Raw genomic sequence first — 72,089 nt, forward strand, 5'->3', positions numbered from 1 at the left:
TATCATCAAATGACAAAGACCAGCTTTCTCCAGAAAACTGAAAGTGCAAAACTGAAATTGCTGCCTTTGTTGTTGGTGGTGGTTGGTTGGTTGGTTACTTGTTTAGTTGTGTTTTTTTTTTGTGACTTTTTTTTTTTTTTTGGTAACTGTTTTACTGCTAAGTTGTTTCCTGCTTCATAGACAATGAGAGAAAGGGGAAGGGAGAAACAAAAGAAGAAAGCTATACAGTTAAAAGCAAAATTATTGGATTTTTCTCTTCCATATTTACACATTACATCATTTACTTAACAATTCTATCAATTTATCAATATGAAATATATTGAATGAAGACAAAAAAAAATTAATGAATGACTTGCACCTTGGTCAACTTAACGTTTGAAATATAAGTTCTCTCAGCTAGTGAGAATTTTGACTTTATAAGGAAGGGCATTGCACAGACTAGTAGGAGCAGATACAAAATTTTGGATTGGCTTTCATTTGTGGAGTTGGTTAAGAACAGTATTTTGAAGAATCCAGTTATTCTAACTCCCTGATTTTTGGCTGCACCTGAATTACTGTTAAATATCAAGAAGATAGTTGAAGATTAACAGTTGAAGAAGATAGTCGAAGAACACATTCCTTCTTTGTTCCATTTTGGCACATACTTCCACAAAGCAGAGGAAAAGCTACCAAGTCTCAAATGAGAACTGCAACTGTCATCACATAACAATAGGATAAATTATCAAGTTGTAACTTTGTTGTCCCTGATAGTAAGTACATTTTAACAGAGCATTTCAAGACAAAATTGTTCAGCTGAGATCACCTTCACCAGTGATACAAGTTAGGAGCTTGACTTTGCCTTAACAGGTTCACTGGACTCAAAGTCAATTACTGGATTTTGTCTAGGAGGTGGTGTCTTTGCTAGGCTGCATTGTGAGACTGACTCCAGGCCATTTCAGAGCAAAATCAGAAAAGGGTCAGCATGTGGGAACTGTGATGTGTGATTTCTGTCAGCTTTCAGCATGGTGTCAGAGCAGGTTATCACTTCCAGCTGGGCAAACAGTGACCTCTTCAGTCACTAAAGTTAATTCTGACAAAAACTGTGCATCAGAGCTCAGATATGCTATACTTCATAGTCCAGTATACCAACTCAAAATGAAACAGATGGGGATTTAGAATAATATACTCAATGCTGAACTGCAACAGCTCAAGAATTTATAGATTTCCCATATATATACTGCTCTGCATAGAATTTAATTTGTGTTATTTACAAGTTTTCATTGCTTTCTTAATAGGTAAGAACATATCCTTTATGTATAACATAACTTAATCTATTGAAAATTCTTTGGATTATTTCAATGATTGTAGCTGAGGGAAATAAACTAATCAAAATTTTTAGGAGCAACCAACCATTTTTATGTCTCCATTTTTGGTGCCTAGCTTAGAAATAAACAGAGCAAAGGGCTGATCTTATGTCTAAGAGTGGCAAAAAAATATTTTTGGACAATCAAAGACCATGTTTTTTGAGACCATTTTGAGATTACGTTTTTTTAAGCTAATTTCTCCCTTTTTCAAAGTGATCTTCCATCCTTGGAAGTGTCATTCAAGTAGTTAACAATTTCACATAATTACTCCTTATATGACAGTTCAAAACACCACTTACACCTCTACAGCTTTTATTAACAAAGCAGTGATCCTCCATTACTTTGTGGTACAAGTGGTTGCCCCATATAATATCCATGTGAGATCTAAACTCTGATAAAAACTGTTCTCTCTGTCAAAAGAGCTACCTGTCTCACTTCAAAATGGAACACAGGCGTCAGCTAACATGTTGACATTGTGAACAATTAATTGTCTTTTACCACTTTTAATAAAATGGGTTTAGTTTCACTGATCATATAAATACACTGGAGTGCTGGACTATTCTCATTGCACAATAAGGCTGGCAGGTTCAGTTTCAAGACTTTAATTTACTTTGCCTGTACTGCAACTTCAAGTTAGCAGACCTTTTCTTCTACAAATAATCTAGGCAATGAGTCTAGTGCCACACACTTTCTTCCCTTGCCTATTCCTTAAAGGAAACTCCACTGGAGAACACAAAGCAAATCTCTGTGCCATTTATGTGTGTGCCATCTGCTCAACAGCTGCACAGCCTATGTATCTCTTTCCCTGAGAACAGCATCTTATGTATTAGACTAGTGGGCAATTTTATCATATTATTCACCTTAACAGGCCCTAGCACAGCCTTTCCAGTGGTAAGAATTCATAGGATTTCCCAGTCTGCAATTTGTAGCTGAAAGTGAAGTCCTGCCCATGCTGAAAGATGTAAGAACTCTGCCAGATTTTCTCACTTATACCTCAGGCAAAATAACACAAAAGTTCTTTGGGGCTCTTGCTACACGTATTTCAGTTCTAACCAACCTTAACAAAAGCTAATATGTTTTAACTCAAATTTTAAAGTATGTTATGTTCTGGGAGATATTTTACTGAGGTAGCATGAGTACAACTACAATACAAGGAGGTAACAGTGATCTTATGGATGGCAAAGTCATAAATAACTTCCTTAGCTATTACTTCTGAAGAAGAAAGATTGCTCCATTTTATTCTTATGTGCCACTTTTGGCACTTATTCTTTGACTGTTCAAGTCTCCTTCAGATACTACAGACTCTATAGTGAATTTTCTGTCAGGGGAAATTCAAACTGCTGGAGGAACCATCCAGATAAGGATGAATATCTGTTGCCATAAGGATATCTATTATAAAAATACTGGGGGAAAAAAATATAAAATAAAATAAAATAAAATAAATAAAATAAAATAAAATAAAATAAAATAAAATAAAATAAAATAAAATAAAATAAAATAAAATAAAATAAAATAAAATAAAATAAAATAAAAAGTACCTGGTATTTCATGATGTTGGACTATTTTAAATAATTAGCAAGTACTTTCAAAGGCAGTAGCCTTTCCTAATATACTTCTGCTGGAATTCCAGAGACATGTTTGTGTATACATGAGGTTGCTAAAGGAGTTGCTATTCCTCCAGTTCTATTATTTGTTATGTGCTATAATATCCCTTATTTTTCTGAAAGATGGCTAGGAGGTGTCAAGGCTTTGAATCTCAGCAAAATCTCTCTTTCTTTCTCTCTCTCTCTCTCTCTCTCTCTCTGTATATATATATATATATATGTATATATGTAATAATCTGTTTTTAAAACCTGTTTTTCTAACAGCTGTCTTGATTATTTCTCTGGTAGCATTTTAAAGAGTTATGTAACTCCTTTAAACTCTTATGTGTATTTTCCAAAAATCAAATTATCATTCTCATGATAACATCCACAAATATTGAATCTTACACAAAAAGCGCTTAATATTTTTAGCAGAAAGTGATTTCAAGCTTGTGGGTTACTGCACTCCAGTGAAGCAGTAATTTCTGCAAATAACAGACAAGTCTATACTATAAACAAGGTGTTATATGTAAACAAGGTCAAATGATGCTTCGTTTTCTGACAGACCGTCAAGCTGGTGAATCAAGAAAATGAACAAAACCTATGTTCTCCTGGTTTTGGTGTTGATGAGTATAATATACAAAAATAATTGAACATATCATTTTTTTTTATTCTACTAAAAAAAAAAATCTAAATTGAAATATTTTAGTGGTATTAAATAAAGTTATTTTTATCAGCAACAACATCTAAAACAGAAGTAATCTATATATACCGACCTGAAAAATGATTGGCGAACTGATGCAAATATGTAATATTTTATAATTCCATTTAGCCTGTAGTATCTTATATATATATATTTAGAGTCTCTAAATATATATATATATTTATATGTATATATATATATATTATGTATATATATGTTATATATATGTATATATGTATATATATGTATGTATATGTATATTATATTATATATGTATAAATATATATATATATTTAGAGTCCCTTGGGAGGCAGTTCTGAAGGGCAGAGGGGTCCAGGAAGGCTGGGTGCTCTTCAAGAGGGAAATCTTAATGGCGCAGGAACGGTCTGTCCCCACGTGCCCAAAGACGTGCTGGCGGGGAAGAAGACCAGCCTGGCTCAACAGAGAATTGTGGCTTGAGCTTAGGAGAAAAAAGAGGGTTTATAATCTTTATAATCTTTTAGGATTTTAGTTCTTCTGACAAGTTCAGCTTGCTGACAGATCTGTAGAATTCTTGGGGGTCCTTAAGAAAAAGCTGAAAGAAGGCTCAGAAGAGCCTTTCCCCTAACAATTCTGCTAAAGAGCCTCTGCAGGGTCTCCCCCTTCTTTTGCTTGCTTGTTGCTTTTAAGCTGAGACTCTTACATTTAATCATTGCCTGAACTGCTGCCTGAAGCAGCATTGCAGTTATGCCTCTGCCTGGTCATTGATGCTATTAGTCTGGACAATGACCCTGCCTGGTAGAGCTGGTTTCCTGACTTGAACTCAGATTGTCCTTGTCAGTTTGGACTTAGATGGTGATCATTAGGCTTTTGGCTGTTCCTGGTTACCATCACTAATCTTCTTTCTCAGGTACCACAGTACTCTGTCATTGTACATGATATTACTGTCTCTGTCTTGCCCTGGCTTCTGGCTCTGAGTAGCATGTCCCAGCTGCTCCCTAGTTTATTAATATATGTCCGTACTAGATGTATAGTCTAAGCCTGTATTCAGTGCCTTGGCTTTGAAAACAACTTGACCTGATCTGATTATTCTGTTAATATGAGCTGCATGCTATGTGGACATGCACACATCCTAGGGAATAGCCACCTCCAGCCCATTATTATATAGCTGTGACTATTCATGTGTAACTTGCTATGGAACAAAGGTTTTGAACGGTATGATCATGAAGACACGTAATTTTTCTAGTAATTTCATCTTTGCTACAACACATGCTACAGTGATTCGGATTACTCCATGAATTTTCTTTTGTCTCTCTCAACTGAGCTATGATACTCATCTCAGCACTCCAGATATGCTTCTGTGCAGACAATATAGGTGATTTAAGGAGGTCTATGTTTTATTTGCACTAGAACACACTCAGCATAATCACAGGATTAGTTACAGCTGAAAGGCTGGTTAGGAAGTGGCTTGTTACTGACTGTCATCCATTAGCATATGGCTCCATATTACTCCATTCCCCACGAAAATTTCATTTAGTAGATAATTTAAAAGGCTTGTTTTTTCCATCTAAACTAATAAATCAGTGGTTGAATTCGTTGGTTACTTCTCTGTTTGCTGCTCTGTACCTGCAAGTCTTCTAGGAGCAAGTCTTCTAGGAGCAGCAATTCCTTACTGAGGTTATCATGCAACAAGGTCTCTATACTGGACTTTATTTCAATTAATCACTAATTCTGTGATATGCTGACATAATTATTTGTCCATAGGTAAATCTTTAATTTGAGAAATCTATTTCCCCACATAAAGAGAAATCTTAGGATGAATTAAGTGGATAAAGAAAATGCAAAGTGTCATCACAAGAGCCAATAATTATAATGTTTGTCACTGTGATGTACATTTTAGATTTTCCATATTTTTCTACCTTATCAATAATACACATAATTAATCTTTACAAAAAAATCATAATCTAACTTGATTTCAATGTATGGAAAGAAAGAATTATTTTGAACATCTGAATTAATTGGTTTTATCACTTCCAGTGTCACAACCTGAATGGATCTGAGTAGCAAAAGGTAGGAAAATACCGAAGTTACACTGAGTGTAACTTAAACCAGCTCTCTAGAGATTTATATATTTTTGAATAAATTTCTATTCTGTGGTGTCTAGTGAAAGCAATGACACACGTGAAGTCAGTCTGTTGATATGAGGACACTTCAGACAGTGTGTTTCTTAAAGCTCATATTCAAATAAATAACCATTATATGGGCAAAACTGTTTACCCCCAAACCCAGCAGATTGGCTTCAGATGCTCTGGACAGTTAAGATGAATAAACCAAACTTGATAGAGATGTCATTGCTTATTTTTAAGTACATTCATAATTCCTGTGAAGAGCAACCAATATCATATTTCACTAGAATCTTTCACTTAATCATACTTAATCCTCATCGTGATCCATATTAAGATTTATTATGTCTTCACAGCAAGAAGAAAAGTAGTAGGAAATGATATTTGAAACAGTGCTGGTATTGGTACATTTCAAATTTTGTTTTGCATAATGTACTTGTAGAAAGCATAAACACACGTAAATATATACTTGGATAGTTTACAGCTGCATCTTCCTGTTTTATTCTTAATTATAACACTGCTCTTGTAGTAACCCCACTATAGTGGAAGAATAATGGAAGAATAAAAGTACTAGTCATTTTGAATGTGGCTGTGAGAAAATGGGGAGGACTTCTCTCTGGAATACCCATCTCCTTAGACAAACATATTAAGAAGTTTCTTAAAACACATTTATTTCCAGTAGACAGTAATGATTCATTTAGAGCTATTGCAGAGACTCTCCACTGCGCTACCCACAAATAATTAATTAGTTTCTATAATGGTAGTCCATCACATGAATTACTACTTGGGGACTTTGATAGGTTAATTGCATGATACTAGTTCTGGAACAAACCATTATGATCTATTATGTTAGCAAATATGAAAGGAAAGAGGAAGAAAATATTTACAGTTCATCATAGACCTTAATGTAATGTATTTTCTGCAACAATAGTTTTATGGCTTGACAAATAGCCTTGAAAATATCTGTCCTGTGAATGCATTTCAAAGATTTGTTTCAGAATATTTGTGGTGTTTTGTTGTTGTTTATTATTTTCTTGATTCATAAGAAATAACATTAAAAAATGATACTCTTGATAAATATTAAGACTTTCTAATACATTTCATATCAGTAGAACTCACTGAGGTATTAGTATTTCTTTTGTAGTAATTATATCTATACCACAAAATCAATTTCTTTATTAAAAATATGTTGCCTTTTCTTGTCACAAAATTTGGAATGAGAATGATTTTCTCATTCCATATTTTTGTGCTTTAGATTTTTGAATTTTATCAAGCCTTTGTGAAAATAAGAAAAGCATGTTTTGTACTCCCATAATATGCAACAACAGCATTATCCAAGATTAAGTAGTTTCTACTTCACTACTTCACCTTGGAACTTCACCACAAAACTACTTCATCTAGGATTTAAGACTTATTTTTGTATTTTTAGATGAGTTTATACCTACTTCATTATGAATTGGGTGAAGAAAAAAAGACTACTGTTACAGACACCAAAGAGTGTCTGTAATTCTCAGAAGTCATATAAAATAAAACCTGTAACTTTAGAACAGGTTTTCCAGAACTGAGATTCTAAAGTTGTACATCAAAACCATCATATGGTATGCTTCTTTGCAATAAAAACATAGTACGGAGGAAAATACTGTTGGCAAAGACCCATTGGTACATGCTAAATCCTCCTCCACACTTTTTATCAACAAAAAGATAACAAAATAGTGCATACACTGAAATAATGAAAGTTTAAATTCTCCCTAGCCCTTTACATAACGTTAGCTTGGCTCAGCAACTTCTGTTTCCTTTTTGGGTAGGCTATCAGGATAGCACTAAAGTGTGATAGGTAAATTAGCACTTTCTGATGCAAAACTCTTCAATTGGAAATGACTTTTGACCAGCTCTTCAATAAGACTGCCTTAAGTCTATGTTTGCTCACAATATAGTAAAACTGATATTACCTATTCAATAACCTACCTGCAGTCAAGAGGCAATTAGAGTGTACCATACTCTTCACTGCTTTTCCAATTGAGAATCCTACTATGGATCACTGATAATATTGTTTAAGTGATCACTGTTATGAAATAGTTTTCAGTCTTGCTGGACTGAAACTACAAATCCATTTTGGTTCAACAACTAAAAAGAGAATAACTTTTTTTAATTGTCTACAGAAAAGTGTAAGGCTGACACCCTGTTCCACAATCCATGGCAAGTCTTTGTTTTATATATCCATGTTATCTGGTGTTATGTAACAAGCTCAGTGTTCCAGCTGAAGTAACTGTTGGACAAAATAGCAATGTGAACATTTACATTTACTCTACTTGTACTTAATTAAATTCTTATGATTAAGAAGTTAAGAAGTCTGCTATACGTAGTGAGATCTAACTCACGAATGAGAGCTGGCAATTCTGTAATGCATTTGTCTCCAGATGTTAACACCAAGAAATCTTTTCAAATATTGAAAGCAAGGATCTTCAGACAATTGTACAGACCTTTGAACCTCCAAGTAGAGCAAAGGAAATCAGAGAATTCCCTCATTATAAAGGATTTTTTTCTGCTATTAAATAAGCATTAGATTGAGAATCCATTACCAGGTTTCAAACAAAAAGGGGTTTTGTTGGGCAGTAGGGTGAGGAGCACTCTGTGCTGTTGTGTAGTCTTGTTTTAGTAAAGGTCTACATGCAACTCAAGATCCTTTGAAACTTGTACCCATGACAGGCGCCTTAAAGGAATTTGAGGAAATGTTATAGACTTTTATATGTAAAGAAGTTAAAAGCATTGTGCTCTTTAATTATGTCCAGGGGGATAGAGGAAGTTTATAGGACAGGAGTCTTCGCAAGGAAATTAATCTTCTGTATGATCCCAGTGTATTATACTTTGTTAGGTACTAAACAAATATTGTAAAGAACTGCTTGCCCATCTTCCTGAGTGCCACCTGCTGACACATGTAAATGGAAAATTGTTGTCATAACATTATTTTTCAGTGGTGAATGAAGCATGAAGATGATATTTTAAAGATGGGTCTTTGAGCTGTAGTCTCATCATGAAACCTATTACAAAGTCCTTACTCCCTCATCAGTATTTAGACTAAAATTGAGGTACTGAAAGCCTAGTTGCCCAGAGGTATGGGAAATAATATGAGAAAGTGTGTTTCTCTTCTGTTTTCTGAAATGAAAGATTGGATTCATAAGACTCAGAGTTTTAAGTTTTGCTTTTTTTCCCACTAAAACACCTATAGAAAACAACCACACCTTTAGAATACATGGAGAGGAAGCACTGAATAATGAAAATGATATTTACATATATAAGCAGGGTGGGTTCATAGCTGCTCCTTAGCTATCAAGGATCTTGTGGAGATGAGATATTTCCTTCTCAATATTTCCTTCTCAAATATTGTTACTGTTAAACTGCTGGGAAACACTTGGAGATTTAACTATGGATCTATTCTGATTAGAATTGCTTCACCTTTTCCACAAAGTATACCGAGAAGGAAATATTTCTTTATGCTCAAATAAACATTCACTTTAAAAAGGAAAGACCAGATTTCAAAGTACAACTCAAAGTCAGACAGAAACAGCAGACTGGTGCATGATGGAGATTTTTGTTTTTTCCTCCACACTGTTGATTTTATTCTCAATATGTCAGAAAGATTCTGAGAAATTTTTGCCAGTCTTGTGGAGCAAAGCTTAATTCATAAACAGCAGAAAGTAAAATATATAAAAATAATGGTTTTAAAATAGACATTAAACTTAATATATATATTTTTTTTCCAGTTACTAAATAACTGGATCCATCTAACTAGAATTATTTTGTCTTGAAGTACAATTGAATTTATACTTCTGAACTGAAGGAAAACCACAGTGAAAAGGTAAAAACATCGTAATTCATCACTATCTATATATGGCACAAAAGTAGCAAGCATAGTAAATTTTAAGTAATTTGAGACCTTACATAGCTATTTAATACACTGTCAAGGAGAAGTACAGATAGCATGCTAATAAAATAAATAAAATACTCCTACTCCACCAACAAAACCAAGCAAACAAACACTTCCTTAGATCTTTTAGGATTTAATGTTCACCCAGGCAATCAAGTCTCCCAAGCATGATGCTCAGCCATTCTCTAGATGATGATGGGTACCTATGTTGCAAAGCTCTTTGAAACTGAATCTTTACCCAGATCAAAAGCACTGTTATTTTCAATTCTAGCTGTCCCACAGTCTTACCTGATGACTTCATTAATGTGAGATTCATCACTATTAATTATATGAAGCGAACTATAAAAATATCCTTTAGCTATTTTTACTAAATGCAAAAGACTTATCATATGTGATCATTTATTGATCTGCAGGAACATTTTATACTGACTATTTACAAGTATTTATACTGTTTGCTGAATCTGCAGCAAGGACTACCTCAGTAGTCCTTTTCTCTGAGATGGTCAAATTCTCCAGCATGCTAAGTAACACAAAAACATACATGTAGTTCTTATCAATTCTCTAGGAAGCAGGAACTGCCTAGGGTAATCCCAGATATTGTGGAAATTCCCACTAAGAGAGCTTTTGTAACAGTTAATCAAATATTTTTGAATGCATTCAGGGTCGAATCAATCACCTCATCAAAAGTTGTTTTATTGTCTTCTACGAGTACATTGTCTAATTCTCACAGATACTAGCAAGGAAGTTGCTGGGTCACCTGTGAAATTAATGACCTAACTGCACTAAGTTATCATAGCCCTAATACACAGCTACACTTTACTTTATTAACTATAGGATAAACCTAAATTCATCCGTATATCTTATTAATAAGTTGAATTCCATAGTTCTTGCAACAGCTCCCACCTGCATTATCAGCCAAGTCACAACACACCACTCACCAAGTGCAGATGTCTTCTGGACTGTGCAGTGGGAGTTCTTCATAATCAGATCTCACTCTGTCTCCTTCAGAGGCTTGTGTAGTCCACTGGACCTTGGTATATTCAGCTGACTTTTTGTTTTCTGGTACTAGTTTCTGGTTTTTCTTTCTTCACAGTAGCTGGAAATGAGCCTCATGTTTCTGGGAAATGAGGGTTTATATGTTAGGTACTGAATCACAGAATCACAGAATCACAGAATTTCCTAGGTTGGAAGAGACCTCAAGGTCATCGAGTCCAACCTCCAACCTAACGCTAACAGCCCTCCACTAAACCATATCCCTAAGCTCTACATCTAAACGTCTTTTGAAGACTTCCAGGGATGGTGACTCCACCACTTCCCTGGGCAGCCTGTTCCAGTGCCTCACAACCCTTTCAGTGAAGAAGTTCTTCCTAACATCTAACCTAAAACTCCCCTGGCTCAACTTAAACCCATTCCCCCTCGTCCTGTCACCAGGCACGTGGGAGAACAGGCCAACCCCCACCTCGCTACAGCCTCCCTTGAGGTACCTAAAAAGAGCGATAAGGTCACCCCTGAGCCTCCTCTTCTCCAGGCTGAACAAGCCCAGCTCCCTCAGCCGCTCCTCGTAGGACTTGTTCTCCACGCCCCTCACCAGCTTCGTCGCCCTTCTCTGCACCCGCTCAAGCACCTCGATGTCCTTCTTGTAGCGAGGGGCCCAAAACTGAACACAGTACTCGAGGTGCGGCCTCACCAGAGCCGAGTACAGGGGGACGATCACCTCCCTAGCCCTGCTGGTCACGCTGTTCCTAATACAAGCCAGGATGCCGTTGGCCTTCTTGGCCACCTGAGCACACTGCTGGCTCATATTCAGCCGACTATCAACCATCACTCCCAGGTCCTTCTCTGCCTGGCAGCTTTCCAACCATTCCTCTCCCAGCCTGTAGCTCTGCTTGGGGTTATTGCGCCCCAGGTGCAGGACCCGGCACTTGGCCTTGTTAAATTTCATGCAGTTGACCTCAGCCCATCGGTGCAGCCTATCCAGATCCTCCTGCAGAGCTTTCCTACCCTCGAACAGATCGACACACGCACCTAGCTTGGTGTCATCTGCGAACTTACTGAGGGTGCACTCGATGCCCTCGTCCAGATCATCGATGAAGATATTAAAGAGGACCGGCCCCAGCACCGAGCCCTGGGGGACGCCACTAGTCACTGGCCTCCAACTGGACTTGGCTCCATTCACCACGACTCTTTGGGCCCGGCTATCCAGCCAGTTTCTAACCCAACGAAGCGTGCACCAGTCCAAGCCAAGAGCAGCCAGTTTCTTGAGGAGAATGCTGTGGGAAACAGTGTCAAAAGCCTTGCTGAAGTCAAGGTAGACCACATCCACAGCCTTTCCCTCATCCACCCAGCGCGTCACTCTGTCATAGAAGGAGATCAGGTTCGTCAGGCATGACCTGCCTTTCATAAAGCCATGCTGACTGGGCCTGATCGCCTGCTTCCCCTTCAAGTGCTGCATGATGACTCTCAGGAGGATCTGCTCCATGAGCTTTCCTGGCACTGAGGTCAAACTGACAGGCCTGTAGTTTCCCGGGTCTGCCCTCCGGCCCTTCTTGTAGATGGGCGTCACGTTTGCTAGCCGCCAGTCGATTGGGACCTCCCCCGATAGCCAGGACTGCTGATAAATGATGGACAGTGGCTTGGCCAGCTCCTCTGCCAGTTCCCTCAGTACCCTTGGGTGGATCCTATCCGGCCCCATCGACTTGTGCACATCTAAGTGCCGTAGCAGGTCACCAACCAGTTCTTCATGGATAATGAGGGCCACATCCTGCTCCCCATCCCCTTCCACCAGCTCAGGGTACTGGGTATCCAGAGAACATCCGGTATGGATGTTCTCTGGATAAACCTGTTCTCTGGATAAACCTGTTCGGTTTACTGCTGTAAACCTTATTTCTAATGCAAATAATGAAGAGTTTAATGTTTGAGATATACTTGCATAATTTTGCAATTGGTAATATAACAAGAGCAAAGAGGTTCTGCACTAAAAGCTGTGCAAGCACCTACTCCTCTTAAGTACTTTCTGTTCTTTCTTAAGTGTGTTTTCACAAAGGCATCAAAACTTTGTGAATTGGCTCAACTATGTCCTGCTCTAGTTCTGCTATGAAGCCAGATAGAACCATGTCTTGCATGGGGCAACCCTGTCCTCTTCTCACAGAGGCCACCCAAACTTTCCTTCACAAATACATTGAAATGTATACCCAATGTTCTGAAAGGAAACTTCTTTCAAAGTAAGCAAGAACAAAAGGGCAAAGCATGAGCATACTACATGTAAGGGAACTACTAAATGAAAATTGTTTTTTCCTCTTTCTATCCCAATTCTTCCTTACTCAGAGTTCTAACTTCAAATAATGATCTAATTTCTGGTAAAATTGAACTTCCAATTTTATACTTTTTTATTATGTATATATATATTCTTTTTCTGAAAATAGAATGTGCTGATAAGGTTGGGGTACACTCCTGATCTGAGTAGTTTATAAAAAGAGCAGTACCAGGAGAATATCAAATAATAAAATTAAGTCATTATCAGTAATATAAGCAATTCCCAAAATTTCAGTGCCCACAAGGGAGTTATGATCTCCTTTTAGTGGCAAATGAGACCAAAGCATTATAGCTTTATTACAATTGTGTAGATATTAAAAATATTTTGTCAATAGCAGAATGCAAGTGGGGAGGGGACAGAGAGTGATGTGCTTTGTGAAGAAGAAAACTTACGATTTCAAACTCATGGTAACTACTGAAGATCAGAAACCACAAAGAACAAGCTCTTTGGATTTTAATGTCAGCAGGTGTAAGAGAGTTCTCTGAACTGTTTTCTTTATCTTTTAGCACACACATTTTGATGAAATCATCAAAAGTTCTAATAGAGAGAAAATTAGTGACATTTATTCTATTGGCCACAAAAAAGAAAAGGGGAGGGGGGAGAGGGGTGACTAGTAACTGTTTTCTGTCAATGCAACATCAGCAGTGGTTAAAAAAAATACTTATAGTATTAGCATTGACTCACATCAGAAAATGTTTGTTATTAATGTTGTTTACTGTCTTCTGGAGGATTTCATTTCATTATTTTCAAGAGTCTCTGTGGAAATAGTAGGGATAAATACTAAATTGTAAAGTATATGAAGAACTAAACAAAATATTCAAGGAGTCTATCAGAAAAGCTTCCAGTTGATATATGTGGGATAAACAATTTTTCTCAAAGCCTTGGTTATTTTCAAGTTTTAGTTTATATATGGACCATGAAAATAAACTTGAAATTTGAAAGACCACCTCTGTAATGCAACTAGATTTCTGATTCAGTATTTCTACTTATGTTAGCTGTCAATATATCAAATTCAATATAGTTGGAATAAAACCTTGAAAGACCAAATGTGAAATTTGGTAAGCTGGATTTTCCTTACAAGACTTGTAAAGAATAGACTGTACATGATGTTGTTAAGTGTGAATTAACTGTCTGGTTACATTAGGCTAATAAATAAATAACCAGAAAGATAGATTTGGAGAGTTTCTATACTTGATTAAGAGGGGGGAAAAAAAAAAAAAAAAAAAAAAAACACACACACAAAACAAACAAACAAAAAAAATTCTTAATGTGAAATGCTGATTGATGTGAGAATAGTAATAATCTTATTAAATACTTTCATCTCATTTTGTAGAAAGATTAAAGAAACCATGCTTCCCATTTGTAGCTACATTACTCTGGAATCAACACAAAGTAAAGATCAAAATGTTTTGTTCATTGAGGGAAATAAGCTTCATTCTGCAAGACTGAACAAACATAAAAAAAAAAAAAAAAAAAAAAAAAAAAAAAGTCTTCACAAACAGTGATATTAGTAATAGTTTTGTGGAATTAAGTAGCAATTTGTTTTTAATAACAAATTTGTCAGGTTTGTATATATATATACATATAAGTAATATTTCTCTTCTAATAGCTGTGTAAATTTCAAGCTGATCCCAAACAAGAGTCTCTTTCTGCTGTCTAGATAATGACTTGGCCTCTAATTTTATTATATTTTTCTGTGTTTGATGATCAAAACAGAGACAACTCAGTTTGTTTATAAACTGCTTCATTGTTGTACTGGGTCTGGCTGGAATGTTAACTTTCCCGGCAGCAGCCCATACAGTGCCGTACTCTGTACTTGTAGCTGGAACAGCAGTGTTATCACACCAGTGTTGTGTCTACTGCTGAGCAGCAGTTGCACAGCATTGGGCCTTTCTCTAACCCTCCTAGGGGGTGGGCAAAAAGTGAGGAGAGAAACATCACTAGAGCAGCTGACCTAAACCAATCAAAAGGATATTCCATACCATGTGATGTCACACTCAGCAATAAAAGGTGGAAACAGGAAGAAGAGGGGAGGGGTGGGCTCTCGTTGGGAAAATGGCGTTCCTCCTCTCGAACACCGGCTGTGTGCGTTGAGGCCTTGCTTCAAGGACGTGGTCAATCATCGCTCATTTGTGGGAAGTAGAGAGTAATTTCTTTCCTCTGCACTTCCATATAGCCTTCATTTATTTTGTTTGTTTGTTTTCCTCCCTTCTTTTTATTTTTCCTTTTCTCCTCCCTTTTCCCCTTTCCCTTTTTATTTCCCCTTAGTTAAATTGTTTAGTTCATGGTAGTCTTTATTTAATTATTATAATTATTTCCCTTTAATTAAATTATCCTTATCTCAACCTGTGAGTTGTTCTTTGCTTTACTTCTCCCCCTCCTCATCTAAAGGAGGGGGAGTGAGAGAGCGGTTGTGGGGTTTAGCTGCCCAGCACGGTAAAACCACCACAATTGTCCCTGCAGTAGAGGGTACAGTAAAATCTAGTGTGTATTTGAGGAATGGACAAACATAAATCTGAGCCTGGCATTGAACATGTTGAAGAGAAAAAAAAAATACTATTTTAAGTGTTTCTTTTTATTAGAGTGTGGAATTAAAGTCCTATAGTCGAAATTTATAGTTTTCATAAGTCCTGAGAGAACATACTTGTAGAAAAACCTCTAGGGTATTTCTGATCATTTAACCAGTTATGAACACCTTTGCACACAATGGAATAAAGTGGAAAGGTAGGTATTGAGCAGCGTGTTGGCTGAATATCTGAACTATGTTGCTTAAGGTTTAATTTTTAACAGAAAATAATATGACTATTACTGCTTTAATTTGGTGTGGGGAAAAAAAAAAGTGATAGGAAAAAATAAGTTACTGAATAACGTCCTATTGTCTTGAGTACTTATAAGTAAGTGAATAAGTTAAATTTAAGTCCCTGGAATAATTCTGAACTATTAACTTTTTGAATTACAGAAAAATATCAGCAATACCATTACCATTGAAAATAAATCATGCCAAATTATTGTCTATTATAAAAGAGGAATTATGCTTGGAATCTCCATATGTTTTATTATACAGGTGTATAGTTATTATTTATAGATTTAATATTCAGATTATTTTTTTTTCACAAGGTCAACAATTCAAGGAAGCCTTTCTTGTAAGTTTGATGTTTGCTACTCTCTTACTGTCTATCCAACTCTATATTTATGAACATTAATTGACACTTTAAAATCTCCAAATTAACACAGCTTAGCATAAAGGGTCTTGAATTATTAAGGTTTATCCAGTTATCTTTTTAAGGTTAGGGAGCTGATGCCCACATTCTCTAGTTTAATGTTGGGACTTCAGCTGAAGCAGTGAAGTTAGCAACCCACTTGCCATCTTGATTATTATTATAAATTTATGAATAACTGGATTATCCATCTCTTTTCATTACATAAAAAGTGACCTATGGTTTCTATAAGCCTAATATAAATGCATCCTTGAGAAATCCAGTTGGCAAAGAGTACGCCCAACATATTTTTTCTGTTTAATATTGACACAATGGAAAGGATGAACTGGGGGATATAACATCGAAATGTCAGCGGTTGATCCACACTTCAGAAAAACAAACATGGAAAAACAAAACAATACATACAAACAAATAAAAAAGAGAAAAGCCTAAAATTGAAAAACCCTAAACTTGACCTGGGGGAGAAATAGCTACTCATATTTAATTGTCTGAATGACTAAGCTGTTACTGATTAAGAGCACAGGTCCTTCCAGTCTCACAAGTCTGATATTTCTCATCTATTACTAATAATCAATCAGAGTTTTTAAAGAATCTATGATGTAAAAATGATCATAACAAGCTAGACAACATAGGCTGGAGTAGCACTGTGTTGAAATGAACATAGTAACCATTATCTAACATTTATGCAAGAAAATTTCTGAGTCATAACCTTCTGCAACAAATCAGAATGGACACATACATAGAAATCATAACAACCAGGTGAGAAATCTAGAACTGATAAATGGATGAAAATCCTTTAAACTCCATAATCTGAAATGGTAGCTCTTTACGTACCAGAATGATGACTGGACTTAAAGATAGATTATGATTTTTTACTTAGTTCAGACTTATCTTCTTATTTCTGTTATCTCATTAACCTTGCCAAAAATTGCTAAAAATAAAAAATAAAAAATGAACTTCGCTTCTGCCTGATCTCATTTCCACATATGAATTAGCAGTTAATGAAGTAAGATTCAATTATATTTTTCTAAAATCACGGGACTCTTTAAATTGATGTTTGTGTAGAAAACGATACTAGCAGTCATTTGCCAAGTTACTAGCTGTTAGTACAGCTGTAAGTGGACATCTGTATGTTAGTAGAGAACAGTCTTTATTGACCCCCCAAAAGCAAAAAATAAATCTAAATAGAGAGTATACTGATAGCATCTTCCAACTTTCTTACTTTGGGCCACAAGATTTTTATATATCCTCATCTTTCATCTCCTGATCTTTGTTTTTTGCTCCACACTGTTGCCCAACACAAAGTACCTAACCCCTCTTCCAAGAGTTTACCTGGCTAAGGCAAGTACAGCTGGCTGAGTCTAAGGTCAGTTCCCTCACTTATAAGAGCTGTTATGAAGACAGCAAAAAGAAAAAGTATCCCTTCTTACTCTTGGAAGCTAATTTTATGCTAGAGTTCTCCTGCTGAAGCCCTGTACTAAAACTGTCTGCACCAGGTCACTTCCCCTCAATTCTAACCCTGACCTATTGGTTTGCTTGATCTTGGACCTGTGTCATTGTGATGGACCAGCACAGCACTCAGGCTGATCATGATCACTGCCCACATGTTAGATCCTGAACCTAAGTTTTTAAGTCAATGTCATAACTCCTTACTGCTGCCTGATTTACTCTCACCCTTGGGAAATTTAAAAGCAGCTCCCAAAGAAAGGAGGAGCAGCCTCCCTTTCTAGTTTTGTTCATGACAGCTGTTCGCAGTCAAGAAGCTGATTTACATTCAGCTTGGAGTCAGCCAGCTGAACTCTTAGAAGGTAAGATTTACTCACAGCCCTGACATGCTAATGATATTGCTTTCTTTCTTGTGATTCTGATCATGTCTTCATATACCTCTGCAAATAAGTGAAAACTAATTTTTTGTTTGTTTTTCAGGATGAAGTTTTAAGTGGAATGCAGAACATTTTGCTCATTTTGTTTATAATGACAGTAGTCTTAACTCATTTCCACCTGACAAGCTGTCAAAGCACCTGTATTGCCTATGCCTGTATTATTACTATGTACATCTGTCTGCACATAGTAGCATTTGGACATGCTAACAGGTAGGTATTCCTGATGGGTTATTATCTGTCTGATTTCTGCAAATGCAACAGAAACACTTCTGAAAGTTTTTCTGTTGTTTGTTTTTGTAGTTGTTTGTTTGTTTTTTTGATAACTTGACCAAGAGCCTTGTGGTGGTTATATCTTGTTGAGCAGCTGAACACCACAACTGCTCTCTCACTCCCCCTCCTTAGAAGGAGAGGGGGAGAAGAAAGTATGCTGGAAAAAAAATAACAACAGGTTGAGATAAGGATAATTTAATTAAATGGAAAAGGAAGAGGGGGGAAAAACAAGAAAAGGCCATGCAGAAGCAGAGAGAGAGCAAAAATAAATTACTCTCTACTTCCCACCAATGAGCAATGTTTGGCCACATCCCAGGAAGCAGGGCTTCAATACCCATAGCCATTGTTTGTGAGCAAAGAAATCTTCATAATGAGAGCTTCCCCCCTTCTTCCCATTTCCTACCTTTTATTGCTGAGTGCGACACCATATGGTAAGGAATATCCCTTTAGTTCTTTTTAGGTCAGCTGCTCTGGTGCTGTCCCCTCCCTACCTCTTGCCCACCTGAGAGCCTGCTGGCTCTTGGGGGGGGGGGCGAGTCGGGGTTAAGCATTAAGGGAGTCTTGATGCTGTGCCAGTATTGCTCAGCAATAGACAAAACACTGCTGTTCTAGCTACAAGTGTAGAGCACAGCTGGGCTCTGCCCAATGCAGCAATGGGCTGCTTCAGGGAAAGTTAACTCCATCCCAGACACACCCAGTACAAGCCTTCATAATTAAGGAACAATGCTGAGAAAGACCATGTACTGATGAGTGTTCTGGGGCCAGCAAAGTCTACAAACTTGAAGTGCTTGTTGATTGTAGAAACATCAAACATTTAAATGTGATTTGGGGTTTTAGGTCCTATTACTGCTGCTGATACTATCGTGACAATCACATTTGATTATAAAAAAATACAATAAGCAGGGAGAAAGTTAAGACACTTGGAAAATCTGATAAAAGAAAAATAATTAGTAGTACTTATTCCAAGGGTAAAAATTTCTTTAATTTCCTTCAGCCATGTAATTCTTTACATAAAGAGAGTTATTCTACAGGAAAATCTTCTTGATAATAAGGGCTGTTGCCTACTATTTTCTCATTCAAGGAGAAGCAGATTATTTTTAAAGCAGCACAGAAGAGCTGACAGGTGATTTGTGAAGTAAAAGAAGGAAGAATAGAAGGAAGATTTGCAACCCTTCTATTTTTTGCTTTGGACAAACTCATTGCTGGGGAAGCATAGAGCAGTAACTGTTTTTTTAATCAGGTGAAGATGTGATAATCTTGTGCCAGTAAAATGCATCAGATGCTTCTGTAAATGTTTGATCATGTTTGATCACTTTCCAGTACTGCGAGACCTTCTTCATAAAGTGCAAACTGTTGTAACCAAAAACAAAAAAGAAGGGAGAGGGGGAGAGGAAGGTGGCGTGGAGGAATGGAGAGAGACAGACAGAAATGATATTAGCCAATGTTTTATATATCATGATTTCTCCAAATCCAAGCTGAAGTGAAGACAGGTATTTGTTGCTGTGTTCCATCTTTTTGATCTGACATAAGTAAGATGATTCTAAGATGATGATGACATATAATGTCAATATGAGTGACAAGACTGACAAGTGAATGACACAGAAGTGTTCCAGGATATCAGAAACACTATCCATGTTGATTATGAGATGGCTTCCTGCTTGCTTTAAAGCAACCTAATCCCTAAACAGTAATTAATTTATTATTATGATTAATATTATTATTATTTTTCCAGAAGTTCTAGAATATTTGGTCCTGTAAAACAAAATATTTATTCTTATAATTTTATTATTATTTAAACCTGAACACTCCAATGGACTGATAGAAAATTATTATGGACTCTTTTCTAACTTTTTCCAAATAGTTGGCAAAAGATTTAGAAACAAACAAACATAAACCTTAGCCTCAGTAATCAGACCACTTTTGTACACTAGTCAAAATTCATCTTAAAAATAGTTTTTATGGTTTTGTAGTGGCAGTCCTACTAAAAGGCTGTAATTGAGCCTCATTGAGTTATTTTGGAATCTTCCTATTATTTCTAGTTTAGATGTAAATTTATCCTTTCCTTAATTTATTCTTTCAGCTCAGATTGAGTTTCCTTCTTTTCTTATTGAACATGGTCTTCGAGCATATCACACTAAAGCTTTTGCCTTTTTTTGGCAAGATGGGTTCTTTATTACTCATGCACACTAGCTTCTCTTGGCCCACACACATGTACAGGACAAATACATTAATAGTTTTATTATTGTTACATATAAGATCTCACCAAGAGTTTTTAAGGTAGAGTTAACAATTTCCTGTGTTACTGGTGCTCTATCCTACAATATATATTCTGAGCTAACATTTCTCTTTTTACTACTGATTTTTTTTTTTTATAGTTTATCAGAAGGTAATGGAAAACCATATTATTATCACCATCATCATCATTTACACTGGCCATTTTCAATTAATAAACTTGTAGCACAAATTCTTATTAATACTCAAAAGCATGATCTTGCCCTCTATAATTTATCTAATTTTCTATTACTCTAGTCATCGTGTTTATGTGGCTCTTCGTGCATGATACCCTAGTATTTTTCCAAATGACTTCCATGCTTACATTATCAACAACTTCATGCACAATGGCAAGCTAATTTGAATTCCTGTTACCATTTAGGAACTCAGAGTATGATTTTTGATTGGTTGTCACACAAACAAGAAGTAGAATAATGACTCAGTAGGGCAATCCCATTAATGTCTTCATTGTCTCCTTTTTGACAATACAGGTATTATTCTAAAGTAGAGATGAATTAATTACCTTTAGCAACTGACCACTGAAGGACTTAGCTCTTCTCCTGGAGCATGATAAACTCTAGTTTCTTATGACAAAAAGTGCTTGTTGAGAGACTAAGCAGCCTTTTAAAAACAGCATTTCAATGAAAAGTTCTAAAAAGTGACCCGAGCTACTGAACATGTATAACACAATGGTGAGATGACAGTTCTAAAATAATGACTGAGCTATGAAGAACAAGAAAGTATGCTATTCAAAGATGTGTTTAATCATAACTGAAAGCCAGGAGGTCAGATTAAAATGACTGCTAATTTGCTAGTTCTTTAACTCACTTTTCCCTGTGCTGTTAGTAAAGGAAAGACAAAATAAACATAAATTTACTAGGTCATTCATGATTTATTTTTGTGTTCCTTAATTGAAAAACAGTTAGTTATTAGCTTATAAGTTCATACAAAAGATATGGTTGTTAACAATGTCATCCAAACCTAAATGATATGAAGCTTGTTAAACTGAGTGTGTTGTTACTACTTTTATTAAAATTGGTTAAAATTCATTTTCGTTAACAAGCATACTACCAAACACACTGAGCTTGTGTTGTTACTGCAAACAAATATCTGACAAAAGACAAAAAGAAACCCCAATAACTTTGACACGTTATATTTATAATTCCATAAGAAATATTTTTTTCCCTTATGGGACCTAAATATACACAGTATAAGTTTTATACATAAATTCTTAGTAAATTACATGCTCAAGTGATGTTTTATTTTATCATAAAACTGTCTAGAAGGATATAATTCCCAAATAAGAAAGTTTCCTTTGCTTTTGTCTTGTTTTGGGGATATCTTTACTTGTTCTTTGACAGTGGATCCTTAACAATTATATAGTAGCATTCAGATACCTGCTTCTATCATTTCTATCAGGCTGCTGTTCAAGATAGCTGATATAGATATCAAATGCTTCAGTGCTAGTTCACTGATTCAGCTGCTGAAATAGTCTACTATTTCCTTGTCCTTTGAGATTTTGTTGTCCTTCTTTGAGTCTTGTTGAAGGCAGTACCTTCCCTGTACAATGTCTGTTTCATCATATATGCTACTGATGTCACTTCAGTTTCATCATTCAGAACAAATCCATTTAAAAAGGGTCTTAAAGTCTCAGGGAAGTTTATTCCAGGTTACAAAAGAGTTTCAGACAATTTTATTTCACATCTTTCTTACTGTTTATATACAATCTATGGCCAAATAATTTGAAAGAATAAATAGCAATTACCTTTAAGTAAAACTTTAAAACTCTAGACTTTATTAAGGTTTCTCAGCTTTTCTTGGTGGATTGACAGATGGAGTTTGTGGTTTTATGGTTAGTTGTTTCCAACCACCTGATTGTAACATTATTGGTTAAGAAGAGGCAAAAGGGATTGCACAGAATTATTACATTTAAATAAATATATATATATTCTGATAATTGAAAATTAATTGATGCATATGCATTTTTTTTTTCTTACGTAGTTCTACATTTTAATCATCAGATCTCTACTCCGGAATTTCAGATAATTATGTCATTCTACTTTTGATGTCCACCAAATTCATCTTGATATGCTTTAAAGCTTTCATCATAGGCATCTCAGAATCAATTCTTATGCAATATTTCTTTTTACATAAGTTCCTTAAGATTTGTAACCTTCATTTTCTCTTGCATTCTCTACATATACAGTGAGTCCTGCATAACGTACTATAGAAACAGAATGTTATTATAATCTTCTCTACAGATTTTCTTTTATTCAGTAGCTACAAATGAACTAAATTCCTTCACCACTTCAGCAATAAAATTTTGGCCATGTCATTTTTCATTACGCAATGCAGAATTTTATACCAGGTATAAAGACTATTTGAGAGAGAGGGAACATTCCTTGTCTTGCACTGTTATCATAATCATCTTTCTTTTAGCTTTCCAAGATGAACACAAGAGCATCAGTATTTTTTTTTTATACAGGAGAAAAAAAAAAAAAAAGACTGAAAAAAACAGGAAGGAGAGAGAAATAAGCCAGGATATGAGTGGCTAGGAGTATTCTGAGTTGTGCATGAGGAATATGTTTCCCAGTACCTGCTGTTGGTAAGACTCTGATATCTTCCAGACCTGAGGAAAGAAAATTTAACATAAAAATTTTCAGGTATTTTCTGTTGAATTCTCAGTTCCACAACTTCACCCTTTAAAAATATAGAGCATAAAGAGATAGGAATCAAATAAGTTGTAAAAAAATTCTCAAGATTTCTGTCAAAACTCAGGCTGTACTTGGCTGGCATCCACATGAGTGTAACAAAAATTGGGTGAGGATCCAGTGTTAGAAGATGGATGGGCAGGAAGTGTTTGGATTTTAATTTGAATTTTGGACCTTCAGATGGTGTAGAGCCTTAAATGAGCCTTGGGCTGCCTGAAAGGAAGTGTGGCAAGCAGGTTGAGGGAGGTGATTCTTCCCCCCTAATCTGCTTTTGATTTTAAACACAGTACCTGTAGTACTGTGTTTAGCTCTGGGGCCCCCAGCACAAAGACATGGTTGTTAGAGCAAGTCCAGAAGAGGGCCAGGAGGGTGATCAGAAGGCTGGAGCATCTCTCCTATGAACACAGGATGAGGAAGTTGGGGTTGTTCATCCTGGAGAAGAGAAGACTCCAGGGAGACTTTAGAGTGGCTTTCCCTAAAGGAGGTCTACAGGAAAGCTGGGGAGGGATTCGTTGTCAGGGGGTGTAGTGATAGCACAAGGAGTAACGGCTTTGAACTAAAAGAGGGTAGGTTTAAATTACATATAAGCAAGAAATTTTTCAGTCAGAGGGTGGTGAGGCACTGGCACAGGTTGTCCAGAGAGGTTGTGAACACTTCCATGGAAGTGTTAAAGGCCAAGCTGGATGAGGCTTTGAGAAACCTGATGTAGTGGAAGGTGTCGCTACCCATGGCAGGGGGGTTGGAAGTAGATGATGTTTAAGGATTTTTATTTAGATAAAGAAGTTACATTGAAAAAAAAAAAAAAAAAAAGGTAAAGCAAAAAAGAGCAAACATTTATGTGATAGACCATCACAATCAGTTATAGAAAATAGACAATCATACAGACATATGTGCATGGAAATAATTAAATAATTTATTTCCTAAGTGTAAAACAAATCTGCATTGGTAGGTAATTATAATTTGACACATCTTTAATTTGAATACGTATCAGTTGAACTCCCATGACCATGAATCACTTGTGTAGATTACATTTAAATCAGTATTCCAATTTAACAAAAATGCTCTTATTTGTGCACATTACTCCATCATTCTGCTTGGATAAAATATCTGATGAATGACCTTCACTGAATTGCTTTATAAAACTTTTTCAGAACCTTGAACTCCTGTATTGCATTTCAAATCTATTATAATAATAGGACTGCCTGTCTTATTTTAATTCAATATTCTATTGAGTAGAGTATTACACACTAATATTTCTACAAATTCATTCAATGTTTTTGTATTCTTAACAGATTAAAAATAGGAAATAAAGCTCATTCATTTATTGCTTTTAAATATATATATATAAGTCAATCCATTGATGCATAAATACAAGATTGCTGAGTATGATCTTTTTATGTTTTTCACATTTTTTTATGTAAAGGACATTTAATTCACAAATGTTTTCTTGGATGTGAGCCCACACTTGCAAAACTCAATAATCATGCCTAGAAAAAATATAGAAATCAAAACAGTATAATTGAAATGTTAAATTAGTATTGTTCCATCTCTTTCTTCCCCTTCCCCCTCTCCTTCACGTTCCCCTACTCCTCTTTTATTTTCCTAGACTTTTGTTTGAATTTACATAAAGTTCTTTAATATATATTGTATAAGAATATATTTAATACATCTAATAAAAATATATATAATATATAATAGAATATAATATTCTAGATTCAAATTTATGATTAAAAGGAATCAAGAAATTTTTGATCCTCTGTCATAGCATCATTTTTCCAGCTACTGGGTCAGGAAGAGCTGCTATACTCTTCTACAAGCAACTATGGAAAGGAAGCTTGTAAGCTTGCTGCTGAAAGTTGTCCAATAAACTGTACAAATGCATAAGCATTTGTACAAAAACATAAGCAACGAGAAGAGAGATAATGCATACAGTCTGGGGGGGGAGGGGGGGGAAGATTGTATTAGAAAAGCACATTGTCCAATGGTGAACTTTATGGTTTCTCATTCACAAATATAATCACATACTGCAAGAATTGATTGCTCTTGGGAGTGAGGAAAGCAACCAAAGGATTAAGCCAAGGTGTTGGTAAAAGACTTAGCACTTGTGAACTGCTAAATTGAGAATTAAAATTGCTATAGAGTTGTGAATTAACATAAGCAATTAAATATATGTATAACTTAAAGATTTACAAAATTTCTTACATGTGATACAAACTATCTAAAGAAAAATATATAGCTTTTCTTATTGCTCAAACTTGTGATGGATAAAAGCATAATTAATGTGCAATAGAATGCTGTGATAACTTTCAAATTTGTCCTAAAAGGAATGTCTCAGCAGAGTTCTGGACTGTATTTTAAATAAATGCCAATTCTAGAAATCTGAAGCTTATCAAATCCTTATAATTCAAGCAGCTTTAAATGAAACATTCTGCTCATGCATATAAGCTTTAGGATATAACTGTACTGTTTTTCAGAATTTTATAAAATACAGCTGACATCACAATGGCCTTTTTATCTAATTTATCTATGTTTACATTTATATTGTGTAACATTTATAATTAAAACATATTTTGCTAAATATTTTGAACAAACTATATATCCATTTAATCTATTTTCTGTTCTTTGTTTATCACGTAAGATATTTTCTTTTATATGAATGACTAAAACTTCCATGCAAAAAAACATTTGACAAAAAGTGACAGCTCACTGCAGCATAAATTTTAAGGACTACACTTTGATGCTAGAATTTCTTATACTCCTGTACTCACAAATTCAGAATTTATTCATTTACTAAATCAATGTAGCTGGTTCTTTTTCCTCCCAACTCCTTGTGCACCCCCAGCCTGCCCACTTGCAGGACAGTGTGAAAAGTTGCCAAGGAATAAAAAGATTAAAGCTTAGAATTTCCCCAGCACGTTGAAAAATAAATGAATGATACACACTATTAATTTTAAAATTTTTGAAATCTAACATATGTCCTCTCCAGACAAATCATGATGGAGTAAGCTAGATTTATGCAAATCCACACAAAGCTGTCTATAAAATGGCTCTAAAAGTAATTGCTAAATCTGAAATCATATTTATCTACAACAGTTAGCATCGCTTACATTATTACAGAAGACAAGAAATAATCTATTCAGTCTTGAGAATGTGGTTTAAGGCAGAAGATGTTTTCAAATCACAGTAGTTTATTTTGAAGCTACTACTGTTACTTCCTGTCTCATTTTTATTTAGTTGGTCTCTATAATCATATGTGAAGCATGGTACTGAAAGGATTTTAATGCATGAAAGTCTAGAAAAGCAAGAAAAACAGTACTAAAACAGTATTAAAACCTACATGCATTGTGCAGTAGTTGTGCATATTCATTTCCAATTTTCAGCGTAAGAATACAAAGTGCTGTTTTGAAAAGTTGCTTTATCTTTGTATGTATTATACTGTATCTTTGTATGTATTATAGGGCACAGTCTACTCTTTGCTATTCATAAATATGATCCACAGTATATTAAAATCTACCACTATGCTTTGATAAAGCAGAATTTGGCCATGTTTTTAATTTAATATGATATCTATATCACATCTGAGCATAATTAGCGAAAAAAGAAACACTTATGATTCAAGGGAAACAGACAGTCCTTTTTGCAGAGAATATTGTTAAGCTTTCTGTTATCATGAGAGAAAGAAATATTCCTGTGTTCAGAACATGAATTTATTTCAAATATTAGATAATACAAAATATAAAATAAAACATCATTTATAAACTTAAAAGCCATACAAGTTAATAGTCCATTAAGTATATGGTCTCATGTTTTATCTAACAAGAAAAGTCAAAAAATAATCTCTCAGAAGTTAATTAGTCTGTTATTTTACCTTCTGTGTTTCACGTTCTTCATAAAGCACCAGTTTCAAAAAAGGAAAATTACCTTTATTACATGACTCCATTGTGCCAAGCAGGATATTATTTTTTCACTATTTTTCCCCAACAGTTATTGAATAACAATGTATTGGAAAATAAAGGTAGGTCCTCAAACATCTCATGATAATCACCACTATTTTATGCTACAAAGCATTAAGCTTTAGGAAGAAGGTAGTCTTTCCCAAGAAGAACATATCTTTTGGATGCAAAGGAAAACGTCTTGACTGAAAGCAGATATGGTTCTACAGATACGGTTCTACAGTAGCAGTGTCCATTTCAAGAAAAGTGAAACATGAACATAATGGAAACAGCAATTCTGTGAAAGTTGTCCCAAGATTAAAAACATCTCAGGTAACTTTCATGTTATGATTTGCCTTGTTTTACTGATTTTCTGGTTTTGTTTGCTTGCTTGCTTTCTAAAGCATGGGTATATACATCCATGCAAACTGGAAACTATTAAAGTTTGACCTAACCACCATATTCCAGGATTTTAGGCATTAAAGAAATTCCTGAAAGCTATGTAAAATTCATAATTAAATCAGTTGGGTACACCTCCTTTCTCTTCACTTGAATTGTTTCACTGACACAGAGGTAAAATGCACTCTTTCGTGGTGATTCAACAGTTTAATAATGTTTCATATAAATTTTAGAGTGTAATCTCAGAAATATATAAATTAGTTGTTTGTATCACATTTTCTAAGATGTAATATTATTTTATAGAAGTATAAAGATCAACTCTCAAATCTACTAGTGATAAGGACAATGTCTACATTTTATCCTAAAAACATGGGGAGAAGAGTACTATTGTCTGCAGGTATTCTAAACAAAAGACTTCCATGATATCTCATATGAGCAGAAGTGAGCAATGTGTGTTTGAACAAGATGAGCTATCGTCACCCAGAAGGACCAGAGTAATTGCAGTGGCATCAAATTCTATAGCTTGAATCAATGATACTGCAAAAGCATGAAAACACCATGTTTCTGAAAGGACACATTGAAGTTAAAAATAGAAATATATACTGCTGTGTTTAAAACAAAACAGGAAAAAATATTTAAAGTCCCTTTTCCAAGCCCAAGAATTAAAACCCATCACCTTTTATAATATTGATAACCAACATGAATGCAACAGGACTGAAGAGAATTAAAACAGGATGACACTGAGGACTTAAGCAACTTTGATTAACTGATTAAATGATTTAAACTCCAGTTTTATAGTTTAGACATTACTTCTCCTCTATGCCACTCAATAGTGATCCCTTACCTGTCATTTTTCTTGGCTTTATATAATTATACCGTCTTTTAGAACTATAATTTTACAAAGCACAGGATGTATTTGGGGCACGGATGGTACAACCCAAAGTGTCAGGCAAAGGTCTGTTTTGTGTGTATTCATACAAGAAAATGCAGTCTTACTCTTAAAACAGAATAAAACTTTGGCTGTACTTGAGAATGATGGATAGAGAGATTTTTATGAAAGATCAATTCTGACTGAGCAAGATGGAGGCTTCGGTTTTCATCAATGCTGCTGCCTGGATGAGAAAAATTATATTTGATGTTCATGATAAACCAGCTGACAGCCCTACAAACAATAGTTCAGAAGTAAAATGTGTAAAATGCATTGTATCAGAAGTATCATGTATCATGATAATCTTTTGTTAAAGTTATAGATGATATTAGATAATTCATACATATCAACATTGTAACTGTTTCGTATATAAAAAACATACATATCCCTCAGGGAAGCTGATTATTTCTGAGCCTTGAAGAGACAAAGAGGGAGAAATCTATAATCCATTTTTTATTGTTGTTTGCTCCCTTGCACTTACTGTCTGTATAAGTTTGTTAGGATCTTTTTCTTTTGTATTTTTAAATTCTCTAGACTTGAATGCTTAGAAAACCTAAGAGAACAAAATTGCCCACAATTACTGACATACGGGTTTAATTCTCACTTAGACTTTTGTGTAAATGAATAAGTGAGAATTAGAGTAAAGCCTTTTGAAGTCAATCCATTTTCAGATTTGTGAGAAGACCATAAACAAGACAGAAACCTGCCTCAGTATTTTGATTTGAAGAGTGTTTATATCTTTCTTATGAAGATAATTTTTTATTTATTTATTTTTATTTTAACCTTATACTCTGGCAATCAAAAAGTATTAATCTACAATCTCCTTTGATTGGGCCAAACTGAGATTGGGCCAAGATGAGTGACTATCCACAAATGTAAATAAGATGATGCTCTTCACATCAAATGTGTGTTGCTTTGAAGTTGTGGTTTGGCATATCAAAAAGAATACACTGAAAAAAAAGTATCACAAATTTCCAAGACAAAGGGAAAAATAAAAATAAAAAAAAAAATAAAAAAAAAAGGCTCTGTGTGGGGTCCTAAAAAGACAATTTTATACTTTAAGTATGTACTTTAATACATACTTTAAGTATGTATTTTGACTAAAAGCATTTTCATATTTGTGAGCTGTATAGAAGAAATAGTGGAAATTTGACTTTAAATACTTAAATTATTTTTTCATATATGGGCAGAAGATGATAAATGGTGTGTACCTATAGGATCATGCTGTATCATGAAGAATTGGGCTCATGGAAGCACTCTTTTGCACTTTCTTTAGTGAAATGGCTAGATGTTACATAGAAAGAGAAATGATCACTACAGATATGCATACAGCTACACACAGATGGATTTTGTTCAACTCTGCTTTTATTAAGTGTTCCTAAGCCAGGAAAAAATCAAAAGATTTTGACAGACAGAAATGACTGTTCTCTGCCAGTAACGTCAAATACATGATTGCCTTGATGAGTTTCAACAAGTACAGCTGAGGAATAAAAGTTTCAAAAATATGAACTTCCAATGGCTTAATAAAAATCATGAGTTGAAGTTTTTTTTCTCTCCTGAAAACAAAACAAAACAAAACAAACAAACAAAAAACTGTAAAGTAGACTTGATAGTTATTTTTGATAGTTATTTTCTGACAGATTGTTTGGCTGTCCAAAAAAGTGCATATAGCTTGGAAAGCAATGTGCAAACTTTTATTCTGCCTGTACTCAGGATACACTGTAAAGAGCTGTGTTTTGGGGTAAAATTATGATATTCGGTATAAACCAGAGATTATTCAGGAAAAAGAAGGCAGCTTCTGACTATAAAATACAGAATACTCCTTCTTGCAGCCAGATTTAGCTGGGGAGCATACAGCTTTTGCATTTCCTTCTCTTAAGGCCTTGTCAGTGCTACAGCTGTCACCAAGAAGAAAAAAATTACCTGTGTCTACCAAGTATTTTGGAACTCTAAACAGATTAAAAAAAAATTAAAATGTGTGTTAAGAAACCTCTTTATTTCCAAGGTCTCTCCCTGCTTTCCAAACATTCTATGAAATACAGTCTTTTAGTTTAGCAGACAGCTTTGATGAAAGCCACAATATGCTTTTACAGACATTGTATCTAGTACATATCCAAATGAAATAGAGTATTTAACATAGTAACTCAGTTAGATGCTATCACTTCTACCCACCCATCTAATGAAAAGAAAGCAATCAATCTTCAATCTTACAATCAGAAGAAAGCAATCAAACTTCCTTCAGTAAGTGCAAGTAAACAACTGTGGGAGTAATACAGTACGGGGGTAATACAGTAAACAAGTGAAGGAAAACAATATAAAGCGTATGAGGATTACCCATAACTTCTGACAGGAATACAGTTACAATAATAGGACCATGAAAGCACTCCTGCTTATGCATGCAATTGTGTTTGTTATTTTTTTTCTTTTGTGTTTGAATGTGAGCTAGATGAATGACAAGAAAATAAAATGATCATAAAAGTAGCCTTTATTTTTAGCAGCTTTTGTGTTATGCATGTCTTCTACGGATGCAAATGCTTTGCTCTGATTCAGGTTATCTGATGTAGCCAAATTATTCCATGTATTTCCTTTATTTTCTTCTTTTACTCCATGTCTAGTTTCATCTTACATATTTTAACTTTACCAGAAGAATGACAATAAGGCTTAAGTACTTTTTTCTTTTGTACATTCTGGTTAATTCCTTCTTTGCATTTTGCTTTTCCAAAATCTTTTACACACTGATGACAGTCTGTCATTCTTGAATTTATTTTTAGTAGATCTTCAAGCTTGAAACTTTATGCATTAATATTACAAGATTTTCCATCTTCCAAATTTTCTCCTATTATGCAAAGGTATAAATCTAGTAAATGGATTTAGGTGTCATAGAGTTGTCATCTTCAAATCATCTACATAATTGTACAAAGGTTAAAAGAAATAGTTATCTTAATAGCTCTGAGGTATCTTAACAACTAAGATTACAAATTCTAAAGTAAAAATTTGTGGTAGTCATGTGGGAGCTATATTAAATTAAGATACATTTAACATACATAAAATAAATTGAACAATCTTCAGGGCAAGGATCCTGCCTCCTTTTATTGTTTTGAAGTATTTTGATAAAGACATTTAGACATAAGCAAGTCTAAGCATACATTTAGGCATTTTACTGTATTGTGGATAAATGTCCATGTGTGGTGTTTTTTGATAGTTTATGTGTGTTTGTTTTTGTTTGTTTGTTTGCTTTTGTCATAAACTAGTTGCAGAAAAAAGTAATATTGTATGCCCGGAAATTATGAGATCTCTACCTGCATTCCATGTCTGAATATAACTTTTGAAATCTTCACAGTATTCATTGGTTTTATATAGACTACTGTGATCTTATAATGCCCTTGAGAAGTCTCTTTAAGAGGATAAGAAGGGGACATTTACTTGGCTGCATCATTATAGTCTCTGATACGAGGTTTAGGCCATTTTATCACCCTAAAAAATATGAAGGATGAAAACAATGTAAAAGAATGTCACTTATAACAGTATTTTATGGGTTATGATTAACCAATACTGTATGCTGTTATATGTGCAGATGGCACCTCTGTTGCCCCTGCTGTGACATTTCTCCTTACATGAAAGCGTTCAGATATCTAACATGTTGGAAGTCATAATGTAAGAATATATATCTATAACACATATTATAATATAGGTGATTTAAATACACACTGGTGTTAGGATCTTTTTCACCTTCTTGTATGTACCCCCACATCTAAGCTGTAGTATCATATGAATATAGAAATTATTGGTTATAAATGACAACAAAAAAAATAAAAAATCAAAGGAATTCACTAGGTACTGCAATCTTACTATTTATAATATTAAATTGTTTGGACTGTACCTGCAGTAGTCTTGGTCCAGGCCAATAAGTACTTGCCCAAACAGCTCCTGAATACAGGATGGGAGCTTTCACAGGGAACCATTTCTAGTGGACTGTTCTCATGCAACTGTTCCACTTTGGAGGATGAGTATTGTAGGTTGTATATTAGGGCTTTCTATGTCATTTGACTGCAGTGCAAGACCTGAGCCTGAGCACAATTAGCACATCAGTAGCTACACTCATTCATTTTCTAACTCAAGGCGTATTTGAATATTTCCAGGAAAAAGAAAGAGCATGTGGAACTGAACAACAAGCTTCAGGGTACTGCATATCTGATACTTAGGCAGATAAAAACTAGCAATGTGAACTTGAACACAACTGTGAAGACAGAGTTTGATCCTTAGTTTTTTACTGACTCCCTGAATGTTTAAAGTAAGAGATAATATACATTCCTAACTTGAGAAGTTCATTTGTTGAATAACTTAAATTGTACTCTTTAGTAGATATATTTTCAGTTTTATTCAGTGGTGAAAACTTCAAAAGACCAAGATTTTAGCCTTTTCCTGACACTGCATAGGAAACAGATGATTCAACTTCTTAATCTTCATATTGTTAGGACTGTGTCCATTCTGAAGTACTGCTATTGCTCAGTGGGCATTGTGCAGCTTAGATTCAGTACTTGAATAAAACGAGTTATTCCAGAAGTTGGAAGGTTATTTTGAAGACCATTCCTTTCAAAACTTAATTCCCATGTGTGTATCTTGCTAAGCATACTTATATAAATATTCACAAGAAAAAAATTCAGACTAGATAAAACTTGACAGTTTTATTCATGTTATTCCCAATTCTTCACCTCACTGCACCAGTTTTGTTTTGCTTTGACTCCATTGACAAGAGTTCAGTCACACTGACATAGAACCAGTTTAATGAGGTAGATGATTATGGCAACAAGATTCTTAAAAAAAAAAAAAAAAATCTCTTAAGAAAGTAAGTTAGGCACTTTAATGAGGGGATGCTTGAATTTAAGTTACCTAGGCAACATTACCCAATACTTTTGAAAATGTTTTATGATCTCTGCCATTTTCTTAACCCTCTAGGATCCATGATAATTTCAGTGTAGTGACCAATCTAGAACTGAGACTAGAACATCCCTTTCCAATTTTTTTTTTTTTTTTTGGAAGGGGGCCCACTGTATTTACTGAATTTTATTGAAATACTAGAGAATAGGAAAAAAAAAAATATATATATATATATTGTTTCTTGGAATTCCAAACTTTGGTAGCCACAGTAGGGCTGCCTTCTCTGTTGTAGGACTATATATCACAAGTAAGGACAAGCTTGAACCAAAAACTTCTTCTGTTGTCCTTTTAAACCTGCTGTCCTCCAGCTGCATGATAGTATGGGCTCTACAATTCTGCATACCCACTTTTTCCACTTTCCCATAGTTGTGGGTGCTTTTCACCAAGTATATTACACTCTAGACCTCTGTAAGGTATCAAAAATGAGAATGAAATCATTTTCAAAAACCAGTGACAAGGAACTTGTCATATGATTTCATAAGAATACCATAGAAAACTTCCAGCTGAGGCACTAATTTTATTTATTTATTTATTTAGGATGGTATTCTCTTAAACCAGGAGATGTATTTTTTTTTCTTCTGCAGTTATTTTCCATATAACTCCCAATATCTAGAGAAAATAAAGTATTATTCCTTCCATTAGCACTATTCATGATGCATCTTTTTTTTTTTCTTTACCCTGATTCCATTATTCCAGCATGCTGAATAAGTCATGAGTGCTTTGGCTTAAAGAATATTATAATGCTTATGTGCAAGGGAAATGTAGGTTTTTCCCTACTTTCAACCACATATAGATTTTTGAAATTAAAGACATTAAACTTTAATTTTGTTTGTGCGTTGTGTTGAGAGACAGGAGGTAGAAATTGTTTTGTATAGCTTTGGCATAATCCTGCACACTAAGGCTTCTTTGTTTTTGTTTATTCTGTGTGTGGTTTTTGTTGTTGCTGGTGTTCTTGTTGTTGTTGTTTTTAATGAATATTTCTCTCTATCTTTACCCTGGGAGCTTGGATCTCAAATAGATGGACCACAGAAAATCTCTCTCACACTCACTGGTGACTGTCAAACTTGAATCTATTTCTGCAAATGTATTTATAATTTCTTTTCTTTTTTACTCTGAAAACAGATATGAAATAAAGCTTTTGTTAAACATTTCTGAAAAATTTATTTTATTATCATAAACCTATATTATTCACTACTGTAAATCCTTTTTTTTTGTTGTTTTGCTGTGTTTATACCCACCCACAATAAAGACACAAGTTTGAACTGTTATGGCTTATTTTCTGTTATTTTCTGTGCCTTAGCAACACAACTAAATAATTTTGTATTTCATGAGAGTACAGGTACTACAAACACCCTGTGACTCACATTTTCTGCTAACTGGGGGGGAGGGGGGGAGGAAAGGGGAGAGGAACATATCCTAAAGGGTAAAGATGTTTGTTAAAGAAGATATACCATCTGTCTGATAATTTCTGAACACTTTACACATGAAGTGTTCATGTGTGCAAAAGTATTTTGTAATCCTAAATATTCAACAATATATATATTTTTTAATAACCTATTTGGAATGTGTTAGTCATTCATGAAACAGCTGCTGTTACTTACTCTAAACTCAAATTCTATTATTTTTCATTCTGATTTGTGTGCTTTACAATGTAAACCATACCAACATATTTTCTTTTATTTTTTTTTTTGATCAAGAATTTTTGTAGAAATTTCATTCTACATACCTGTCATGGTCCATATGTCAAGAAGAATATTTGCATGCTGTGCAGACAAACATCATCCTATCACAATCAGATACAAACATCTTCTGGAGTCTGAATACAAAACAAATAAATTTTTGGATGATGGAGTTTTTTAGAGGCCTTTATGTAGTTTCCTTTGTTATTTAAATCTATTCATGTTTAAACTTTTCATAAAAGCCTGGAAAATTTTCCTTCTAGACCTAGAGCATGGCAACATCTCTGTGAAAAGCTAAAATATGTATTTATTTTAATAGCTTAACCTCAAGAAACATATTTTTATGGGATTAATTGCATTAAAACAGTTAAGTAGTGCAATTTATATCAACTTATGAAAAGACAAGATTCTAAAATTCTTCTTGGCATCTTTATAAATCTTTAGTTTTATAATTAATTTAATAGACTAGCAATAATTTTCAAAGGTTCTTGAGCAAATCATACACAATGATTGTTCTCTGATTTGCTTACCCTACGAAGGTCAGAAGAAACAATTGGTACAAATCATAAGACAGAATTTGGGCTCAAATCTTTTCATGCTCTAATTCTTTATGAATAAAAGCTAGTCAAGCAAGATACCACACATTAGTATGACAGTTTCTGTATGGAAAGTTCTGCGTGTGGTGTGGCGATGGCCTATCAACTATCTGAAGTTGTCAAGTTCAGAGTTTTGTCTTTCAGTATACAAAATTGCAAACACATTGGTTTTGCATCAAAACTCTGGTAAAACACCTTTCAAAATGCAAATTTGTCTCCTAAGTTACCTTCCTGTGACACAAGACTCTGTGATATAGACTCTAGGAATTTATTAAATATCCTTGGTGAAGCATATGTCCAAGTTATTAATCTCAGTTCAGTACTGGGAAATAAATAATGAATGTGAAATACTGCCTCTGAATCCAAGCAGAGCACAGATGCAATTAATCATTCCCACTTACAAAAAATTCTTGTTTTTCACAGCTTTGGTTAATGGCTAGAAAATTGCTATTCCCCTTTTTATTGTGCTGTTTCTTGCTGAACTAGTGATTCTGAAAAATGTTGACTTCAGCTTAGTTCCCCATTTTGTATAAACCCATACCTTCTTGAGATCCACTTCAAGAGAATTTAGAATTCTAGTGTCTCAATTCTGGAAGGTTATGGGAGGAGAAAAAGGGGAGAAGGGAAGTTTGGTCTTAAATTCAAATTTTTGTTGTTGGTTTTGTTTGTTTGTTTGTGTGTTTGTTTTTTTTTTTTACTTACTCTCATCTAGGGTTTGGTGGCTTGGCTTGGCATGGCTTGGTTTGTCTTTAACCAATGCTACCACTACAGTTCCTATCTTAAGTTGCTCCTTTTCTCACACTGAGGTTTGTAATTTCCACAGACACACTTGTATATATTTTTTAAAAGACCAGAAACATAAATAATTATTTAAATTAGTTAATAGTTTGCTTAGATACTGTGCACCATATTTTCTCAGCTTTTACATGTTTAAGAAAAACAGCCCAGGCTTTTCTAAACCAGTAGTATAAATCTAGATACATGTATTTTTCTCTGCTGGTAAAAATATAGAGAATATTATTCTGTGAGTTACTGAAAAACACCTGAAGGACAACGCAGCAGTTGGTCACAGCCACAGGTTCATGAGGGGAGGGTCCTTAACAAACTTAATTTAATTTTATGACAAGGTCACCCATCTAGTTGACCAAGGGAAGCCAGTTGATGCAATCTTTGAATTCAGTAAAGGTTTTGATACTGTTTCTCACAGTATCCTTCTGAATAAAATGTCAGCATACAACTAGGTAAATATATAGCATGATGGATGAACAACTGGCAGACAGCTTAGGCTCAAAGGGTTCTAGTAAATGTGGTTACATTAGTTTGCGGCCACTAGCAGGGATCCATTTTAAGGTCAGTTCTCTAATGTTTTCATAAATGACTTGGGCACTGGAGTTGGAGGTATACTAACAAAGTTTGTGGAGGACATTAAGCTGGGAGGAGCTGTGGACTCTGTCGAGGGTGGAGAGGCCTTTCAGGGTGATCTTGACAAATTAGAGAGCTGGGCAATCTGCAATAGTATGAAGTTTAAAAAAGGCAAGTGTCCAATTTTGCACCTGGGAAGGGGTAACTCTGGATGTATAGACTGGCGGATGAGAGACTGGAGAGCAGCCCCACAGAAGAAGATCTGGGGAACATGATTGATGGCAAGTTGAATATGAATCAACTGTGAAAGGCCAACAGTACCCATGGGTGCATTGCTAGCTGATCGAAGGAAGAGATTGTACCTCTCTGTTCTGCACTTTGAGTGCTGTGTGTAGTTTTGGATACCACATTGTAAAAAGGACATAAAACTATTAAAGAGTGTCAAAAGGAAGGCTACAAAGATGGTGAAGGGTCTAAAGGTCAAGATGGATGTCAGTTTGCTCAGCCTAGAAAAGAGGAGACTGAAGGGAGGCCTCATGGCGACCTTCAGCTCCCTCATGAGGGGAGCGGAGGGGCAGGCGCTGAGCTCTGCTCTCTGGTGACCAGCAACAGGACTCAAGGGAATGGCATGAAGCTGCATCAGGAGAGGTTCAGGGTGGATGTTAGCCAAAGGTAGAGTGGTTTGGCACTGGATCAAGCTGTCCAGGGAAATGGGCATGACATTGAACCTGCTGGAGTTCAAGAAGCATTTGGACAATGCTCTCAGACATATGGTCTGATTTTTGGGTGGTCCTGTGTGAAGCCAGGAGCTGGACTCAATGATCATTGTGGATCCTTTCCTGGGGGAAGATATTCTGTGATTCTGTGGTTCTATAATTCAAAATTATAGAAGACTTTCAACATTTTTAATTTAGAAAAGCGACTAAATCCTAGATATGCCCTATCAGCTGAAATTTTTAGATTTAGTGAGTGTTCCATTACTTTTTATAAATAGGATGACATCAGTAGTAGAATATAAGGGACCTTACAATACACTAATATAGGGTACTTGGTTCATAAGTTTGATATAATTCAAAAAAGTGAAGGGAAGAAATTATTTTTCTCAGGGCTGAGAACAAGGCAAGAGGAAGAAGAAAACTGTCTTCTTCTTCTTCAGTGTTTTTACTAATATATGTTTGTATTTTGATAAAAACTTTGCTTCTCCCATGTCAAACAAAATGTTTTATTATTTTATTTTTTTGGGGGGAGGGGGAAGAAACATCAATTATTTTGACAGTCCAACATTTGAGATGTACCCTTGGAGAAGGGAAAAATCAATGGAGTACAAAATTTTGGTTTTCTATGTTTTTTGTTTGTTTGTTTGTTTGTTAAATGTAACTCATTAAATAGGCTTTTTTTTTTTTTTTCCCCAAATAAGATTTGACAGAAAATATTCAAGACTTCAGTTTCTCTTTTCAGATGCTTTACATACTTTCTTCAAAATACAAGTCTCTTCAACTTATTAAATCTATGATGATGATACTGTCATCCTTGGTGCATTCATGCTGACAGAGATCACACTTTATTTTAAATTACAACTTTTTTAATCCAGTAATCACTTTCATCTGAAAGTCCTAAATAAGCCACCATAAGTCACTGCACAGTATGCTGAGTAAATTAAAAATATTTCATTCGGTCCTGTGCAGATCCAGGACTTGGACTTGATGATCCTTGTGGGTCTTTTCCAGCTTGGGATATTCTGTGATTATGCTCTACTTCTACATGACACATTCATGTGTCTGTGCTAGAATGATGATAAAATGTCTTGTGAAAAAATAAAAAATAATAAAAACACTTAAGAACTTCTAAAGCTGAAATTAATCTAAAAGTGGAAAAAAAATAATATAGCTTTAGATACCTCCCACCACGAGTGGTTGTATTCTTTAAGCTACAAGATATGACAGATTATGTGACAGTGCTGATTAATGGACACCTTGGGTGTGTAGCAAGGCATGAAGTGAAGCTGATGCACACAAGAAGTACATTAATCACAAGTTCAGAATCCTGAAGCATCTTATTGTCACTCTGTAATAAATAAGTTTTACATGTAAAAACACATCCTGTTTATGTTTATTTCTACTTTTGTCATATGCACTAAAGTTTTCTAGTCTTTTTTTTCCCTCTTAAAAATGTGAATTATACCATCAAACTGGAAGTTGGTTAATAGTTTGGAGAAAGGCCATTTTAAATTGCTAGAGGGTAAAGTCTTCAAGGGCCTTGGAAAATGTATATATATATTTACATATATTGCAGTTCTACGATATAGATTATATTTGCATACAAAATAACAACAAAAGTTGTCTTTTTAGATATTAATTTAAGAAAAGGAAAAAGCTGTCTGTATAAAGTTGGCTGGTAAAACAGCAGAAGAAGGCTGTATTTCACTTTCATCAACTTGACTGTTCTTTCATTTTGCTTGCCTGTGTCATTGTAACTTACCAGAATGTTATAATTCATGTTTGATCATCATATCTCTGATTAATGAAAGACATTGTATATATCTTGCCAACAGGAAGGGAACACAAATGATTTCTTAATCAGCCAATTCTAGTATCTTAAGCTTTTAGTCATACCCTAGAGAGATCATTATGCTTTAAGGCATTCAGAGCAATTTTTTTTTTCTTTGAATGCTTGTCTATTAACTCTGTAAATAAGCCTCCTGTGTACCTCCTCATACACAATTCATGTAAATATGTATAATATTATCTTCAGAGTAGAGATGACACTGTTTAACCTTAAAATGTAACTATGGTTATAGACCATAGAAAACATAAAGAATCTTTACAAGAAATTTGTCTGGTTCCTGGATGATTCAAGAGATACTGAAAAATCTCCTGCAGTTTTCCCAAGGAGTTGAGTATTCAAAGGCCAGCCTGTGCAATGGATCATGACATCTTCATTCAAAAAAAATGTTTCATGCCTCTGGAGATGTAACACTCAAAAGTACTGTTCGTGCAATTGTAGTCCCAAGCTGGGAAGAAACAAGGAAACCTTGAAGAAAATAAGGAGACTTGTAGCTTGTGTAGTCTTTAGCTGAGTGTCCTGGTTTCAGTTAGAACAGAATTAATTTTCTTCCTAGTAGCTGGTGGAATGCTGTGTTTTGGCTTAGGATGAGAAGAGTGCTGATAACACCCCGATGTTTTAATTGTTGCAGAGCAGTGCTTATACCAAGCCAAGGACATCTCAGCTTTTCGCTCTGTCCTGCCAACAGGCAGGCTGGGGGTGCAGTAAGAGCTGGGAGGGGACAGACCCAGGACAGGTGACCCAAACTAGCCAAAGGGGTATTCCATACCATCTGACGTCATGCTAAACAATATATAGGGGTGGCTAGCCGGGGGGAGGGGGCCGGACTGCTCGGGGTTAGGCTGGGCATCGGTCAGCGGGTGGTGAGCAATTGTATTGTGCATCACTTGTTTGTACATATTATTATTACTTTCCTATTATCACCAATGTATCATTATTATTATTATTGTTATTATTATTTTGTTATTATTATTTTCCTGTCTTATTAAACTGTCTTTATCTCAACTCATGGGCTTCACTTTCTATTTCTCTCCCCCGTCCCAGAGAGGGAGGGGGAGGGTGAGCGAACGGCTGCGTGGTGTTTAGCTGCCGGATGGGTTAAACCACGACACTGAGAAAATAAGGAAGCCTTTAAGGAAACAGAGACTGGTAGCCTTGAGCTAGTGGAAGCAAGGAAGGTAAGGGATGAAAGGTAAAAAAAAAAAAAAAGAAGAAAAACAGCTGTATGAAGATTCCACACTGACTTATAACCATTTGCTCATTAAGGGTCATTAACATATTAAAAACACACATGCATTAAAATGCTAATGTAGGATTATGTTAATATGGGATTTGGTTTCATGTCCCCCCTTTAAAAAAAAGGGTTTAAAAACCTTTATTACATAATAAATTTATTTATTATTTAATAGATCTATAAATCATATAGATATTGATAAATTATTTAATAAATTTATTAATAGATTTATGTACATAATAAGGTCCAGGGTTCCAGAACGTCTCTTGTTATGTTCAGCTCATGGCATTTGCTTATGTTTTCCTTTTTATAACGGATACATTCCTCTGTCATATAAAATATATTTATTTATGTTCCTTAGCAATGAACTATGGGATTTGAAAACATACAAAGGAAGCTTATGTTTCTAACTTCTAGCACATCTGTGTCATTTATATGTTCCTGCATGTATCAATGAGGTTGCAAGTCAACATGGAGTTCTCTTGCTAAGGTCACAAAGATCAGTACTATGGTAAGACATTAATGCTGTGAAAAGAGAATATATGAGGTTTCTCTTAGTATATAGGCTTTGGTTTGACCCATCTTGCCTCTTGGCTTCACTACAAATACTCATTTGCCATCCTCCCTCAATGCCAGTACTTATTTATTCACATGTTATGTGCCTTAAAGATGAATGTTCCATGAATGTTCCACAGGAACATAGTCTCTGTGAGTACTTCAGCAAGCATTACATTTCTGTCAGCGCATAGATATGATCCCTTTGTCTTGGCAGCCATTTTAGAAAACAGTTAAAGCACTTATTTCATTTTACATGGGCAACAAAAAGGTCAAACAGGCAAAACATATCAATTAAATAAAATCCTGAAGTAAATCCACTGTTTACAATGCAACTTTCTAGCTGCTTTCAACATTTCCAGTTTTCATAGAATTGTAATCATATTACCAGTTACCTTTTGTGCTGTTGATTCTGAGAACCATTGCAGTTTCTAACCACAATAGCTATACAAATAATAATGGATTTATTTGTATCTTTTTACATTATTAAAACTTAAGTTTTTCTTCCTGCTTATAATTATAATCTCTAATTATTTTTAATCATATTCTTTTTTCTAATCATATTCTATTTCTAATCATATTCTTTTTTTTAATCATATTCTTTTTTTTTTTTTTTAATTGTATCATGGAGCATGGAGGCTTTAAGAGACATGACGTCTTTTACAGTCACCTTGGCTGTTACATCTAGAACTTTAACGTACTCAGAAATCTGCAACATTTATCTAAGATTATGCAGTGTGTTGGGTTTACCTGGCAAGGTTTTGGTAGCTGGGGGACTGCAGTGCGGGCCTCTGTGAGAAGGGTTTAGCAGCCATTCCGTGTCAGATCAGAGCCAGCTCCAGCCAGCTCCAAGCCAATAAGCAATGTTGTGTGTACCTCTGTGAGAGCAGATTTATGATAGGGGAAAAAAAAAAAAAAAAAAAAGACAAGGTGGGAGAGAGAGTGAGCAGTGAAGTGAGAACCAGCCCTGCAGACACCAAGGTCAGTGCAGCAGGAGGGCAGGAGGTGCTCCAGGCAGGCAGCACAAGTTCCCCTGTGGCCTGTGGAGAGGCCCCTGGTGGAGCAGGCTGTCCCCCTGCAGCCCAGGGGTCCCACATGGCGCAGATCTCCATGCTGCAGCCCCCTGTGGAGGAGCCCCCGGTGGAGCAGGTGGATGTGGCCTGGAGGAGGCTGCAGCCTATGGAGAGCCCCCGCAGGAGCAGGCCCCGGGCAGGAACTGCATCCTGTGGAAAGGAGGCCGTGGTGGAAGAGGTCGTGTGGTAGAAGCTGCTGCCTGTGGGGTCCTGTGTTGGAGCAGTTTGCTCCTGAAGGGCTCCACCCTATGGTATAGACCCATATTTGGAACAGTTCTTGAAGAGCTGCTGCCTGTGGGCAGTCCCTGCAGGCTCAGTTCAGGAAGGACGGCATCCCATGGGAGGGACCCCACGTGGAGCAGGGGCAGAGAGTGACCATGAAGGAGAGGCAGAGACAAAGTGTTAGGGACTGACTGCAGCTCCCATTCCCCAATCCTCTGTGCTGCACAGGGGGAGGAGGTGGAAGAGGATGGATGGGGGTAAAATGTTTTTAGTTGGTTTTTGTTTGTTTCTCACTGCTCTAGCTTGTTAGTAATAGGCAATACATTTTATGAATCTTCCTTTCCTGAGTCTGTTTTGCCTGTGATAATAATTCTTGAGCAATGTCCCTGTCCTTATCTCAACCCTTGAGCGCTTTTCATTGTATTTTCTCCCCCTTTCCCTTTGAAGAGAGGGAGTGAGAGCAGTTGTGGTGAAGCTCAGCTGCCCAGCTGGGTAATACCACATGTATGGATAAGTTCAAACTGTTACAGAATTTTGATAAATAGCTTAGTGAGTTTTGGTCTTGTCCTGACTCCTGCAGTCTGCAAAAAGGAGGTCAAAGGAGGTGATTCTCACCCTCTACTCTTGTGAAACCCCACCTAGAGTACTGCGTTCAGTTCTGGTGCCCCCAGCACAAGAAGTATATGGACATATGACAAGTCCAAAGGAGGGCCATGAGGATGATCAAAGGGACTGGAGCACCTGTCCTATGAAGAGGGGCTGAGACAGTTGAGGTTGTTCAGCCTGGAGAAGAGAAGGCTCTGTAGAGACCGTATAGCAGCCTTCCAGTACCTAAAGGGTGCCTACAGGAAAACAGGAGAGGGACTCTGTCAGGGAGTGTAGTGACAGAACAAGGAGTAATGGTTTTAGACTAAAGGGGGGGAGATTATGTTAGATATAAGGAAAAAAAAAATAATACTGTGAGGACGGTGAAGCACTGAAATAGGTATCCCAGAGAAGCTGTGGATGCCCCAGCCCTGGAAGTGTTCAAGGCCAGGTTGGGGCTTTGAGCAACCTGGTCTAGTGGAAGGTATCCCTGCCCATTGCAAGGGGCTTGGAATTAGATGATCTTTAGGGTTCCTTCCAACCCAAAGCATTTTATATTTCTTTATATGTTTCTTCTCTACTTAGTTCCTAGTAACTGCTAATACACAGTTCTGCTTTTTGAGCACTTCCAAGCAATGCAGAAGTGTTTTCATAGAACTGCATATACCTCATAGATTTTTTTTCCTTGTAACTACCTCTGGACTTTTGCTTTGTATTTAAAGATTGTTTATTTGATGTAGTTTTATTGGTTTTACTCAGGTACAGGTCCACTTGACATTTTCAACACTGAATTTTATTTACCATTTTATACTACGCTCCTGTAATATTGTATAATCCTTCTGTAACTTGTCATATTTGTTTTTATCTTTACAATCTTTACAAATCTGAATTGGATGTTTATTCTGCCTTTTTTTTTTATTTTTTTTTTTCATTACCTTCCACTTTTTGTGGCTTTATTAGTATTTTTAAGAGCACAAGCCTTAGGACCAGTCCCTGCAGATCTCTGGTGATGACCTCCCTACACTGTTCAAGCTGCCTAATTATTTCTATCCTTGATTTGCTATCTTCTAGCTAGTAATTAGCTTACAGGATCTTTCCTCCTTTATGCTTTTGTTTCTTTAAAACCTTTTAGTGAAGAATTTTGTCAAATACTTTTTAGAAATTCAGTTAGACTTTTTTGACCCTATCTCTCTTGTCCACACATTTTTTGACTCCTCAAAAATGTTCTAAGTTCAGACTTTCTTTTAGAAGAGCTACACTGACTTATATAACATTATTATATTATTATATATTATATACAATATATGTATATATAGTATATTATATACACATATAATATATTTTATATTAAATTGTATATTATTATTATATTATATATGTTATATTATTATAACATATTTAATTTGGAAGTACTTTGATTTATTTTGCTGGTTAGCATTTCATGAGTCATACTTAAAGTCCTTCAAAAAAGAAAATCCTCATTCTTTTCAAATAAACCAGAAAAAAAACTCATCTGTTACCTTTCATCATATGATATTAGGGCAGTCATAAATTAGAAGTTATTACTACATTTGAATCTGACAGCTTAGCTATTTCATACTCAAGTTCCTTTACAACTCTTGAAGGAATAACAGCTGGTTGTATTCATTTGTTACTCTTCATTTTGTTGACTTGTGCTAAACCCCTCCATGTTCACACTTAAATTTCAGACATTTTCTCATGGTTAGCCTAATGTGAGGAAAGGTTCTAGTGTGTGAATGTTTAAGATCTCCTGCACTAGAGATGAATGTGAAAGAATAACCTGTTTTTCCTTCTGTGTCTATATTTTTAGATACATTCACTCTTTCATGATCCTAACCCTAACGAATCTTTAGGGATCCCTAAAGATTCCCTGCCAGGCATCTTGCATCAATGGATTTCTGTTTGATGGTGTTGTTGCTGTGTTTTTTGTTTGTTTGTTTGTTTGTTTTGTTTTGTTTTGTTTTGTTTTGTTTTCCTTAGAGAATTGTATCTTCTTATATTTATTGATTTATTTACTTATGCTAGTGATTTTGAGCTTTTTACGTTTCATTTTCCATTTCAGTTTTCCTTTTGTATTTTCCTCATGTGTACATTACCTTAGTTTTTTATTTGTTTGTTTGTTTGTTTGTTTTAAGGATATCTTCTTACTTTAAATATATTTTTTGTATTCTACTTTGCTATAGTTTTTGTTTGTTCTCAGCTGGCTTCATTCCTCTGGTCATCTGTAAGCAATCTTCATACATGTAGCCATTTGATACAGCCATTTTATCCTTTTGGCTGTACTTTTCTAGAATTTTTAACAACCTTTTTAATGTTGTTCTTTTTATTAAAGAAAAACTTATTATTTTCCTTGTTTCCTTGTAGTAATGTATTATGTCTTACATAATGAAGATCACAATCTCAGCCTCTATGGTTTCTGCTGCTATCTAAAAGCTGAATTATATTTCTAAGATATGCCTAAATTCTTAATACAGGCATCAGTATTCCATTGTGACTTTGTTTTTCCTACACACATGGTGCAATATTTAGTAAAACACGTGTTGTTTTACTGAGTTTCTTGTATTCCTTTTATGCTAATATTTATGCTAATATTCACAGGCTTACCTTCTTTTTCCTACTATTATATTTACTAAGTCTCAGGACTGCTTTTAAATGGAACTCTTTTTACAGTAGATTTCACCATTTGCTCTCTGTACTTTGCTAACTTATGCATTGCCCTGTGGGTGTCTAAAAAACATTTAGATAAACTACACACAACTAAGGACTGAAATGCTTTGATCCTTAAGATCTCACTTTATTTATTCTTTCAATAGAATACACTGTTTTAGGATATGTGTTGCTCATAATGAGTTCTGGAGCTTGAACAGGTCTTGCTCTATTCCAGAGATGTACTAATAGTACTGATCTGCTGATTTTACAAACAACAACAACAAAAAGGTTCTATTTGTTCTATTTGTTGTAATATTGTAAATTAAAAAATTCCATTAGGTTGCCTGTCAGATTGGCATTCCTACAGAAAAACAAACAAGATATCCAACATATTATTGTTGAGACTTTCAAATTATAGGGAAAAAAATTATTTGGACAAAGGCTCAAATACATCTCAGATAGAAGGGAAAACTGAGCTAGGAGCTGAGAGTTTGTACCAGTTGTGATCTTAGTTGTGTAGCTTTACTTTACCTATAATATTGGGATATATTATATATACCAACAAAATCCACTTATATACAACTGAGACTATTTTATTTTTTTTTAGAATTATATGTGTGTTTGAGTGGAAGCTCAGTCTCCACATTGATTCTGTCACATATATTCCACACACACACACCCCCGCCTTCCACTATGACCCCTGTCTATCTCTATAGAGATGGTAAAAGACAGAAGTGTAAGGTCAATAACAAATAGCACCATGTGCATGTTTTGTGAGGCAAGAAGAAAGGGGGAGTAATGCAGGCATCTTAAATAGCTCCTGATGGGATTAACAACATTAATGGCAAGACTTGAATCCAATTTGTGGTGGATCAGCATTAATAACACATTTATACATTAACAATTGCTTTGCTTTTACAGCTTTGAGGCCATCAAATCTGAATTCTAATAATTCCATACCAGCAACAGTAGCTATTTGCACAGTAAAAGGTAGTAAGACTTATGCTGATGAAGGCTGTTGAGGATATGAAATAAATTGCCTACATGCTAAATAACAGAAGCATTCAATTTATTTATTTATTTATTTATTTTTATTTTTTGGTCAAGTATGTCTTAATATAGCCAATTTCCCTTTAGAAATGTTTAATAGGAGATAAAAGTTGGTTAAAAATAACCTCCGGTCATGTTTATAAACATGGCAGTTGTTCCTTGTCACTTATTTAAACCAGGACAAGCAACAGCTAGTCAATCATAAATTTGTCCTTTATAAATAACCCACTGTAGGTGAAAAACAAAGAACATACAAGTGACCCTTCAAGCCTCATGAAGATTTAGATCAGTCACCCGCAGAATATCATATAAGAATTACACGATCAACTAATATTATTTTTTCCCTGTGAAGATGTAAGTGAGATGCAAGAATGGCATAGCTTTCAATTTTCATTGAAAAGCTTCATGGCCAGATCAAAAATGACAAAGACTTCCTAAGGTGAAAAATGGACACTACAACACCACAAAGAAATCAAAGGATCTCAGCTTAATTCTGGATCTCTTGTAAATTTTCTTACTCTGGACTATAACCTAAACTGGAGCTGTATGGTCTCTAAAAGAAGGGATGAAAGCTGCGGACCCTGACCCTGTTTCGTGTTTCACATTCCTGATAAGAGGGGATGTCTAGATGATTTATAAAATTTAAATGTGTCATATAGGGAGGCATCGTAACTCTCTGTCATGAACACCTTGTTCATACAGTTTTTACTACATGAAAAGAGTCTTTGTTAGCAGAATATGCACAATTTAACATCACGAACCAGTTACTCGTTAGCTCATACACAGTAGATAACTAGGTTTGGCATCCAACTGGTTTACCTGTTCACATGCTCACCATCAGCAACCATTTTTCCAAATGGCTGATAATCAGTTATGTTGAGTTGTCATCTTCTGTTTTTGAGGGCTTATAGGGGTATATAACTTTCATGAAGTTCAGCATTATCTTTGTGAATCACTGAGTCATTCTTACCACCTCAACAGTTTCTATGTTGTATCTTATCTTACTCTCTCAGTGCCCAACAACATACATATTTTTTAATGCTGCAAAAATATGCCAAGGTATCACAGCTACAACAGCTACAATTCACAAAATTGGATTTTAAGCACAGACAGTTGATGCCTAAGGCCATGGTTTACTGTAGAGCCATTCTATCAATGAAATACCCTACCTTCTCTGGCCAGCATCAGTAGCATATGATACACCAGCCAGCTCACTTGGACTTTTTCCTCTGCAGTGCTTTAGAATTAGTGTACAGGATTTTTATCGTAAAGGTTTTGTAGTCAGACCCTCAAGGGGTTGAAAATATAAATAAAAAAATATTTAAATGCAAAAACAAGTCTGAATCTTTCCAGTGGGTGTTATATTTTGTACATAAACTTCATTAATTCCTAGTTTGTAATTTGGAAGTAGTAATTTTTAGCCAGTTTACTATGAAGCTTTGAAGATATTTTCTTTAGTATGTTTGAAGAGCTTCCAATCCATAATGCTCAAATGAAGAAGAACCTGTTTAGGTTTTAATATTAGCAGGGATCAATGTATACCAAGAATGATGGTGGGGTTATAACCCTTTTTTAAGCATTATGGAAATAGCTGTACTTCTGCTTTATTGTTCACTACGCTGTACTTAAAACCTTGGAAATACACTTCAGTTATGCTGTGAAAATAAAAAAAAAAAAGATGTGCCAAGCCCAGAGGAAGTCTGCTCCTTCCAAACCAAAGAAGCATAGTTAGATTCTGTAACAGTTCCACGGTTGACATAAACATTTTGACAGAAAATATTTGGTGGTGACTGCAGTGTAAAACTATCTGAGAATAAATGTACTGTGACTTGGAATATAAGATACAATTTTCTTTGCATAAAGGCATGATGAAGTGATGACAGAGTTCACAAAACCTATTCTGCTCTTAAAGTTGCAATTTGACCTTGCTTTTCAATAGGAGTCTTTCAAAAAATTAAACTTGATAGTGCAAGAAATTTCACAGACTTTTGTCTATAATTGTCAATTGCAATAAAACAATGCCCAAATTCTTCTTTAGTCTTCTGATCATGAGAATACTAAAATGACCCTGGGTCACCAGACCGTAGTACTTACAGTAGCAACATAAAGTTGTACATTTCAAGTTAATGGCTGTTTGAATCCAGACTTTCAGTTCATTACACTAAGTATTGTACAGAAAGACCAAAAAAATGACTTCTCTCCCTTTCTGGGCTACAGAAGTTTTCATTCTTTAATGCAAATGAAACATTTTCCCCAGGAGAGTGATGGGGCAAAACCATCACACTTTGGACACTTTCCTGGGAAAGCATACATGTATAGTAGAATCTCCTTGGAAAATGAAAACGCCTAAGTTCACTTTCCTATAGATATGAATTTTCTCAAGTCCTGGAAGAGTGCTGAAGCCTTTGTACTGGCAGGTTTATGAAAGTCACCATCACCTCTGCCTGTTTTTTAGGGTAATGTAATGGCTTTAGTTCAGTGACTCTAACTGTTTCAAAAGAAAGGATTTAAATACTTTCTCTTGGGGGAGGTTCAGGGCTATGAGTGCTGAACAGAGAAACAGAGTAAAACATTTTAATATTAGACAGGAACAAGATTTAAGGCATGTGTTATTTATTTATTTATTTATTATTGGATTTCCTATTGACATGGAACTTGTTGAAAGTACAAGATCAGTATGAAAAGTTTAATATATTTTATACATCCTACAGGAAGTCTAGCTATCTAGTTCAGGGCTGATAATTTTCTTAAGCCACAGGTAGATTCATTTTAGTCTCAGTAGTTGTTATATTGAAACCTTCATTTTAAATTATGAGGCCTTCCATATATCTTATCTATCATATATGCTTTGATATCTGCAATAGCAGCACATTTTTGGGTGGGGAGGGTTTGTGGAGCTTGGTGACAGATCTGATTCATTCCTTGCAGCATTGTTCAAGCAAACTTGAGGTTTGCTCAAGAGGTTACTGCAAGACACTTTTCAAAATATTTACTTACGATTTTAAGCTTTCTATCTATATGGTTGACAAACTGAGTCAGCATGCTATCAGGAATCTCCTGTTGTTTGCAGGAGTTACTTCTAAAACAAATACATTTAACCTCTGAAGTACAACAGTTTATCAGAAGAGTGTAAATGAAGGGCTGTATTTCCATATATTTCCATGAGCTCGTCATGCCATTCCAATTGTATTCACATAGAGAAAGAATTTAGCATTGTAAATTAAAAACATTGAAATATTACTTGTTAATACACTTACATCTGTCAGCAAAGTCACTCTATATGACCTGTAGCAACCTTAGGAATAATGAGTAGGCTGAATAGATTACCTTAAATAAATGAATTGTCCTTAAATTAAATCCTAAAATGCAGGTTTTAACAATTAAGCAAAATACTGAAGTTCAGCAAAATATAAGAAAACTGAAGTATATGCACTTCTACTTCCATGTCAGAGTTTCTTATATGTAGTGCATAAAACACAAAGCATCTTTTGTTATTAATCCGTATGATTCCTTGAAACGAAAGTATCCATGCCAATTCAGTTCAGTTAATGTTATAATGGATAATGCTATACATATGTGTGTATACATACGTATAAAATAGTATTAGCCAAAAACAAAACAAAACAAAACAAAAACCTGGATTTGTGTTTGAATACAAAATAAGAAAACAGCAATAAAACAACAGAGATAGATTTAAATGGTCCATTTCAAAATTCCAAAAGGTTAAGAGGGGGAGGGCAGGTATTGTACTCAGGCTATGATCTGTAAAAGGTCACGCTGGGTGACAGCCTGCTGATGACACATTTAATTAGGTGAGTCTAATCTGTAGTGTAAAAGATTATGAGGAATTCTAAAGACACAAAGCAATGGCAGAGGGAATTCTAAAACATTTAAGGTGGATTGGACAGAAGCTATTAAGCAAGTCATGCAAACCTAGACTGTAAAACCTCATGCAAACCTAGACTATAAACTGTAAACCCTCTGATAATTTCCTGAAGTAATACTGAAAAAGTCAACAAAACAAAGGATGAATAATGGTTTGAAAAGAAATTGCTACAGACAGACCATATGCACACACACACCAAAAAAAAAAAAACAAAAAACAAAAAAAAAAACCAAGCAAATCAAAATTAAAGCTGTCTGAAAACCTTTTCTCCAGCATCATAAGGTAACAGTTCATTCCAATGTTCCCCAGTGCACTGTTTTAGTAAGTGATATATTTTAGAACAGGATGCTTCTGGCTATATTTTAAAACCAAATCTTTGACTGCTCTTATCCCTGTCCTAGGTATTGGCTTCTCCATGTCCAAAACTGCATTGCTGAATTGATTGATGAGTGCTGGTTTCCATAATTTGTAACACTATAGGATAAGAAAAAGCATGGACTTTAATTTATATCTTATAAGAAAAATCACTTTTGTTATGGTGCAGTTGATTTAAAAAAATATGCATCAACAAGTCAGGATGCTAGCTGAATATGTCACTGATGGTGCCATCACTGCAGTTCTGCGTACGGGTCAACTCTCTACAGCTTCATATTGGGACTTTTTCAAGTCTTTTGGTGACATTTCTTTTGTCGCTTCACTCTTTAATATTTATCATTGTTTAGATCAGGTAATTACAGCAAGCATGTATTAACCATACCATTGTATTGGGTTTATGTGGCAAGGTTTCGGTAGTGGTGGGCAGCAAGACTGGCCTCTGAGAATACTCCAGAAGCTGCCCCATTCCAGATAAGGGACAGTTTCAGACAGCTCCAAAGGGACCCCACCGCTGCCCAGAGATGAGGCAAGAAGCAATGTTGTTTATGCCTTTGTGAGTGTAGACTTAAGAAAGGGTAATAAATAAATAAATATATAAATAAAAATGCTGCACAACAGCAGCTGGGAGAGTGAGGAGTGAGGAGATGTGAGAGACCCAACCCTGCAGATGAGATGCCCAGGTCACAGAATCACAGAATCACAGAATTTCTAGGTTGGAAGAGACCTCAAGATCATCGAGTCCAACCTCTGACCTAACACTAACAGTCCCCACTAAACCATATCCCTAAGCTCTACATCTAAACGTCTTTTAAAGACCTCCAGGGATGGTGACTCCACCACTTCCCTGGGCAGCCTGTTCCAATGTCTAACAACCCTTTCAGTAAAGAAGTTCTTCCTAACATCCAACCTAAAACTCCCCTGGCGCAACTTAAGCCCATTCCCCCTCGTCCTGTCACCAGGCACATGGGAGAACAGACCAACCCCCACCTCACTACAGCCTCCTTGGAGGTGCTTTGAGGGCAATAAGGTCACCCCTGAGCCTCCTCTTCTCCAGGCTGAACAAGACCAGCTCCCTCAGCCGCTCCTCGTAGGACTTGTTCTCCAGGCCCCTCACCAGCTTCGTCGCCCTTCTCTGGACTCGCTCAAGCACCTCGATGTCCTTCTTGTAGCGAGGGGCCCAAAACTGAACACAGTACTCGAGGTGCGGCCTCACCAGAGCCGAGTACAGGGGGACGATCACCTCCCTAGCCCTGCTGGTCACACTGTTTCTTATACAAGCCAGGATGCCGTTGGCCTTCTTGGCCACCTGAGCACACTGCTGGCTCATATTCAGCCGACTATCCACCATCACCAGGTCCTTCTCTGCCTGGCGGCTCTCCAACCACTCATCTCCCAGCCTGTAGCTCTGCTTGGGGTTATTGCACCCCAGGTGGAGGACCCTGCACTTGGCCTTGTTGTACTTCATGCAGTTGACCTCAGCCCATCAGTGCAGCCTATCCAGATCCTCCTGCAGAGCCTTCCTACCCTCGAACAGATCGACACACGCACCTAGCTTGGTGTCATCTGCAATCTTACTGAGGGTGCACTCAATGCCCTCATCCAGATCATCGATGAAGATATTAAAGAGGACCGGCCCCAGCACCGAGCCCTGGGGAATGCCACTAGTGACTGGCCTCCAACTGGATTTGACTCCATTCACCACGACTCTTTGGGCCCGGCTATCCAGCCAGTTTCTAACCCAACGAAGCGTGCACCAGTCCAAGCCAAGAGCAGCCAGTTTCTTGAGGAGAATGTTGTGGGAGACGGTGTCAAAAGCCTTGCTGAAGTCAAGGTAGACCACATCCACAGCTTTTCCCTCATCCACCCAGCGCGTCACTTTGTCATAGAAGGAGATCAGATTCGTCAAGCAGGACCTGCCTTTCATAAACCCATGCTGACTGGGCCTGATCGCCTGCTTGCCCTGCAAGTGCTGCGTGATGACTCTCAGGAGGATCTGCTCCATGAGCTTTCCTGGTACTGAGGTCAAACTGACAGGCCTGTAGTTTCCCGGGTCTGCCCTTTGGCCCTTCTTGTAGATGGGCGTCATGTTTGCTAGCCGCCAGTCAACTGGGACCTCCCTTTATAGCCAGGACTGCTGATAAATGATGGATAGTGGCTTGGCCAGCTCCTCTGCCAGTTCTCTCAGTACCCTTGGGTGGATCCCATCTGGCCCCATCGACTTGTGCACATCCAAGTGCTGTACCAGGTCACCAACCAGTTCTTCATGGATAGTGAGGGCCACATCCTGCTCCCCATCCCCTTCCGCCAGCTCAGGGTACTGGGTATCCAGAGAACAACCGGTATTGCCGCTAAAGACTGAGGCAAAGAAGGCATTAAGCACGTCCACCTTTTCCTCATCTCTTGTAACTAAGTTTCCCCCCGCATCCAGTAAAGGATGGAGATTCTCCTTAGTCCTCCTTTTTGTGTTGATGTATTTATAAAAACATTTTTTGTTATCTTTAATGGCAGTAGCCAGACTGAGCTCCAGATGAGCTTTGGCCTTTCTAATTTTGTCCCTGCACAGCCTCACTACATCCTCATAGTCCTCCCTAGTGGCCTGCCCACTTTTCCAAAGATTATAAACCCTCTTTTTTCAGTGCAGAAGAAGGGCAGGAGGTGCTCCAGGCAGGCAGCAGGAGTTCCCCTGTGGCCTGTGGAGAGGCCCCTAGTGGAGCAGGCTGTCCCCCTGCAGCCCATGGGTCCCACATGGAGCAGATCTCCACGCTGCAGCCCCCCTATGGGTGGAAGAGCCCCCGGTGGGGCAGGTGGATGTGGCCTGGAGGAGGCTGTGGCCCATGGAGAGCCCCCACAGGAGCAGGCCCCGGGCCAGAGCTGCAGCCCATGGAGAGGAGCCCACGCAGGAGCAGGGAGCCTGGGGGGAGCTGCTGCCCGTGGGGGACCCGTGCTGGAGCAGTTTGCTCATGGGGGATGGACCCCATGGTATGGATCCATGTGGGATCAGTTCTTGAAGAGCGACTGCCTGTGGGCAGCCCCCGCAGGATCAGTTTGGGAAGAACAGCATCCTGTGCGAGGACCCCTCATGGATCAGGGGCAGAGAGTGACCGTGAAGGAGCAGCAGAGATTAAGTGCTATAGACTTACCACAGCCCCCTTTCCCCCTTTCCCTTGCTGCTCAGGGGGAGGAGGTGAAAGAGGATGGATGGTGGGAAGGTGTTTATAGTTTGTTTGCTTTGTTTCTCACTTCTCTAGCTTGTTAGCAATAGGTAATACATTCTGCTAATCTCCCAATGCTGAGTCTTTTTTGGCCATTTTGAGTGATCTCCCTGCCCTTATCTCAACCCTCAAGTCCTTTTCATCATATCCCCTTCCTCCTCCTTCTCCCCCCCCCCTCCCCCCCCCCCTTGAAGGATGGGGAGTGAGAGAGCAGTTGTAGGAAAGCTTATCTGCCGGGCTTGGTATAACCACCACAACCATACCACAGCCTATTTCCAGAAACACTTATTTGTCAAGGAGCCTGCAGCCATAACAATGTCAAGGAAGATTCTGTAATCAATGTTTTACCCAGAGATGGATTGCTCCCAAAATTTTTGGTCCAGTTGCTTCTCAACTTTTGCTGTTGATTTCATACAAGATGAATGAAGGCTTGCATGTTCTTTATCATGTTTCAATTTCTTTGAAACTTTTTTCTTTTTCCCTCCTAAACATTTACAAATCGCTAATGAGGTGGTTTAGAAAATAGGGGAAGTGTCTTTGCAAGTTTTTTTTGTTCTTTTTTCTTTTTTTTTCTTTTATTCTGGGCTGAAACCATAAATGCCAAGCTTTAACTTGGAGCTTTTTTTTTTTTTTTTTTTTTTTTTTTTTTTTTTTTTAATTTATTATTATTGGTTGAGTTATAAACTCCCATGTAAATGTTTATAATAGAAACAGTGACAAGCATTTAACTATAACACTAGTAGCCGGCTTGTTATAATAATTGGATTTGGTGTGGAATTCAAAGCTAAATTTACAGATTCTTTCTGCCTTGGGGGAACCATTCATTTCTGTTTGAAACAGCTAAGGCAAAACTTAACATCAGCATAGGAAAAAGACACTAAAAAATGAATGGTTCTGTCTCTGTTAGCTCCAAGAAAAAAATCATTACTTGATAGATTTAGTGATGCATGAAATATTGGAGCCCACATCTGGAAATTGTTATAATAAGTAATAAATAATAATAATAGTTTGTATTGACTATTGACGGTCTTAATTTGTTTCTATAAGTGAAAATGTGAAAGTTGATAACTGTCACACGTAGTTTTTCATTGGATAGTGCTCTGGAGTGTTAAATTAAACAGAGGACACCCAAATAAAACTGAAGAAATAAAGGCTGAAGCAATTAAGAATGTATCCTGCAGATCTTTTTTTTTTTTTTTTTTACTGAGAGTCCTGTAGTTTAATTCAATTAAAAAAGATACCTTGTCTTTCTTTATTCTTTTTTTTTTTTTCTATTACTGAGTTTGTCAGCTCTTGATAACATCTTAATGTTTACGCAAGTGAATGAAATTGCTTAATTCTGCCAGAGAGATAAATAAGATAAAGTCATCAACAAATTTTACTCAGTAGCAATACCAATATTATTTGTGGTAACTCAAAAACCTTGCAGAAGGCCTTTCATCTCAGGACATTCTTTAGTTTTATACCCTTGTCAAGACTGTAGTGCTTGTACATTTCTAGTTGTCTCTTAAAAATATCTACTGTGCTGTCTCATCAATAGCTAAATGTTAACTGATAAAGTTTAACTTGTATTTGAACTACAAACACATGACAGATCAAATCTGGTATTCAACTCAATGAACTTAATAAGTCCAAGCATCTAGGCAGCTTCTACTATAATTTCTATCAGAAAGCCCACCTTCATCAAATGAAGTGGGAAATTTGATTTTTTTAAATTTATTTTTTATTTTTTCAAATCTAGAGTTATTGTGACCCAGACAGTGATGTTCAATAATCAGTTAGACCCAAGAGTAAACCTTTTTTTTTAAGATACAATCAAGCGTCTTTAAAAGCTAGGCTTGAGCAACAGCACTCACTGAAATAAAACCAAACTAGAATTCATATTTAAAGGTGTCTACATCAGAAAGTATTTGTACAGAACTTTGCATTTTTAAGAATGAACATTTTTAAGTTTGAGGAGAATAAACATTTTAATGACCTTTACTGGCTTGCATGAGATCTGCTCTCTCTGCCTGGACTAGGCTGGCAGCTCACATTCCTTTAAGCACATAAGGAGACAATATTCTTCCTTGGTGGTCTGAATGGTAAAATGAAAGTCCTAGTATAGAGTACTATCACCATGTTATACTATTCAGAAAAAAAAATTTCAATGGTAATTGAAAATTGCTGATATGATTATACATGTATATAGGTCTATTTCAACTCCACAGCACTGAGCTTGTCCCTTTTTCTTCTTTGCATGTCAGAGGAAGAGAAATCTCTTCACACTGTTCAATTAATATCTTACTCTGTATTTGCTGACTGCCTACATGGCTGTTGCCCATCATACTCTCAGAGATAGATATGATACCCTCAGAAAGCCCGCAAAGTTGATATCTCCCTCTCTTGGGCAAGGAGTGGGAGCAAAGGCAGAAGCAAAACTCGTCTGTGGAGTTGCTTTCTACATGAGTCTGTCTATTTTTAATAAGTAACTTAATTCCAGTATAGTTAGTGTAATTGTTGTGAACTGAAATTCTACTCCTGATGAATCATGAAGGTATACTCTCCCTTTTTTCAATGCTTTCAGAAGTGAACTAAAACATTTAATTTTGGAACTATTTCTAAGTTCAGCCATAGAAGTGGTGGTCACAGCACCATATACTTCGCTTATATTAGTTCTGTAAAACCTTGTTTTTTAAAGCAGTCTCTGTGTTTGCCTGAAAGGTTTTTGATTTTTTTTTTTCCTTGCATCCTAAGGATATATTCAGTCTATTGACTGTGTAGTTATTGGTAAGCATCCCCACAATGCTTTTTGTAAGAGACTACTGCCTTGTATCTTGGGACTGAGTTGCTGCAGCTGATGCACAGTATTCAATGGACAAATGTTTCTACAGAAAACCTAGCTACAGAATTTACTATATAGCACTATAAAAAAAAAAAATAAAATAGCTAACATAAAATAAAATGAAATAATAGTCAGGAGGATGTTGAAGGATGTTGATCTGTTAGAACTGTTTCAGAGGTGGGCCACAAAGATGGTCAAGGGGATGGAGCACCTCTCCTGTGAAGAAAGGCTGAGAGAGCTAGGGATGTTCAGCCTGGAGAAGAGAAGGCTCTGTGGTGACCTCTTTGCAACCTTTCAGTACTTGAAGGGGACTTATAAAAAAGATGGAGAACAACTCTTTGCTCAATCAGATATTGACAGGACAAGGGGGAATGTTTTTAAACAAAAAGGGGGGAGATTTAGATTAGAGGTTAGGAGGAAATTCTTTACTCAGATGGTGGTGAGGCACTGGAACAGGTTGCCCAGAGAAGCTATGGATGCCTGGAGGTATTCAAGATCAGGTTGGATGGGGCCTGGAGCAACCTGATCTAGTGGGTGGCATCCCTGCCTATGGCAGGGAGCTTGGAACTAGACCATCTTTGAAGTCCTTTCCAACCCAAGCTATTCTATGAGTCTAAGCTAGATGTTGTGCTCCATCTTTTTTATAAGCCCCCTTTAAGTATTGAAAGGCTGCAATCACAGAATCACAGAATCTCCGAGGTTGGAAGGGACCTCTGGAGATCATCTAGTCTAACTCTCCTTGCCGAGCAGAATCGCCTAAAGCACATTGTGCAGGATCACATCCAGGTGGGTTTTAAATGTCTCCAGAGCAGGAGACTCCACAACCTCTCTGGGCAACCAGTTCCAGTGCTCTGTCACCCTCACAGTAAAGAAGTGCTCTCAGGTGGAACCTCCTGCATTTCAGTTTGTGCCCGTTGCCTCTTGTCCTGTCACTGGGCAGAAGTGAAAGGAGATCAGCTCCTTCCTCTTGGCTAACTCCCCTCAGATACACATTGATGAGGTCTCTTAGTCTTCTATTTTCAGTGATCTCTCCCCAGAGCCTTCTCTTCTTCAGGCTGAACATCCTCAGCTTTCTCAGCCTTTCTTAGCAGGAGACATGCTCCAGCCCTCTGATCATCTTTGTGGCCCTCCTCTAGACCTTCTCTAACAGGTCTATATCCTTCTTGTGCTGGGGGCCTGGGATGCAATACTCCAAGCGGTACCTACACTTTTGCTATAATAATGAAGAAAGTCCTCTTGAGAGTGAGTTTGTCTTAAACTGACTTTAGACCAGTCTTGAAGAACACTTCAGTGAAGACAAGATACCTTCTTATGAGGTTCTTAAAACAGGCACCTCAGGTAAGTGAAGTGCACAGCAGGATAGCTCTTTCCCTGGAAAATTATATAATTGTACTAGGAATCATGGCTAGCCAGGAGCCAAGGCTCTGAAAGTTCAATTTCTTCTTTGCTTTATTTGTAAAAGGAAAGGGAGAGCAAACCTCCTCTCCTGCAGAATGAACAGCTGAAAATTCTCAGTGGACTGAGCTTACAATTTGTTGTGCCTGATTCCTCACAGAATAAAAGTAAAATAAAATAAAATAAAATTAAAATAAAATAAAATAAAATAAAATAAAATAAAATAATAAAATAAAATAAACAAAGTACCATCTCATTTTAAAAGGAGCAGGTGGTCCAGGAAGAGAGGAAATAAATGAAGAATTGTGATTCACTCTGTGATGAGTGCTTGAGTTGCTTGGATTTGAATTTATAGTTTTTGTTAATCAACATTATATTGGAATATAAAATGATTCAAGCTATTTTAAAACCTCTGAGTCATTTTTATTGTTCTCTTAATACAGTCCTTTTACACAATACTGTTTTCTGAACATAATTTTTAACATGAAATTTCATGATTCGGTATACAAGAGTACATGAAGGAAAACAGTGTAGTTCTTAAGTCCCTGCATGTGCATCTGAATTAAACAAAGATAAATGTTCCACTTTTATTACAGGACTTGTCATTAATAATACTAGCTAAATCATATGCATTATGACAGGTTCAGTGCATTTGCTCCATTTGACATTTTATGAAACAATCATAATGAAATTTATGAGCTGCTACACAGCTTTGTGGAAAAGAAAACAATGCCTGAGATTATTTGCAAAAGTTTATAAAAATGTCAGTTAAATAAATAATCTAATTCTAGGAGATGTTATGAATTCCATCAAGGAACCGCAAAAGATTTTTATTTTTATTTTAAACTTTGTAACTCTCCATGTAATTTTTCAACTTTTTTCAGCCTCTATCATCATCCCGTTCTTTCTTCATAACTAAGTACTCACTTTTGGTAAAATACAATGGTGAGAATTTAAAGTTTATCAGTCTACATGAAAATTTCATTAAAGTAGTCCTTTAGTTTCCCCTTGTTTAAAAAATAGCACAGCAATTTGTTCTTGTAACTGTTGTAATTGCTAGACTATGCTATCAATTGTCTTGCAACATTTACATTTATAAATTCATGGAAATAGTTAAATGAGGAAAAGAATATCTTTAGCATAGATTTAGGATGTAGTAATCTATAGCTTTTGACACTGTTCTCCAGCTGGCTGACTGGTAATACTGGAAAACCTCTGTAAAGTAAGGGAGATAATACCACTCTGTCAATCATGACTGGTGTAATGATTGGTTGTTTAATATCTGTACAGTTCTGTAAAAAGTTACAAGTGCTAAATATTATTGAAGAATATTCTGGCCTATCAAAATCTTGACAGCTCATTCCATAAAGCAAGTCTGATGATGTATTGTCATGGCAATGGCTGCATCATCACAGGTTGTGGACTGATTGTACTTCCACTGCAGAATCAACCAAATGAGAATAATTGGCTAGCAGGAAAAAAAACTTTGCTTAAATCTGAACAACAAAAAGAAGTTATTAAAAAAAAAAAAATGTAGAAAGGGAAATACTACATACATTGGGGAAAGCAACTCTATTTCAGTTAAATTATGATGTGTGAATTTAGAAAGTTTTCTCAGTCAGAAAATCTCCACTTAAAGAAAAAATCTCCACTGAAGAGCAGCAAGGATTTGCAGAAATGTCTCTAATGGGAACTGATATTTAAAAGCAAAGGCTAGTGGGGATGATTACTTTTCTCATTAGGTAGGTTTTCTAACAAAATAAATCAGATGTTGCCATATAACGTTTCACAAAATCTGTCAAACTGAAGGATATAATCTGGAAACATACCATGAAATTAGCATAGACCCGGGCAGAATTGGATTCAACAAGCATTTTCATCTTACACTAATTGACAAAAAAGTAGTGCCACTATAGCGCACAATTTCCCATGCAATTATTTTTAGAGGGACAAGTGAAAACATTCTGAACTACATTTTTCTCCTCGTATTTTGATGTCAAGTGCTACCCAAACCGAAGTCTGGACTAAGTAGAATTTTCACTTTAATACTGTACATTACATCCTTCAGCAGCATCTTCCTCCATTTAAAAGCAGATGGTTAAATGAGATCCCTTCCCTGCATAACTCTGGTCTACAGAAAGAAAAAAAAAAAAAAAAAAAAAAAAAGTAAAAATGCTTCTGAGTAAGGAGTGTGGAATTAGTTCAGTGTGCTGACATATGTGTCATAATGTGTCAAATGTGTCATAATTAGTGCTGTAGAGCAAAGTGGCTTTCAGCAAGGTACTGAACATCTGGAAACTCTAGACAAATGAGCAAATACTTCTTTTTGATATGTTCAATTTGATGTGCTTGCCGAAATACAATAGACATACATCTGGGAAAACACAAATGTAGCAGCCCATCTTTAATACTTTCTTGAGGCTCTTCAGTCTCAACTCTCCTTAGCTGCTTTCAGGTTTGGTACAAAAAGTTGACAGTTGAAGCAGGGGCTGGTTATCAGATCACTGTTGATAGCAAAAGTTTGATTGAAAAATTTGATTGAAAAATATTTGATAGAGTGTTGATAGTTATAATTCATCAGGCAAACACATTTTGTGTACTTGTATCTTCAGCAAAGGCCCTATCTCTGGCTGAACTTAATGCAAGCTTTTAGGGAAAGGTACCTCTTGGGCTTTATTATTATTGTTGTTGTTATTATTATTATTTATCATTGTTGTTATTGTTATCTTTATTATTATTGTTATTGTTTTGTTGTTTGTTGTTGTTTTATTGTTTATTTATTGCATGTTATTCCCTTTGTTATGTGAAGCATACCATTCTGGCTAAATTAACAACAAACAGACAATCTACTGCACTATATACCTTATCAGGTTGTTCAATGAAGCACAATGTTCAGTTTCCTTGAAATTTGTATTTTAGCATAACTTACAATGAATAATGACTGGAGTTTAAAAAATTGTACCATTATCCAGCTTTCTCTTATTTCTACTAATTTGTTTCTCTTACTTCTGCTAATTTATTATTTTATAACAAAGAATGATAAAATTTTACATGCACTGCCCAAGCAACCATCTCTAGTGGTTTCCTGTGAAATCAGATGCTTTGGTTTTGTTACTTTTCAAGATTGTTATTGAAATAAAAATGAAAAGGAGCTTAGGCAAAACATCCTCCTTAATAATAATAATAATAGTAATAATAATAATAATAATAATAATAATAATAATAATAATAATAATAATAAAGTGTGTGTGTGTGTACCTCTTATAAAATCTATCCAATAAGATCTCTTATCAACTGGAGAGGGAATGATTGAACAGTGAAAGGTCAATCCCCAATGCTTCACATAATTATATTCTGCCTAATGCATGACAAAACATACGTGAAAGGAAAAGCAATTGTCAATGTAACATTTCAGATTATAAAAATTCTCATAAAATAATTAAATGCTCTGTTTACTCTGATCAGTTACTGTGTGGATGATATTCTACTATGATGACATCTGTGGTTTTAAATAAAAGATTTTCTAATGTAGGTGGCATTTACAATACTTTGGCATAAGCTGTGCTGCAGTTCAAAAGCAGTGTGTGTTCTCTCTAAAGGAAAAGATACAGAATAGTAGCTACATATATTATCAGTAGTAGGGAATGGTACAATTAAAAGATAACTAGGAAGATAATTAAATGATAACAGAGAATAACCTGATGTGCTTTAGGGTAAGTGCAATAATTAATCTTGATACATGGTATATAATAAGGGCTTTCCAGTATATGCTTCTACACTAGCTTGCTATTATAAAAATCTTATATACAGGAAATAATTAGGCTAAAGTAAAATGTTCATGTTAGACTACCGCTGTCACTAGCACAGTTGTTCTGTGAAAGGTCCATTTTAGAGAGCAAGCAGGAAGAACAGAACTCAATTAGCTATGTAATTTCTGAGGCTTCCAAATACATAGAAAAAATCCTCCTCTGCCCCCACACCCTTTTTTTTTTTGAGGTGTGCTGAGCATGGGAGTCAATGACTGTAATGAAAGGTGCTGGAGTGGTTGGTCTGGAGACTGAGAACCTCAAGAGAGTTGAAGGTTCAGTGAACTGCAGGATACTTTAAACCTGTTCTGGAACAGCTGATTCTTGGCATTGGTCAGGAAATGTGGTTCCCCTTACATGCACCTTAATTAAAATAAATATGTTGTTTTGTTTTGTTTTGTTTTGTTTGTTTTTCCATTCTACACTGGAGAAAACACAGATTTTTAAAACTCTTCACTGTGTGATAGTGAATAAACATTACACGAAATGTGGATTGACTTGATTTTGATCACAAGCACAAACTTATCTTTCATCCTAGATGGTTGCCTTGTCACAGTACTTTCACTCCTTTGTCTCTCCTTTTTTTAAAATTTTCTTTGAATACTTCTGTCAACATCTTCCGCTGTTGATGAGTGGAAATTCCCTTGTGTAAAAGTAATGTTGTAACAGGTCACCCAAAACCAGAGAATAAAATAATAAATGGGAAGAACATTTATTTTTATATAAAACTATCAAAAGGGTTGGGTCCCTTTGCGTTATTATTATTATTAAAATAGATTTTAAGATTTTTATGATGACACCCTCATCTTATTTTTATGATGATAACCCTCAACTTATTCGACTTGCTACTTTTATCATTTATTTATTTATTTATTTATAAAATGCACATCTCTCATTACCACAATTTTACACTATTCTTTTTAGAGGTATGGGAAGTTACAATTTATAAAGTATCAAGTGGTAGGTTACAGTCATTCATTATGTTGACATTCTGGGAAAATGGTAAAAATAAGTGTTAATTAGTGTCGGCTATGACACTGCCTTTTATAATACTGATTTGTTAGAAATGCATTGATGTCAATAATATCCATTCACACAGCTTTCCAAATAATGGCAACATTTTAATGAGACTATAGTTAGAAAGAGTTTAACCACATAACATCTGATTATAGAATAATTATTTGAAAGAAAGTACAATTAGTAAAAATAAAACATTCTCTCTGTTTTTGAAATAATGCATTTTTGCCTTAAAACCAGTTCAGGGCTATTGTGAAATTTCAGCTTTAAGAAACAATGAGAAACATGGGATGAAAAGCAGAAAAGAATCACTAGATCAGCTTTGAAGATACCCTGAAGGTATATTTATAATCCAAATTCCTAGATAAGAGAACTGAGCAAAACTCCATTTCTTAGGGGAGGTAGTTATACCTGTCCGTGTTTGGCTTTCCTGGTGATTTAGAAATTAAGCTTATATTCATATTCTACAGAAGAAAAAAAAAAAAAAAGGAAAAAAAAAAAAAAAAAAAGCATTTAAGAAGCTTCCAGGGCATTCCATAGAAGTAGCTGCATTCCAAAAAAGTTCTCTAGGCCTCCAACCTTAGATGTTGGCCACAGCAGGGTAACTTGTTGTGCTGACTCTAAGAGGAACTGTACAGAGGGTGGAGCAGAGTGGAGATACCACGGCCAAGCTCTGTGATAAGATGGGAACTCGAAGGTACATCAGAACCGATAAACTTTTTGCTACCCTGGGCCAATGGCCTGCCATGTTTTTGACAAAATGCTATAATTTGGTCTCTCTTCCCTCCACACTGGGATGCCTCTGGGGAAGATCCGAACACTTGGTCATACCAAGTGCCTTCCCAGGAAACTTAGAAATATAGAGTCTTTGTGCCTACTAGATTGAGGGCGTATTATGTGAATCCATAATCATGATAGTTCAGTACACTGAACACGACCAGACATATAGCTAATTCGGCTTCTCTCCAAATTGCTTTAACCTTTAATGCAACACCTGTCTGTATGGAAATTGCTTCCTCCTTTGTAAGCTGCAGTGATTCAGATGTGCCATTTTGTAGGTATTCGTGTCATCGGGTGGATGGCAAAGGGATGACTGAGAGGATGCTCTGCTCTGGGGGTTGGAGAGTCCAAAATTCTTTCTGGATCTCAATAAGAAAGGCACAACAGCAAATAGTGTAATAAAAAAGCTTTAATAATAAGATGGAATAGGAAGAGAACTATATATACTATATACTACTTGTTATCACAAGTAAATCTTTCTTTAATTACTTCAGATGTTGGGAACTCCACTTCTGTGCAACATTGAATGGACCCTGGGTGAATTCCCACAGCACACTGGGCAGATCCCATCTGCAGAGAGGTTCTGTCTCCCTGCCATGCTGTGGTGCATTTTGCTTTGTGTAGCAAAGAAAATTGTGTCTTCTCCTGACAGGATGGAATGTTATCTCTTTCTTGACATCCCTCTGAGCTCAGCACTGACCATCCCAGAGCATCCAGCACCTGCATACAGAGGCTTGGTTATATGGCAGCTGCTCATGTTACCACTTTTGAAGCTTTAAGTACAAGGCTCAGTAGAGCATATGTGGTTTGCTCAAGATCACTAACTACTCAAACATGATGTCTTCCCCAAGGTACGCATTATAGAGGGCTGGTCAGCTAGTGCAGTATGGGGTAGGACTGGTATGCATATTACAAATAATTTACCTTAACAAGCTGTGGAAGTCTCTTTGACAATACATAATTTATAATAAAACTAAAACTGGAAGTTTGAGTGAGGAGGTTGTGTTCATATATCACAGTATGCAATTTCTCTGAATTGGTGAAGTTAGGGGAAAGTTTCTTTAGAGCAGAAGATCACTTGCTGTACATTCTTTTGTTTTCAGAACATACTTTTAAATTTTAAAGTGTACTTGAGAGCAGAAGAGTGGGTGGAAGAATGCAATTTTATTTTCTCTGCTTAGTAACCAGACTGAAAAAATTCTTCCAGGCTATCATCTTCAAAAATATCTATTTCATACCTGGTGACATGATTTGTGGAGGCTTGGCCCTGTGTTTCCAGTTCTCTGCCTCATGGATATAAATGTGTTTAACCTTGTGAATCTCTGACATATGTGAAACATAAATGCTTGAGGAAATACAGTCCCTTTCTACAGCTTCTTCTTTGACAGATTCCACATTTGGAATTTTAGAAGTTGTGATCTTACCCAGCCCTGATCCTGATTTATTTATAATTACACCTCCTGTGATTGTGAGATGACAAAATTACTTAATCTGCCCAGTTTTATCAAGCATGAAAGAAAGCAACTGTGATAATGTTATACGAGAAATTATTGTGAAATGTATTGATTGCAGGAATTAAGTAGGAACTTCAATGCATTTTCTTTCCATTTTTGTTTATTCTTTGGTATGAGAATTCAGATTCTCATAAGAACTGTAAATGTATATTTTATCATATCTAGTGTGGTAGTTTTACCCAGCTGGACAGCCGAACTCCACCACAACCCTTCCTGAGTGGAAAGGGGAGAAGAAATATGATGAAAAGGGCTCAAGTGCTGAGATAAGGACAGGGAGATCACTCTATAATTATCATCATGGGCAAAAAAGACTCAGCATTGGGAGAAATTTATTACCTATAAATTTATTATCTAAATTTATAGCCAACTAGCTATAGAAGTGAGAAACACCCACTAAAATCGGTGTTTCTCACAGAAGTGAGAACACCAACTAAAAACACCTTCCCCTCATCCATCCTCTTCCACCTCCTCCCCTGAAGCAGTGCAGGAGAGCGGGGAATGGAGGCTTCAGTCAGTCCTTAATACTTTGTCTGCACTGCTCCTTCAGGGTCACACTGCCCCTGCTCCATGTGGGGTCCCTCCCATGAGATGCCATCCTTTCCGAACTGAGCCTGAGGGGGCTGCCCACATGCAGCAGTTCTTCAAGAACTGCTTCCACATGGCTCCATACCACAGAGTCCATCCCCCAGGAGCAAACTGCTCCAGCACAGGTACCCCACAGGCGGGCAGCAGCTCCCCCCAGACCTCCTGCTCCTGTGTGGGCTCCTCTCCACTGGCTGCAGCTCCGGCCTGGGGCCTGCTCCTTCGGGGGCTCTCCAAGGGCCGCAACCAAGCCACATCAATCTGCTCCACCAGGGGCTCCTTCACGGGCTGCAGCGTGGAGGTCTGCTCCATGTGGGACCCATGGGCTGCAGGGGCACAGCCTGCTCCACCAGGGGCCTCTTCATAGGCTGCAGGGGAACTTCTGCATGTCTGGAGCACCTCCTGCTCTCCTGCTGCACTGACCTGGGTGTCTGCAGAGCTGCTTCTCAGTCCTTGCTCTCTCAGCTGCAGTTATGTAGCAGTTTTTTTCCCTTTCTTAAATATGCTCTCACAAAGGTGCAAACAACATTGCTTATTGGCTCAGCTCTGGCCAGTGGCGGGTCCCTTTGGAGCCGACTGAAACTGGCCCTTATCTTACATGGGACAGCTTCTGAACTCTAGTTAAAGAGGCCACTTCTGCAGTCCCCTTCTACCAAAACCTTGCCACGTAAACCAATACATCTTAAAAAATATATATACACTTGCTCTCACTTAACTGTAGTCAAGGATCTTCAGAGATCTCCTGAAAAGTGTGTTTTGTAGTCTTCCATGCTCAAGTAGTAAGCTGAGCAACAGTTTGAATCAAATCATCAAGTAATTTGCCACTGGCTCATTGCTAAAATTTCATAGGCTTTGTTTGGAGGTGAGCGGTTTTCATGTTTTTGTTGTTGTTGATGTTGTTTGTTTGTTTTGTTGTTTTTTTTTTTTTGTTTATTTGTTTGTTTTTGCAAGATTCAGCATGGGTCTTTGTTGGGGGGGACACTTCTGGGGAAGAACTCAGAGTTAAAAAAATGTTAACAAATTAGTATTAACAAATGTTAGCCATCACAAGCTTAGAAGGAGTAGTATTTTCGTAAGACTACAGCTTTATTTATTTGCAGGGGGACAACTGTTAAAGTATATTTAGAAATGTGAGACTATTTGAAGCAGAGAAAAGCAACTTGCCATTTTTCCTGCAGTAACTACTTGTAACAATAATAATAATCAAGAAGAATGATCTAGGATTTTCTAGAATAGGGGGGAAAATGAAGTATAAGAAACAATTCATTCCCTAGACCAAGGAGTTGAGTTTGTGTGTCTTGATAACAACAGCTATGAATGGTGCCAAAACCAGCTGGGAAGTAGCATGATACTGGAAAAAGAACTGTTTACCAAGGGGTATGTCACTATTAAGCTCCCATGATAACAGAAATTCAAATAAAGTTATACTGATACCACTCAGGAATGAGTAAGTCCTTCTTTTTTGATAAAGTCTTGTAACAAAGCTCTCTTTATGAACACTTTTATATGCCACATTTCATTAATGTTAAACTTATAATATATTAAGTATAGTTCTTTTCAGTTTGATTACTTTAATGAGAATTACTCCTCTGGCTGTGAGCTTTTCCTAAGACCTTTCCCCTTTACCCGTTCTAGATGACAACATCCTTTTCAGCTGGCACATCCTAACATTGCCCCCTGCCCGAGCCATTATAGCTTACTAAGAACTTAAGTAAAGTTCTCCAGTCTGTCTTTGTAAATATAGCAAAACATGGTTTTTGCACAGGTTATTTATTTATTTGCTGTATCTATATGAAAAGCAGACTTGGTGCCTGATAAAGACCTTTGAGTTCACTTTAAGCCCTCTAGCTCAAAATACAAGTCATACATTTCCTTGCAGCACAGTTCTTGATTACAAAGCTGGAAGCAGTGCCTCCAAAGTAAAGCATAAAATAGGAAAACTTAATCTTAGATCTTACATCTTAGCTGCTCTTGTATCTTACCTTGCTTGGGGGGCTTTTGCTTTATTCTGTGTAGAGATGCACTCCTGTAGCAAAAGCTATTTCATCTCTCTTTTGCAAAACTACCTAACACATATGTGCCCAATCCTTGTATGTGAAAATTCCTTCACACTGGAAGGAATAGATTGAACAAGAACATGTTGCCTGACTAAACTCTTCTCCTACACCTAATGTAAACTAGCTTAAAATTACATTTTTGTTTGTTCATTTTTGCATTGCTAAAAACACTAGAAAGTATTAGGAGTGTAATTTTAAAGGTCACAGGGAAAGTTCTAAATTGTTATTGGCACCTGATGTGCCAAAGTAGAGAAAGACAGGAGACAGGAAGGAGGGAGAAGAAAACTCACTTCTGCAAAATCTCTCTCTTTCTTTCTGTATACTCTTCATTCACCTCAAAGATCCAGACTGTTTACCCCAATGAAAAAATGAAGCCTTCTGTCACAGAGGAAAGTACAGAAACACTTAGGCCTTGAACCACAACTACATTTGATATATACTGTGAAAGTCTATCTAGCATAGACTGAGCAGATTGCCTGGGCAGATAGATATTACTTTAGTGAAACAGATTTTTTTTATTTTCAGATCAAAGAGTAAACTTTTTAAAATTTAGGGAGATGTTTTTCATTCCTATTTTCACTGTGTCATTTTTTAGGTAAAGAACAGATATTTCTTCAGTTCAAAAAGATGTCATAGATACAACAGATATGAGTTGTACAGTATTTATTGCTTGCATGAAGGAACATGAAACAGAGCCAACAGCAAAAAAAATAAATAAAATAGAATGACCGGAAAGGGTAGGAACTTTGGAAACATTTTAGGTGACATTATTTCTCTTGACTTTATAATATTCTGAAGCAATTTCCTGTTTCTTTATGATGACATCGGCAGTTCTTCAGAATGAATGAAGAATTCATTCAGACTGTCTTATGATAAATTCCTCATGATGAATTCCTCATTCCTTAATTAATAAAAAGTTAAGCACAACCCCGATGACTGACTTGCAGATTAATAGTTCTGTATATTTAATAATTCATTAATATTTAATGTTTTGAACATGACAAACACCATGAAAGCACTAAGCACAATTAGTCACCCCTTCACAGAATTTTGGTGAAAGAATTAGCTCAGCTGGATAAGAAGGAAAATAATCTAAGTGTATGGATTTACAAACTGACAGTTGGATTTCATTACTGTAGGGATAAGAGGAATTCCTGCTGTTAAAAGTAGATTTATGGATGGCAGGGGGAAAATGATGTACAGCATTAAGGACACCCTCTCTAGCATTGATGTTGGCATGTACAAATGAGATACCTACATTTCCACATTTTTTAACAATGTCTATATGGTTGTGTAGCTCTTTGAGTGTGCCTTCACCTGTCACATCATCCATTTCCTTCACTACTCTTTTACATGCTATTCTTTTCATTTCTGTGGGTTTTGATTCCTACTTCTACTTACTTGCTGACTCAGACCAATCACTGACCTTTGATATGACCTTTGATAAAAAAAAAAAAAAAAAAAAAAAAAAAAGCCAGACATATTGCAGTTACATCATCCTTTCAGAAAGTAAAATTCAGCCACAAGTGATAAATAGGTTTATTTTCCTGTGAGTGTTAACCTGGAGTTTCCCAAAAAATCATCAGGAAATTGATGTGAGGGGAATCATATATTCTGGATGTTGCCCTTATATAGAGCGTTACAACAGAATAAAATTTGGATCTGCACTTTTTGTCTAAGTCTAAACCATTCTTCTTCACCTCCACAAAGAAAGGAAAAAGATGCACATAAAGAATTGGAGAGAAAGAAAACAACCCCCCAATTCCCTTACACAACTGGGAATGTCTGTAAGTTCACTAGAGTTTTAAATAACATATCTTGGTGCTTGGCTGGAACCATATCTCTTATTTCTATTTGATTAATCTAGATTATATTTTCTTCATGGCGAAGCCATGACTAGAAGTAGTATATTGATTTACCAGACAAAAAACAGATTAAACTTTGCTTACTATTCTAGAGAATTTTAAATTACTGAATGTTTCTTGCAAAATCCTCCAGGTGATGGGATTCACTGTTTTCAGATAAATTGTAATAATTGTTTCCAAAATTAGAAATGTATTCCATTTTAGGGAAGAATAAAACAAAACAAAACAAAATAAAACAAAATAAAACAAAACAAAATAAAATAAAATAAAATAAAATAAACACTTTGAAGCAAGTACTCAAACAAAAGACATTCACTTTTTCTAAATGGCCCCTAGGAGTCACTACACACTAAAAACTGCATTGCATAGGGTGTCAGTAATAAAACACTTTCAGGACCAAATACAAATATATCCAGTGTCTTTAATAACCCTTGGTACGTGATACTAACAATCTTATAATTGTGTGGTCTTTTTAAAATAGGATGAAGATCTTGTCCCACAAGAACATCCCACTGCGCTTAAAAATTATCACAGCTAATCAGAACTTTTTGGAGACAGTTAGTTTATAATTAAAAATTAGAATTATTTGAGAATACTGCTAAGCTATCATGCATCCATAATTATGAGGATCTTGTATTAAGTGTTTCTGAGTGGGTGCTATGTTACAGGAAAAACAACATAATACATGCTTCTTGTATTCTTCTGCAAATTTGGAAATAATTACTTTGATCTTAATGGTATCTCTTGACATTGTTTCTTCCAGCAAAGGTGGCACCACTAGTTACCATATTGTTGATGTATGTCTTTAACTTGGCTTCAGCCTATAAGTGCTGCTTTTATCCAATAGAGGCTGTTGAACTTCCCATCACAGCACAGCCTGTTTGTTTAAAGTCTAGAGACAAAACTAACAGGGGGAGGCAATATCACTTAAATGAAGTCAGCTTGTGGTTATAAAATTGTCCCACTGAAACAGCCCTTGAATTTCTTTTGTTTTTTAAGAAACCTTTTTTTTTTTTCTTTTTTTTTTTTTTCTAGTCATTGTCAGAATAAACCAAAAATAAACTGTTCAGGCTTCCCTTGGCTGAAGTATTAGGTTGGTCTGTTGTAACTCACATTCAATTGCTATAAAATTAAACCATGCAAATGGTATATGTCAATATAACTGCCTCAACACAGGGTTTCAACCCCAACCGTATGGAAAATAAATAAATAAATAAAAGTGCTCTTCTGAATCTGTAGATGTTAATACTTTACTGTTGATGGTAAGTAGGTGAAAATATCTGAAAGGAGACAAAGAAAAACATTGACTTTCTACAGCCAGTTCTACTCCAAGGTATATCATGCTAATGTCACTGCTGTAGTTAGTAACTTTGTCACATTATTAGGCTTACGTATGACTTTGTATAGTCATACACACGTGCAAAAATTCAGTGCTTTGTGGATAGGAAATGAAGCCTTGTCTGCTGTAGTATCATAATTTACAATGATTTTGCATAACTGTAAGCAATTCTACAATGTAGTAGGTATCCAGTTGTGGTGGTTTTACCTTGCTATGCAGCTGAACTCCACCACAACCACTCTCTCACTCTTCCTCCTCAAAAAAGGAGGGGAAGAAGAAAGAAAAAACTCACAGATTGAGGTAAAAATAATTTAATTAAAGGAAAAAATA

The 72,089-nt window shown here is 36.2% G+C and overlaps 1 long non-coding RNA gene across 6 annotated transcripts; it reads left to right on the plus strand.

The window, feature by feature from the left end:
* Positions 1-14,997: 14,997 nt before the first annotated feature.
* On the plus strand, positions 14,998-30,123 carry LOC311433599. Of its 6 annotated transcripts, none has more exons than XR_014690852.1 (4): positions 14,998-15,101; positions 18,114-18,280; positions 19,661-19,830; positions 23,097-30,123. It is a non-coding gene; the product is annotated as an uncharacterized lncRNA (long non-coding RNA). The 6 variants fall into 6 exon arrangements; XR_014690853.1 differs by having other exon boundaries at positions 15,000-15,108; XR_014690856.1 differs by having other exon boundaries at positions 15,017-18,280; positions 23,097-27,587; positions 27,957-30,123.
* The last annotated feature ends 41,966 nt before the right edge of the window (positions 30,124-72,089 follow it).

This window comes from Aythya ferina (genome assembly GCF_964211825.1).
Source record: "Aythya ferina genome assembly, chromosome: 3".
NCBI lineage: Eukaryota > Metazoa > Chordata > Aves > Anseriformes > Anatidae > Aythya > Aythya ferina.